At 40.1% G+C, this 72089-nt stretch overlaps 2 protein-coding genes across 11 annotated transcripts in view; one reads left to right on the forward strand and one right to left on the reverse strand.

The window, feature by feature from the left end:
- Positions 1 to 19148: 19148 nt before the first annotated feature.
- On the forward strand, positions 19149 to 37668 carry PAX6 (paired box 6). Of its 9 annotated transcripts, none has more exons than XM_040409459.1 (11): positions 19149 to 19158; positions 22123 to 22253; positions 22755 to 22796; positions 22889 to 23104; positions 23444 to 23609; positions 31810 to 31968; positions 32245 to 32327; positions 32669 to 32819; positions 33778 to 33893; positions 37322 to 37414; positions 37462 to 37668. In XM_040409459.1, the coding sequence occupies exons 1-11, from the start codon at positions 19149 to 19151 to the stop codon at positions 37666 to 37668; spliced, it is 1374 nt and encodes a 457-aa protein (XP_040265393.1). The 9 variants fall into 9 exon arrangements, with proteins under 9 accessions (XP_040265393.1, XP_040265400.1, XP_040265396.1 ...); XM_040409466.1 differs by having other exon boundaries at positions 22889 to 22903; XM_040409462.1 differs by lacking the exon at positions 37462 to 37668 and adding an exon at positions 36825 to 36975 and having other exon boundaries at positions 37322 to 37407.
- Positions 37669 to 69422: 31754 nt separating this feature from the next.
- ELP4 (elongator acetyltransferase complex subunit 4) overlaps positions 69423 to 72089 on the reverse strand; it is a 261945-nt gene continuing 259278 nt past the window's right edge. The window contains exon 10 of one of the 2 annotated variants that reach the window (XM_040409516.1): positions 69423 to 69737. In XM_040409516.1, coding sequence (XP_040265450.1) covers positions 69606 to 69737 — 132 coding nt within the window. In that variant the 3' untranslated portion in view covers positions 69423 to 69605. The remainder of the gene's footprint in view (positions 69738 to 72089) is intronic. The other variant, XM_040409515.1, reaches the window with a different exon arrangement.

The raw sequence follows: 72089 nt of genomic DNA on the forward strand, positions 1-72089 counted from the left end.
ATGGGTAAATTTTATCTCATGTACAGATTATAATATATATATAACATTTTAGAAGTCTTTGATAATTTCTAAGTATATTAGTATAATAAATTATAATCAATGACATAAAAAAATCACCTTCAAATATTTATTTATAAATAAATAAATATTTGTATTAAAATATTTTAAATATTTATTTAGTCTTTACCTAAGACAGGTTGAAATGTAGGTAACTGACAACCTATTTCCATCCCTTCCCTTCTACCCACCTTGTATGTGGCATATGAGGATTGGCTCTCACAGGGTGTAATATTGGGCACAGGTGATCCAGCAGGGAACCCTGATGGACACTCACCGCTGTGTGACTTGATGGGCATCACATCCAAGGCAGAATGATTGGTGCTGGAGCTGGCTGGGTTGCAGGGATGCTGTGAGTGCAGCAGAGCTGAGGCTTCTCTTGGGTTCTGCAGTCTGTGTAATGCCACAGTAAACAAATTGTCTTGATGCGCTTATTATTATTGCTCAGATTCTGCTTGGATAGAGAATTAAAGCTCATTATTACAGTGTGTGTGCTGAGAATTGCTCAGTCTATGAGAACACATGGGCTTAGGGCATCCTTCAAAACTTCACATTGCAAAGTAACTGAAAGATGCATTATACATTTCCAACACATAGAACTGGGTCTGGCTGACAGCTTCTGCTGGGATGATGTGCCTGTGTGGACTTGGGCAACAAATGGCAAATTGATTCACCAACCAATGCATTTACCTATTTAGGGATGCAGCAGAGATGAGTTTGTCACTTGACACAGCTCATTGTGATGTTAACTGTGGTATCCCATAGGACAGTTGGTAATAAACCTACTGCGTTATATTTACTTAACCAAAGATTCGAATACCAAGCCAAACTCTAATTCTAATTTGCTGCATGCATTTATTATAATGAATGTTACTTACGTTGCTTAATATTTCTCTATGATGTGACCCTCTAAAAAATAGGAATCCACCCATGAGCTACACAGACTTTATTCCTCTAAATGTCAAGAAGTTTTGGTGAAGCTTCAGTTACTTGGAAGTTCTAACACTACATAAGGTGCATTTTAATGTATGGTGAGAGGGTTGTACACAATAAGAACAGGGGCATAATATGACAAGAAGAGAGAGAGAGAGAAGAGTGAGAGGGTGTGAGAGAGAAGGGGAGAGAGAAAGTTATAGAGAGGTAGAGGGGAGGAGAGAGGAAGAAAGGGAAGGGAGAGAAGAGAAATAATAGAAGCAGAAGGGAGAAAAGAGAGGAATAAAGAGAGGGGAGAGAGAAGGAGAGGATCAAAGAAGGAGAGGGGAACAGAGAGGATGAAATATGGAGAGAGAGAGAAGGAGAGTAACAGATAGGGAGAGGAGAAAAGAGAGGGAGAGAGAAGGAGAGAAATGGGAGGAGAATAAAGGAAAATAGAGGGAGAGGAAGAACAAGTGAGAGAGAAAAGGAGAGTAATAGATAGGGAGAGGGCAAGAGGGAGAGAGAGGAAGAAAGAGGGAGAGAGAAAAGGAGAGTAATAGATAGGGAGAGGAGAAGAGGGAGAGAGAGGAAGAAAGAGGGAGAGAGAAAATGAGAGTAATAGATAGGCAGAGAAGAAGAGAGTGGAAGAAAGCAGGAAAGAGAGAAGGGGAGTAATAGATGGGGAGAGGAGAAGAGAGAGGAGGAAAGAGGGATAGAGAAAAGGAGAGTAATAGATAGGGAGAGGAGAAGAGAAAGAGGAAGAAAGAGGGAGAGAGAAAAGGAGAGTAATAGGGAGAGGAGAAGAGAGGAAGAAAGAGGGAGAGAGAAAAGTAGAGTAATAGATAGGGAGAGGAGAAGAGAGTGGAAGAAAGCAGGAAAGAGAGAAGGGAAGTAATAGATAGGGAGAGGAGGAAAGAGGGAGAGAGAGAAAGAGAGTAATAGAGGAGAGATAAAGAAAAAGCAGTATAGTAATAGGAGGAGAAAGGGTGAGAAAGAGTAAGAGAGAGGAAGAGAGAGTGTGAGAGAGGAGACTGGGCCGGCAGAAAGAGGGTGAGAGAGCAAGAAAGTGTGAGAGAGGGAAAGAGAGTGGATGTGAGATAGGAAGGGAGAGGGAGATGAGAGAAAAGTTTAATGTCATGAGAGAGTCAGAAAGGAAGGATTTGATAGAAGAGGGGGAAAAGAGTAAGGCTACTGTCACGCTAGCGTTTTTGCTGGATCTGGCAGGGTTCAGCAAAAACGCTTCCGTTACTGATAATACAACCGCCTGCATCCGTTATGAACGGATCTGGTTGTATTATCTTTAACATAGCCAAGACGGATCCGTCATGAACTCCATTGAAAGTCAATGGGAGACAGATCCGTTTTCTATTGTGTCAGATTGTGTCAGAGAAAACGGATCCGTCCACTCTGCATTTTGGAGCATTCCGTTCTGTTCAGTTACGTTTTGTCCCCATTGACAATGAATGGGGGCAAAACGAAGTGTTTTTTTCCGGTATTGAGCCCCTATGACGGATCTCAATACCGGAGAATTTAACGCTAGTGTGAAAGTAGCCTAAGACAGAAGGAGAGGGGAGACAGAAAGATGGACAGAGAAAGGCTTAATATAATTAAGAAGAGGAGCGTGAGACGGGAAAAAGAGTGAGATATGGGGTTAATGTGAAAGAGGGAAAGAAGAGAGAAGCATTGTTGTATAGTGCATGTCTGTATGTCTGTGTCATTGTGACACCTATGTCAACACTTCGCCCTTCTCTTATTTTTTTCATATCACACAGATGTAGCAGAGTTTAATTTGTCATATAACTCTGAAGGGCTGCACTGTCTGTGCCCTGTGACAACTGTATGTGAGAAGATGAAATACACATCATGATACATTATGCCAATAGCAGCCAGATGACTAACTCAGCTCTGCACTGCTATCCTACATACATTGTATTAGAGCATTTCTTGACTTTTTCATATCCATTGACATAACTTTGGATATTTCAGATGTGGAAATGTAAGTAAACAACAGAGGGGGCTGGCGGGACATATGACCTGGTGCCACATGCCAGGGGTCAGGGTATTTAGAGACGCAGCTAGGGGCAGTAATACTGGATGTTTTCACCAGGTGAAGGCCTGAGATTCTGCCATGACGCTACACTGCAAGCAGCGTTTTTCTGTCCGCGATTTGGTGCGGAGCGAGACACAATGTAAGTCAATAGGGACAGATCCGTTTTCTCTGACACAATAGAAAGCGGATCGGTCCCCCATTGACTTTCAATGGTGTTCAAGACGGATCAGTCATTGCTATAGAAGACATAATACAACCGGATCCGCTCATGACGGATGCAGGCGGTTGTATTATTGTAACGGAAGCGTTTTTGCAGATCCATGACGGATCCGCAAGAAACGCTAGTGTGAAAGTAGCCTTAGGAGCGGACCTAGCTGTTTAGACATGTTTTTGTGTAGTCCAGTGTCTGGTGGAGTCTGCATTGCTTTGGTTTTCCAGGAATGATGGCACGCTTATTTATGAATGTGTGCAAGGACACAATCACATGGGGGGGGGGGGGTATGTGTGGCTGGGAAGGAGTGTGTATATGTTTATAGAGGCCATTGTGCCCAGCGGTGTGTGCCCTGTGTGTGCCTGGCAGTGTGTACCCTGTGTGTCTTTGTTTGTGCGCCTGGCAGTGTGTGCCCTGTGTGTGCCTGGCAGTGTGTACCCTGTGTGTCTTTGTGTGTGCCTGGCAGTGTGTACCCTGTGTGTGCCTGGCAGTGTGTACCCTGTGTGTCTATGTGTGCCTGGCAGTGTGTGCCCTGTTTGTTCCTGGCAGTGTGTACCCTGTGTGTCTTACTGTTTACCCTATGTGTCATTGTATGTGCATGCTCAGTGTGTACCCTGCGTGTCTTTGTATGTGCCTGGCAGTGTGTACCCTGTGTGTCTTTGTGTGCCTGGCAGTGTGTGCCCTGTTTGTTACTGGCAGTGTGTACCCTGTGTGTCTTACTGTTTACCCTATGTGTCATTGTATGTGCTTGCTCAGTGTGTACCCTGTGTGTCTTTGTGTGTGCGCCTGGCAGTGTGTGCCCTGTGTGTGCCTGGCAGTGTGTACCCTGTGTGTCTTTGTGTGCCTGGCAGTGTGTGCCCTGTTTGTTCCTGGCAGTGTGTACCCTGTGTGTCTTACTGTTTACCCTATGTGTCATTGTATGTGCTTGCTCAGTGTGTACCCTGTGTGTCTTTGTGTGTGCGCCTGGCAGTGTGTGCCCTGTGTGTGCCTGGCAGTGTGTACCCTGTGTGTCTTTGTGTGTGCCTGGAAGTGTGTACCCTATGTGTGCCTGGCAGTGTGTACCCTGTGTATCTTTGTGTGTGCCTGGCAGTGTGTACCCTATGTGTGCCTGGCAGTGTGTACCTTATGTGTGCCTGGCAGTGTGTACCCTGTGTGTCTTTGTGCGCCTGGCAGTGTGTGCCCTGTGTGTGCCTGGCAGTGTGTACCCTGTGTGTCTTACTGTTTACCCTATGTGTCATTGTATGTGCATGCTCAGTGTGTACCCTGTGTGTCTTTGTGTGTGCGCCTGGCAGTGTGTGCCCCTGGCAGTGTGTACCCTGTGTGTTTTTGTTTGTGTGCCTGCCAGTGTGTGCCCTGTGTGTACCTGGCAGTGTGTACCCTGTGTGTGTGCCTGGCAGTGTGTACCCTGTGTGTCTTTGTGTGTGCCTGGTAGTGTGTACCTTGTGTGTGTGCCTGGCAGTGTGTGCCCTGTGTGCGTGCCTGGCAGCGTGTACCCTGTAGCTTTGTGTGTGCCTGGCAGTGTGTACCTTGTGTGTGTGCCTGGCAGTGTGTACCTTGTCTGTGTGCCTGGCAGTGTGTGCCCTGTGTGTCTTTGTGTGTGCACTGGATGCAGTCAGGCCAGGCAGACTTCTCTTCACGCCTGATCAGTTCCTGGAGAGCAGTGCAGTTTGGATAGGGGGTAGTAAGAGCACCTGGTCCAGGCTCAGGATCTGTCTCCTGTTATTGACAGACAGATAAGCAGGCGGGAGCCGTGGTGTTTCCAGTGCTTCCTTCAAGAACCCTGCTGGGTTGCAGGGATTCCGAGTCCCTTAATGGCAACAACTCCAAATAATCAGTAAAACACCTTTGTGACAGCTCTTTCCCAGGCTGCCCCTTTTAAGCCAGTGAAATATTAGCCACCAGCATCCTGAGAAACCTGCTGGAGGAGTGTTGCACCTGTAATGTGAGCAAACAGTGGGCCCTTGTCAACACATCGATAGATAGATAGATAGATAGATAGATAGATAGATAGATAGATAGATAGATAGATAGATAGATAGATAGATATGAGATAGATAGATAGATAGATATGAGATAGATAGATAGATAATAGATAGATAGATAGATAGATAGATAGATAGATAGATAAATAGATAGATAATAGATAGATAGATAGATGATAAAAAGATAGATAGATAGATAGATAGATAGATAGATATGAGATAGATAGATAGATAGATAGATATGAGATAGATAGATAGATAGATAGATAGATAGATAAATAGATAGATAATAGATAATAGATAGATAGATAGATAATAGATAGATAATAGATAGATAGATAGATAGATAGATGATAAATAGATAGATAACAGATAGATAGATAGATAGATAGATAGATAGATAGACCTACTGTACAAGTTAATCTAGCTTCAAAAAGGCCCTGTGGAGCAGTGGTGAAACATTGTGCATAAGATAGATAGATAGATGATAGATAATAGATAGATAGATAGATAGATAGATAGATAGATAGATAGATAGATAATAGATAGATGATAGATAGATAGATAGATAGATAGATAGATAGATAGATAGATAGATAGACAGATACATAGATTTATCTAACATTTAATCTAGCTTCAAAAAGGCCCCATGGAAATGTTGTGTATATGGGAAAATAAAGAGAGATAGACAGATAGAGAGATAAAATAGACAGATGGCGAGATTAGATAGACAGATAGATTTATAGGGGTAAAGAATAACATTATAGCTCTCTAATTATCTTATTCTTCTGCCTCTGGTCTCTTAAGACTCCAGATCATCTTGCACTTGTGTCCCAAAATAAGTGTCAGAATTTCTAGAAAATCAGATTGTAGATTAAAGAACTGCAGGAATTTCTCCCGCTCTCTGTGTATTTATATATTGTCTGTCTGTCTGTCTATGCTAAAACCACACACTTTGCCCATCTCTTTATGGTATCACAGTGCGTTATCTATGGATTTACATAAGGCTACATGCACACGGACGCTGTTTGTTTCTGTGTCCGTTACATTTTTTTTTTGCGGATGGGATGCGGACCCATTCATTTCAATGGATGCAGACAGCACGCCATGTGCTATCCGCATCCGTATGTCCATTCCGTAGTATAAAAAATATAACATGTCCTATTCTTGTCCGTTTTAGGCATTGTTACAATGGATTCGCAAAAAAAAAACAACGGATGGCATACGAATGTCATCAGTTTTTTTTTTTGCGGACTGCACCTCTCTCTCTCTCTCTATTTTTTACATATAATAGCAAAATAAAACTATTCATCTGTCCAAAAGGATGGTTAGCGGAAAGGGTGAGAGACCACCAGCGTCAGATAGGCTACCTGTAAGTGTCTGTCACTATTTAGGTTGTGCGGTCATGTATGTTTAGACAGTAATTAGCTACAAATGGGAACACACACTGCCCAGCTGCTCATACTACTGCAATAGAAATACCGTATATGTAACTTGGTTGACATATATGAAAATGCCTCTTATCTAGGATAAAAAAAAATCCTTGAACAGATGTAGCAGAGCTGATTTTGTCATTTAACTCTGCAGAGTTTACACAGCCTAATATAGTGGGTTTACATGCCGTTCCATGTTATACCACAAATAACACACCATGATATCAAGAGTTGCGCCAAAGGACAAACTCGCCTCTGCTGTTCTTCGCGTTTTACGTGTGTACCTTGGTTTATATATGCACGGCTATTACGGTGGTGAGCTGAAAATTCATTTGAATATGAATAACAGGGATAATGCAGAGGTGCTGTAAATCAAGGATAGCAGATCACGCCATAGTATATAGATCGAATGGCAATCTATAGATGGATGTACAGGAGAATACTGTGAGCGATTAAAAACAATGCCATTATGAGCTGTAATGAGAATATCATGGTACATTTGATTCAATCATGAACAGAAATAAAGATGAAGACAAGACGTTCGAAGATAATAAGACATTATATATATATATATATATATATATATAGTCCAGGCCGCATTCCAGTCAATGGGCCGAGGCATGCACCATATTATTTGATTTATTAGTGCTGCTATATTTTACTAATATATATATATATATATATATATATATATATATACACACACATATATATATATATATATATATATATATATATATTGTACATACATCAGTTATATATATATATATAGTCCAGGCAGCATGTCAATGGGCCAAGGTCTGGTGAGGCATGCATCATATTATTTGATTTATTAGTGCTGGTATATTATATATATATATATATATATATATATATATATTGTACATACATAAATTATATATATATATTTTTTTTTTCATGAGTGTATGTGTGTGTATATATATATATACACACACATATATATAGTACATACATCAATTATATATATATATTTTCATGAGTGTATGTATATATATATATATATATATATATATACACACATAAATATTAATAATAAACTCTTACATTTTACATGTATATTTTAAATAAATATAATAAAATATAATTAAAGTACAAATTTTTATTACAGCATTATAACAGTAAATTATACATGGAAATTATGGACTAAGGGAGTGAAATATAAATAATATATGTGGTAATTTTTATGTAAATAATGATTTCAATAATATTTTGAAGACAAAATAAATAGAGTTTATACATTATTGTATATGTCTATGTCTGTATCGTTTGTCAGTGTATAGATATGAATATATAATCTATACTAATATACAGAATATATACCAGCATTGGGTCTGTATAGATCAGCCCAGGCCTGTCTGCCCCTCTATTCTTATTATTAGGATAGTATAGAGAGCCCTGCTCTCCCCTGTGATATCACAGGCACGTCTCAGCCAATCAGGACGCAGCTAGCACTGATATTAAGGGAAAGTTAGAGTGTAGTCACACACCCTGGTTTTTTCCTGTCACTGACATTTAAACTGTGTGGCAGATTCTCATATAAAAACTGAAGATCAAACCTGCCAGTTCTCAACTATCAAGGAAAAGCTCAAGTGCCAGAATTATCATCAAGGATCATGTGAATTGCTCCCTCACAAGCTGCAACAGGTAATATTTCTCCCTAATACTTGTGCAAATTACGCTAATCCCAGGCTATCTGTTGTATTTGTTCTGCCTGTTTGCTGAGATATCCTATAGCCTAATAATTCCATAGTCTAAGCTGCTTTTTCTTGCAGAGAACTTGGCATATAAATGCAGATTTTGTACTGTTTGCCATAAGCCTAGCATTAAGTATGCAAAAGTAAAATATTCAAAACGCTCAGAGCTTGCAGAAAATTGTATTAAACCATAAGGCACATACAGTACGCAGTTGGGTTTGTCTGACCGGCTGGAAGTTTAGTTTTTTTTCCCTTCATGTGTAATGGAAGAATGTGCTGCACATAGTTGTGAGAATTGTAAATCCTTTACCCCTTGTGATTTGATCTTTTCTTCGGAAGACCTTATAATTAGTGATTTGTACCGGCTAGGAGAATAGGGAGTTGAGTTACAGTGAACTGGTCACACCCTCTACTGCTGCTGAAAAACTTACTTAAGAAAATTGAATTTCAAGAGGAAAAAAAAAAAAAACATCCATGGCCTGTTGTATTAGAATTGGAATGGAAAACTCTGGGAATTTAAAAATGTACAACCGCGTTGAAAATTCTGACATGCTGAAATCTTTTCAATGATATATATATATTACGCATTATTTTAAGCATGTTTACAATCAGTTTTATTTTTCATAAATGTGATTCTTTAAAAAATATTCAAACCAGTCAAAATTGTCATGGGCCATACATTTTAGATTTTCTTTGGTTTTCAAAAAGAACAACAATTAAAATACCGTAAGTAGCTGGATTTTATTATATATATATATATATATATATATATATATATATAAATAAATATTCTGCCACCTGATCTGATTTTGATTTTGAGCCTGGGATTTTCAGTCCCTAATAAAATTAAGAAAATCAACACTGAGCTGTTTAAAGCCATGATGATTAAACACAGATTAAATGTTACAAGTGTTTGGAACAGCTTGGGATGGTCTTTTGCAGAAATCAAGTTAATACTTAAATCCTATATCCAAAAAACAAACAAAAAAAACTGAAAGAAACATAAAGTAGAGAAGTAAATTTAACAACAAAAAAGTGTAAAAAGTTTTTCCTTTTTTTAAATTAAGTAGTAGTAGCAGCAATATCGAAGAGTAAAAATACATTTTAAAAAATGTAATTACCTTTTGAAATATTTTGGACTGTATCAGCCTGGTTCTATTCTTCTGACATGCAAGAGGCTTGTGTGTATTTCTTTAAAATGATGAATTTACACTTAACTCAATGTCCCCAACACTAAAGTACTCCAACACCGCCCCATATACACAAATAGTCATTGGTTCTCCTAGAGGCAAATGCATTTCAGTCTAACACGTCAGGAATGGTGTTTATCTCTATGTTCAAAGTGATCTGGACAAGGGGACTTTAAGCATTTTTCTGGGTATTAAAAAGGTGACTTGTAAAGCTGATATTAATGCAACGAGACACACATAGTACTGCTGCAAATATAGCATTCACATAAAAAATGAGTATTATGTAAAGTATAAAACCAGAGACACTGCATTTTATTCATATGCAAAAAAATGTACAACAATTTCTCACAAATGCAATATTCAACACATATCTATTTGAAATATCACTTTAATACATAGAAAGCTGCATTATAAATCACAAAATTATAGAATTATTGTTAAAGTGTGTGTATATATATATATATATATATATATATATAACATGCTTTTCATGTGTTTCATAATCATGATCAAATATTTGTTAACTACAATAAATAAAGTAAAAAGTAAAATCAAAATAAAAAATTGAATGACTATAACATATAATAAAAAAAAGTAAAGAATCATATTATATTAAAATAATAGTAATAATAAATACCAAGCATTGGATTTACAACTGAAATTCTGATCAGAAGTATCAATAAAAAGCAATGTTAATAAATAGTGAAATCAAGGATTGCATTCACAATTAATTTTTCAATTTGCTTTTAATTATCATTTTTATTATTTTTCAAAAATATACCAAGAATTAAATGTACAATAATATAATTTTCTATAAAGGTGTCATCAAGATGAAGGGAATTATAATGGAGTGTGTGAGGTAGTTTACATATGTCTATGTTATTTTATTGATGAAAAAAAAACTTATTGTTGACCTTGCTGTTTTCAATAAAATTAATAATCTGTGACACCTTTAGATACTTGTCTGTGCCAAACTGGCAACTGTACATAGCTCTAGAGTTTATTAGAAAAAAAGGAAAAAAAATAAGAAATCACTGGTGTAAATGAAATCATACAGATAGCAGCCCAGAGCACTCACCTTTTGTAAGTGCCACTGACACACACACCCCCAAGTCTCCATTAAACTGACGTCATTCGCATTCAATTACGCCCTCCCCTTATGCTTCTTTTTTTTTTTTATTCCAAAACTAAAACTTTTTTTTTTTTCCTCCTTTTTGGAGGGTGCACAAAGCCCACTCTGCCCCAGGGAAGAAATAGGAGCATGATTCAAGAGAAGGCGTTAGTTGCTGTTAATCCCAACAGTTGCTAATTGAAAATGGTCAGACATTTACCCGGAATCTTGGAAAAGAGAGTGAGAGAGAGAGAAGGACAAGTCATTTCATTATTTCATACAGAAACGCAAAACAAAAGGGGTAATGGGGATGCCATACAAATCTATACACCGGCCAACTAGGAACTTGAAAAATTCTTCATTTTCATTGACTTCCTCCATGTCCTCATAATATACATATACATCAATTTACATGACAAGCAAAGGTTACCAATATACAAGCTTTGTATAGTTCACCCACACCTATTAGACAGAGCACTCATGTCATTAGAGGTGCTACTAATAACCCTTACCATGCTAAACGAGGGGTGAAAACAAAAATTTAAGTTAAGAGAAAATTAAAAAATGGAATAAACATCTTGTTCTCCTCTGGGAAGTACTTGTGTCTCAGCAATTTAATTAAAATTTGTTAAATATGATTCTACTGAAAGTATCTGAACTTGGGCAACATGTGCAAGGCTGGTGTTTAGACAGAGAGAAAGATTAGATAGAAGATAAATATTAGATAGATAGAAAGATAGATAGATAATGATATGAGAGAGATAGATAGATAGATAATGATATGAGAGAGATAGATAGATTTTAAAAAAAAGACTTGAAATACTCCTACAGGACAAGGAAAAAGAACTGAGTTTCTACTTTCCAAAGTATATAATAGGATAACTAATTTTAATTTTAATGTTTTTAGAATTTTTATTCTTTTACTTGAAATCAGTTCATAAAAATTGCCCTAATTAAAACATTTTTTCTATTTTTGTCTATAATATATTTGGGATTTTGGCAGCACTTACTACAGTTTTCAATGTTTTAATCATTTTCAATTTTAACTTTCATCTGTATAATTTAAGTATAAACTGGTAATATTAAAAAAAAACATCTGCAGAAAACCATCCTACGCTGATAGGATAAGCTATTGATTAATACAAGCTGTCTCAAAAAGTCTTGTAATGCTTTAATCTCTGTGTTAATCAAGGTTTAAATCATTTTTTTTTTTAAGCAACTGGAGATCCCAGGCAGCAGATCGGCTGCACACTTCATATCTTCTCTGTGATACATTTTCAATTAGAGGTCAATTTATTAACCACTTTGTCCTCCATGACATCTGGAATATGTGAGTGCAGCTTAGTGTTACAATAACTACGATGGGCAATCCAATGTGGAGGTTGTTCTTCTATTGATAACAACAATTCACAGGAGACATCAGGAAATTATGTTATAATTCCAACAAGGCACTATGCTGTCATAGCTGGGGGTGAGGGGCAGAGAAGGTTTTCGTTTTTTTATAGTCACTTGGATTAGAAAGTGAGTGGACCGGATTCAGTTCTGCAATATTTTACAGCAAATTATTGCATTATACTGATATGCATATGAAAAGCCTATCCACTAGAGGTAATTATGCCACTTTTTTCCGCATGACAGCTGGATAAACATAATTTCTAATAAACATCTCTAATGAGGGAGGAGGGCCAATGGCAGGATTTTATTTTTTAGGAAATCGCTTCCAATATACACATATTTAGATACATGGGCTAAAATATCACAAAAATAAAGAAACAAATCTTAAAAGTAAATCCCTACATTTTTCTACTCTGTTTCTTATTGGTTATTACAGCCTTACTGGAAAACCAATCAAAATAAAACATGGTTTCAAAATTAAAGTTAAGATTATTGGCAGGTGACTATATACTAATATGCAAAAAATTACTATTGTCTAAAAAATGATCAGACAGGTCAATTCTACATTAGAATTTGTAAAAAAAAAAAAAAATTACTACATTGACAAATAATGGCTTGTAGCATGCATGTGATAGATAGATAGAAAGTCTTTCCAGGAATTCTGTCTTTTGTATATATCAGGTTATTTAATGTAGACTGAATTTATCAAAGATATTTGCAAATGTTTTCAAAATTAAATTTTTTAAATTCAGATTCTAGTAGAACAGGCCATGTTTTTCTTTTTACCCTTCAAAATTCAATTTTCTTAAGTAAGTTATAGGAAGCCGTGGAGGGTGTGACCAGTTCCCTGTAACTCAACTCCCTATTCTCCTAACCGTGGCAATGCGCTAATTATAAGGTCTTCTGAAAAAAAAAATAGATCAAATCACAAGGGGTAAAGGATTTACCGTTCTCACAAATATGTGCAGCACATTCTTTCATTAGCCAAGACAGAAAGGAAAAGTAATAGATAGACGGATAAATAGATAGATAGATAGATAGATAGTAGACAGATAGATATAGATAGATAAAAGATAGATAGATTAGATATGTAGATGACAGATGGATAGATAAGACAGATCGATAGATAAATAGATAGATACATAAAGACAGATAAGTAGATAGACAGATAGATATAAGATAGATATATAATTCACATGATAGATGGAGAGATAAGACAGATATATAAATGATAGATAGATAGATAGATAGTTATGTAGATAGATAGATGGATAGTTATGTAGATGGATAGTTATGTAGATAGATAGATACTCTCACTATCCTGTAGTTGACACAATACAATATAGCAGATACCCCTTTAGCCTTCTGCTTCTGGGATAGGAACTTCCCCACATTTTGGAGCACGTTTTCCTAGCACCTCAGACAGTGAGGATTGAGAGAAGGTCTCCAAGCATTAACTTACAGGGGACTACAGTGAGGGGGCACTGCTTGAGTCGGAGTGAGGGGGGCAAGGCTGGGCACAGAAGCCGTGTGTAGGCCGAGAGAGAGGACAGAGAGTGACAGGCAGGCAGCTCATTATCCTGCTCCCATTCACTAACATGCAAACTCTCTGGCAGAGTCGTTTGTCTCCCTATTGTAGTCTATGTAAGAATGCAATGCTTGTCAGCCCTCTCATTCACTGTCCACATACTTTATTGATGAGATGTGACTTTTAACACTTTCACATGTCAAGAAAAGTCAAGTGTACACATCTAATACTTCATTTTCTCCCCTTCTCCTCTCCGGGGCTTGTTTTATTGTTAACTTTATTTCAGTCTCTCTTTTTTTTTCTTCCTGCTCGCAACTTGTGAAATTAACAATTAAGTCAACCAGAGATCAAGCTGGTACTTTAAATGTAACCTTAAAACTAGCACCCAGGGGTTGCTTTGGAGTGTACTGAGGTGTGTATTAATAGTGTACCACTCTACAAATGTACTTTCTGGTGTGTGGTCAAAATACTAAAAAGCATTAACTTACTAGGACTTGACGGCTGTCACCTCCTGATGTCATACATCAAGGCGCCATTGTGTGGTGATGGAGAAATTGCTTCATTTATACAATGTATATATATATATATATATATATAGTGTACAAACACACATATATACAGTAAGAGTTATATATACAGTACATATATTAGAATTGGTAATTTTAGCAAAAGCATACCGCAAATAACCTTATATCTTCTGATGTAGCAGAGCTGAACTTGTTGAACTAGGATACACCTATAGGTATGACACTGACAAGCTCAGCACTGCTACATCTGTATACACCATTTCACTACAGATCACATACACACATATATATATATACTGGTTCTTCTTGCATTACCTGCAGAAAAGTGAATTCATTCCAGGCTGAAGAAGATGGCAAATATTATCTGGCATAAAAGTAAAACTGACTCTTAAGTTGACGAAAATAATAAAAAAAAAAGAAAAAGAAAAAAAAGCACTTTAGTCAACAGTGACACGTGGAACAAGTTTGCAAGTGTTTGCCAAGGACACTTAAGGCCACTCTGTCAATACACTCAGTGAGTTGGGAATCTGCTCCTTGACTCTTGAGATGGGGTCTTCTTTAAAACTAAAAAAAAAACTAAAAAAAAAGACTGTCGTTCTTACATGGCTGGGGGCAATTCCCCACGTACAATGCTCCTGTCTGCCAAATATTTATGCTCTTAACATGTGAATGATATTTTGCTTATCCCTATTGTCTACTGAGGCTTTTTTCTCCAATATGCAAATGGCCCCCCATTCACACCCAAAATGGCCCTTTTACAACAAAATACAGCTTACAAGGAAAATTATTTCACTCCTATTGTGAGCAGTACACAATTACAGTGGCTTCATTTAAAAAAAAAAAAAAAAAAGGAACCAGACTTGTCAGGTAGTGATACCTTCTAGTGGATCAGAGGAGTCATTTTAAAAGAAAATAAAATAAAAAATTTTTTGGGGGGGAAGGGGGTGTTTATCCGTCTTCAACGTTGCACGGGAGAGCCATCTTTATTCAGTCCTGAAGAAAATGATGTGGGTGCAATCCAATCGCGAAAATCTTGAATGTGCTTCACAAATGGTGTGACAAACACATACACACACACATAGTTATAGGGAGAGCCATCGGTACACAACACGAAGAAAAAAAAAAAATCTGCGCTGTGAAAAAAAATAAAAAAAATCAAGTGTATTCATATTCAAAGAAAGGAGCCAATGGAGGCATGCACTAGGGGGGGGCGGGAGCAGCCAATAGGCATGTGCAGGGCTAGCCCCGGTGCTTTGCATAAAGCAATATTTTGTGTGTGGAGTAGTCAGTGCATTTGCATGTCTAGAGTGATTAGTGGGTTTGAAAGCAGAGCCCAAGCACTGCCTCATTTCCCGCTCTGGTGGTGGAGGAGAAGCAGGAGGAGGAAGTGTTTTACTGGGACATGATGACAGGGGTCAGCCTTTACTAATGGGCCAGTGAAGAACAGTGGAGGTGAGGCAACAAGGAGCAAGCACACATACATTAATACACTTGAAGCATCACCAATCAGTATAGGTGTGCACGGTGCCTGTGCACTGCTCTCACACGCTCCCTGCCTCCCTGACAGTTCTTCTCATTGTCAATCTCTATCTCCTCCTCAGAATCTAACCAACAACAACAAGGAGGCTCATCCCTGGGAGACAGAGAAGGAGAGAGAGAGAGAAAGAGAGAGAGAGAGAGAAAGAGAGAGAGGGAGAGAGGAGCTGCTTCATCCTTCCTGGGCACTACAAAATAAACCAGCAACTCTTTATTAAGCAACCCACCAATTATCCAGAGGAGCCTGCAAAGCATAGGATGCCTCTTACAGGTGAGCTTCCGTGCAAGGCTGGTGGACTGTGCACATGTTACTTCTCGCTTGCACATTTGAGTATTTCTGGGCACGGGCAAGCGTGGAACTTTGGCTGGTAGAGCAGGCACTGCTATGGAGTTGAGGGGTAGGGGCACTGCTGTGATGCTCTTGGCTGTGTGTTACGGTGTTGTATGGCTTTGTTGTGTGATTTTCTAGATAAATGCTTTGTAGCATGTGGCGATATGGAATCATTTTATATATAAGGCATAGGAATATTCTGTCTGGCTATTACATGGTGTATATATATATATATATAGAATTTGAGAATTGTTCATGTGCAGTTTATCTACTATGTGTCTGTTATATTAATAACTAAATATATATCTATCGTACGATAAAATAAGAGCAGACTAGATGGACCATGTGGTCTTTTTTTTCTGAATATATATATGTATATCTTTATTTATCTGGACTTTTCAATATTTAAAGAAATATGCCATCCTGAGATAGAACCCAACAGCCTCCCTTACTTTAATTTTAGTGATATTAAAAAGTATTTTGAACTTGCTACCTATAAAGAAAGACGTGTGTGTATTTGCTGCGCACTAATGACCCCCCAATCACTCATTAGGCTAAGCATTTCAAGGGGAGATTCTTAAAAAGTTTGTGGTATGTAAATATGGAGGGATCTGTAGTCAGCGTAAGCAGGTGATGTGCAAATGAACGCCGTCCTTACCCTGTGTACAAACAAATTGCTGCTGGAGAGGGAACAGAAGGATTTGTGTATTTGCTTGTAAAAAAATAATGACAAAAGGCTTTGAAGTTTACACAGGAGGATTTGTCACATTGTATCCTGCAATGTTATTAGTAAATATTGTTGCCTGTTGACACTTGTTACAGTGTGGTAAATCCTGTTCTGGTATAGCTTTAGAACGTAGTATTTTTTAAGATTTTAAGATTTTATTATGATTTGAATAACAAAAAATACTGAACTGGTTACATCGTATCAAGCACAATCCTGTGGTACATCTCGTTTAGCACCATTACACATTATTGTATCAATGCTAGTGGTGTGACAAGTAGGCCATGCCTGTTGTAATTTGCACAATCTAGTTTAGCAATTAACCAGATTGCTTAGGAACCCTGCTAAAAAGTTCTTTCAATGGCGGTTAAATGATTAGTTTTTTTCTGGCATTTTGGGAAGGTTTTACACTTTGCTTGCTTTACTTAATAAATCGACTCAGCAAACTGTACTCTACATGGATTAAGTATGTTGTTGTAAGTGAGATTAGTGGTGTTCTGTGCAGGAGCCTTACAAGGGGATATGCTTGGTTACCCACAAAAAAAAAAAAAAGTGTTTACAAATCACTGGCGGGGTCGTCATCCACCAGCCACTGCCCTGTAAAAGAACAGAGCTGGGATATGAATGAAACTGTGATTGCACTCTTGCATTATTAATATCAATCGCTGTAAATATTTACCAATTATCTGCAAGTTGTGAGAAATATGACTAGGGTCACAATGATTCTCCCCATGAGTGTGCCTAAAACTTTCCAAATATGAATCGAGAATATTCATATTGGTTTTACATGTGAAAGAAGCTCAGTAGCAATAGGGAAAGACTTATTTTGATTTGATTTGATTTCACCCTCGTTCCCTTTTTATTCCTTTTTTACTAAAACCCTCCAATGCCTTGTCTTTTGTAATTGTCTATTGCCAATTGAGCTCCCCACAGAGCTGTTGTGTGGCTTTAACAAACCCCTAACAACTCGCACCAGTAACACAATTACCTTAAAAAAAAAATATTCATAGAATTAAATGCTATTTTCCTGTTTTATTGCTAAATATCTGCTCCATCATCAACATCGTGGTGACACAAAACAGGAAGAGTTCACTGAGGGAAATGGGAATATTTGCTTTAAAGTTTAATTCTGGAAATAGGTTGTTGCTTTTGCTTGGCATTCATAGACTTTGGTTTTGGTTAGATGGTGCAGAATGAAAATCATTGTAGGCTTTGTTAAGTAGCCTCACCCCCTCCTGGTTTTACTTTTTAAGGCCAGATAGACAACGTGTGTCATTGTACAGTTGCCGACGTAAAGATCTAAACTGCTAAAACCTAAAAGTTAGTTGCAGAAAATGAAGCTTAGAATTTTCAAATAGGGCGATCAGCACTTGCCCAGCTGTTAGCGTTAACTCCATATCTAATTAGCAGGCAGGACTCTGGTTTCTATGGTAATACTTTGCCCTGTAATTATTTTTTCCACTAAAATATTGAAATCTTACAAAAAAAATATATTCTTTATGCAGTTTCTCATTTGTAGCTAGAAATAAAAGAGACTAAAGTTTAAAAAGTAAAACAAAAATCCAGAATAATTCAAGTTTAGTCATTGTTGCCTAAAAGTTCTAATTGTATTGATGTTTTTTTTATATTTTTTTGTGAATCTAATGCACCTCAATTTTGTCTTAGAGGAAGGATACTAGGAGCAGATGCTGAAGTGTGCACTACATTTGGGAGAGGAAAAACAAATATCAGGTAAGGCTTATAAAAATCTAAAACAAATATTTCAATTTTTAAGTTGTACAATTATTTGTAATAGAATTTGGTAAAGTTATGCTTGTGTAAATTATAGATGATATTTATAAATAATCTGATGCTGTATTTTAACCTATATATTTACCTTAACATATATATATATATATATATATATATATATATATATTATAAATTTATAAATGAGCCAGTACTTAACAGTAATATATAAACATATAATTACAGCATCAAGTCAAGTCTTATGTATTTTAAAAATTAGCTAATTATTTTTGCAAAAATAGCCCCCAATTTTTGTCCTGCTTTGTCACTGTAATGGTCTAAATTAAAAAAACAAAGCAGAAAAAAAACTATTATTATAAATATAATGTTAAATGATTCTATTATTTTGGTAGAAACTGTGAATGTATATTATTCAATTTATTTTATAATAAATTATATTTATAAATTATATAAAAAAAATATATATATATATATATATATATATATATATATATATATATATATATATATATATATATATTTTTTTTTAAGCCAGAAGATGTATAATATATGATATGGTAAAATAACATTAAATCTTATGCTCGTTGATGGACATTTAAAAGCTGCTCCTTAATTAATAGGAAATGTGTTTATTTATTAATAGAATCCCTTGGAGTCACCACGTGGGAATTTAGTGCACATCATCACCAACACCATGCAGAACAGTAAGTAATGAATCACTATGGAATAAATGCTATTAGTCTATTGTTTTATCTGAGGGACATCAATCAATTAAAGTGGGTGATTTATTTTATGACTCCCTCTAATATTTTACTGAGCGCTTGTTAAGAGACTTGGGCTAAATTGTCACAGTTATTTACAATGGCAGCTGGTAGTAGAAGAGCTGTGCAGGGAGGTTGGGTTATTACTTTTATTTTATGGCTGTTCTCATTTGGTTTGGGTTATATTTGCCTCTGAATGTTTTAGTCTACTGTAGATTTTACTAAACTGTTGGCACTGTTGTTTTGGCTGTTTTACGTTTCAAAGTCAATTGTCACCATTTGGATCTAATGTGGATGGACTTGTGTCCTTGGAAACTGCTTTAGATATGATTCAGTTAGTTTGTAGTTAGTAGTTTTAGTTTAGTTTATTAGTAATCAGTAGTTGATTTGCTCAAGAACTTTTGTTCTCTTGTGGAAGGAATCTAATATGTGCTTAATAAATGTATTCAAATGATATATGTCTGTATACACACAGGTGTGTATGTGCATGGTTGTTTTCCTTAAGTTATTGGACTGAATCAGGAATTTCTACTTTATTTGAGAATATTAATACAATAAATTGTTGAGAATAAAGATGATGCCCGGAAATAAACATGAAATTGCATCTTATTCATACTAGTATTATATGATGTACTATCTGTCTATCTATATATCTTCTATCTATCTATCTATCTATCTATCTAATATCTACTTATCTATTTCATATTTATCTATTGTTTATCTAATATCTATCTATCTATCTCTTATATTTATCTATTATCCACCTAATGTCTATCTCATATCTGTCTATATAACATCTATCTATCTAGCTCTCTCATATCTATCTATCTATCTATCTATCTAATATCTATCAATCTATCACATATTTTACTTTTTTCTATATCTTATTATGGCTTTTAGCTGGTTGTGTTCATTGCATTTATTGAGGTTGCAGTTGTTAAATGGTTAATTATGTCTAGAACTTTGGACCGCTCTGTAGATCTTATTCCTGTGTTGACCTATAAGGCAGCATTATTACAGGGATGTGTCGCGTTGGTGAGAGATGCCGTTACAAGGTGCCTTGTGATCTGCTCGGAGGTGTCCTGCGTAGACGAAGCCTCTTTTTTGCTGTGTGTGTAAAGGTCACTACTAGTATCTCTGTAGCTTTATGCGACAACAATCCCTGGGTGTATAAAATTCAAGGAGCCCAAATCAACACCATATGCTTTCTTATTAGCTGCCTAGGAGTGGCTAACGATTGCCACAGAGCCAGCTCTGCAGCCTTTCCCTGGGGAAATCACATCATGATTAAGACTTTAACCTTTTAAGTGAAATTTTACTATTTTGCCATTGTCAGTGTCAATTTTTAAGTTGATAAATGGTCTTTGCAAATGACATTCCTGTAGGGGATAGAGGCTGAACGCTGGGTCCTTGGAAATCTCAATACTAATAATAATTATAATAATTATTATAAGAGGAGTTGCATTGCAGACAAGTCTATATGGCCATGGACCAATCCCCAGACCCACTGGAATCCTAGATCAAATGTTTGTTTTACCTTGTGTATTACCTCTATTAGATGACATATATTAAATGAAGAATTTTGTTATTGATTTTGTAAAAAGAGCATAAAATGGGTCAATAGTTGCCATACTGGGGTATAGGGATATGTAATATTACACTATATGTATATTGGAGAGGGTATCTTTGGGAGATTTAGGTCTTTAATACTTATAAAAATGGTATAGGTTCCTTTGGAGGTGTTTTTTGAGGACCATAGCTTGGAGGAAATGTTTTAAGGTGTCAACTAAACCTTATAGAAAATAACAGTGATAATATAAAAGTGGATGTCAGTATGAATCCAGGCTCTCCATTTGTGTTCTTCACCCAGATCCCCCCCACCACCCCTCTCATTGGGCTACCTTAAAATAAAATGTGTCTTTCCCTTGAAGTAACTAGTGTTAGCCTTATCTCCAGCCTGAGTGATCTCCAAATCCGGATAGAAAGGGTTGTTTTTATCATAGTACCATTTGTCCTGACGATGCAATTTTCAAAAGCAGAGCACTGTCATAAAGTGACATGTCTGCCACAAGTACTTCAAATGATCTTTTCAATTAGCCTTCCATGCATGATCTGGGGCGACTTCCGCCTATTTCCAGAAATTAAGCTCAAACTTGACGTGCAGCTAGCTTTATTTTAAAGACAAATGTCACAAAGACTCATCATACTTTCCCCCTTCTTCTATATTTGGTGCTTATTTATTTGCTAAGAAGCCAGAGCCTCCTGCAAGTCCATTTATTATCAGTAGTCTGCAAGCTGAGGAGCACACACATCTCCTTCCTTCCTTCTTCTCCAGGGAAGCTGTCTCTGTCTCTGAGACTTCAGGTTTGAGGATTTTTTTTTTAATTTTTGAATGAACTGAACTGCCTATAATATCTCAGCACAAAGGAATGGGAGCTCAAGCCAATGTCTGAAGAGGAATCTCAGGGTATTTACGAGACCTTCTCCGTAGAGTAGCTGTTGGAATGCCACCACATTTTGTGCCACTTACTTGCCTTAGTTGAGGCGGTGGTGGTCGCTGCGTTTAATCTTGAAACCTTTTGTCGTTCTTGTGTGTGTGATGGAGGCATTTGATGGTGAGGTGGAATTAACTGTTTTCTTGCCTGATCTAATTAGCCCATTTGTTTTTGGAATGGCGAAGGAGTTTTTGGAATTTTTTATTTTTAGAGGCAGATTGGAGCTGTTGTGAAGGGTGTTTGGGGGATTTATTAGATATAGATATGAATATATTTTCTATTTACTGCCTATATCCAGGTTGGCCATAACCATCTGGAAGAGTGCCCCCTCCCTCACTATGGCTTGGGGGTGGATAATATTTTGGGGGTGTTACAGAGTAATATAGTTGTTGTTACTTTGTTTTATTCTCAGGTCACAGTGGAGTGAACCAGCTCGGTGGAGTGTTTGTAAACGGTAGACCTTTGCCAGATTCTACCAGGCAGAAGATAGTGGAGCTGGCACACAGTGGAGCAAGACCCTGTGATATTTCAAGAATTTTGCAGGTGAAAACGTCGCTCGCTTCCCAACCGCTCTGATTATAAAGTGATGCCCATCTGTTACTATTTTACTGTCCTCTACCAAGATAAAGATTTCTCCAGCTTATTAATACAGCAATCATCTGCTTATCAAAAATTCTCCCCAAATTTTATTTTTTTGTAAATTTAATAACATAATAATAATAATAATAATACTTTGGCTTGACGCCATTTATTTTATAGGCTGCCTCCCCCCTCTCTACGTCTTTAGATAGATGGAATTATGTTTTGGCTCTGTTTAAACCCAAGTTATTCCTAAACCGTAGATTTTATTGGAAGAATAGGCAGATTTAAATAGTTTTAAAATGTTTTTTCCTTTTTAAAAAAAATAATACTTAGAGGTTGAGTTTCTAGGGCCACAAATGTAATTTAAAAAGAAAAAAAGAAAGAAAAAAGCAAAAAGATAAAAAAAAGAAAAGCAACAGACATAAGTTCTCATACCATTGAAGGTATATTTTTGTATTATAGAGCCATGCAGATGCAAAAGTGCCAGTGCTGGATAGTCAAAACGTAAGCTTGTCATTGTTTAATGCCTACTATAAAATTGTACTATTGTCTTGAAATTATTAATAATGTGATTTGTTGTTTGTTTCTCCGTGCAGGTATCAAACGGTTGCGTGAGTAAGATTTTAGGGAGATATTACGAGACTGGATCGATCAGACCTAGAGCCATCGGGGGAAGCAAACCTAGGGTGGCCACTCCAGAGGTGGTCAGCAAAATAGCCCAGTATAAAAGAGAGTGCCCCTCCATCTTTGCCTGGGAGATACGAGACAGGTTACTGTCCGAAGGCGTCTGCACCAACGATAACATCCCTAGTGTAAGTCTACTGCGCTCTACCGAGAGCCGATCAATACGTCTTAGTGTTGGGGAAGAGGGATGTGCCCACATCACTACATTATAAGGATGGTGATAACGTACTGAGCATATTAAATAATGACATTGGTCAACTCATGTTTTTGGAAATATATAGACAGATTCTTATAGGCAAAGTTCTATAGACTACTGCATTCCATTCATTATAATAGAAGTCTGGGCATAATTCATTCAGACCCTTATGGCACCCAGATCGTAGACTGTCCGCACAGACATGATAAAGATTACGTCCACGACCACCATGGAGCTAATGACCTTATTCCTATCGCTATTCGTCCTGCAGGTATCGTCAATAAACAGAGTATTGCGCAACCTGGCTAGCGAGAAGCAACAGATGGGCGCAGATGGCATGTATGACAAGCTGAGGATGCTGAACGGACAGACAGGGACTTGGGGGACACGGCCTGGTTGGTATCCGGGTACATCGGTGCCAGGCCAGCCTACGCAAGGTAAATATGGATGCATGTTCGATATTGGATGGGGGAGGGGTGGGGGATGAAATTGTAGACGCGGTGCTGTGCAGATTTTATAAAGGTAAATATGTTAATGACATTATAATTAGTCGACTGGCTTCGTGGTGTCTCATTTGCATAGAATGATTGTAAATTCTTATTGTATAGGTTGCATTTGTATCGTAGTCACTTTATATGTATGACTGAGACGGTTGGCTTCTCATGGATCACTCGCTTATTACCCTATCCCCATGAGGTTATATGAAGGGGTTAATGATGTATTATAACGATTTGCAAAAATACAATCCCTTGTACATAAAGTGCGGGCAAACATTTGCACGAGATTGGTCTTGGTTGCACTATTATTGGAGTCATTGACGTAGTATTGGAATCTGTCGTTTCAAGCCCTCTAGTACGCAGTAGTCGACTTAGTATTATACTGGTATGATACGCTAAGTATCTAGCGCTTGGAAGGACAGATGTTGCGGATGACTTTGTCTGGCATAGCAGAGACGAGTTGGTTATCTGCTAAAACATTATGTAATATCTTCCTATCTAAAGCTTCTCAATTATCTGACCTCCGGAAGCTTTCAGAACGAGATTCAGCTCTGCTATATCTGTATTTATAAGGTAGTTGAATTAGAGGATGGGAATGGAGATAAATGGCAGACTTTGTTCCCAAGGCTCGCGTGGAGTTTAATTGGTTGGGAGGTAATAATTCTTAGCGGATAGCTCCTCCATAGTAGATGTGGCGCAATATTGTCTTGACGCGTTATTCCAGACAAGGTAGCAGAACAGGACCCCGTACGAGGGATATGCCCAGTATCTGCCACAATAGATGTTTCTGTCACACACAAGAATTAGTTATGGGAAGAAGAATTCTGTGGCGATGTAATTGCTCATTAGAGATCGTTTTGTTTCTCATTAAGGAGACATGAATAAAGCGTCTAGTTGGAGGGGCAGCTGTAGAAATGTTTCACAGGAGACCCTTGGACACGATACGTTTCCACTTGCCAATTAGAAAAACAATATAAGAAGAAAGGGGCTAAGATGGGAAAGTGGGGCTCCCCCTCATATCCTGATCAGTCCCATCACTGCTGATCCTTATATTATGCGTTATTATATTATCCTTCTCATCACCATGATCGAGGCTGCCAGGTCCCTCCATCTCTTGGTCAGGAGATCAGCTGAGGTCATTGGATGAACTTTGGCGTCTTCTTAAAATGAACGTTCCAGAACAATTTAATATCAAATTAGAATTTCTGGATAGATTTTTTTTAAAAAAGTTGAGTCAGGCTAAATACGATGTAGCCTAATGCAGATATAAATGTTGCATCATTAGCCTTTTGCACCTATAGCGATGTAGCAGAGCAGAGGTTGTCATTTGGCAGAAGTGATTGTTACATAAAGTCACTAATTGTTAGCACTCACTTTGTTAAATATGAAAAATGAAACTGTGAGTAGACGGCTGGAATAGAAGCATGTCTGCTAAATATTATCCTTAAGAGGAATACATCATTCATTTCCAATTGTTTAGTAAAATCTTAGTATAAAGTGTGAGTATTGTGTGTGTGTGTGTGTGTAAAATATTAAATTCTATCTTCTGGAGGATCTGTTCTCATAAATTACATATATTGATATGGATAATTACACTGATAGAGACAGTAGATTAGATATATATATAATTACATACATGGACAGATTATAGAGCAACATGAGATAGATAGATATGAGATAGATAGATCGATAGATATGAGATATCTATAGAATAATAAATATTTATAGATATAAGGCAGCACTCCAAATAGGGTGAAAAGGTGATGACCCTTTTCACCCTATTTGGAGTGCTGCCTTATTTTTTGGATATATTATACAGAGGAATGGTTGCCTATCTTCCCTGAGGATTTGCACCCGACTTATTTTCTGTGCTGCTGTTGCTTTTATTTTTTTAGATAGATAGATATGAGATAGATAATAGATAGATAGATAGATAGATAGATAGATATGAGATAGATAGATAATAGATAGATAGATAGATAGATAGATAGATAGATAGATAGATAGATATGAGATAGATAGATCGATATGAGATAGATAGATAGATAGATATGAGATAGATAGGAGATAGATATGAGATAGATAGATAGATAGATAGATAGATAGATAGATAGATAGATAGATAGACAGGTACATAAATCAAATAGACAGATATAAGGACTGACAGGTCAATCGATTGATATATTCAATAGATACATGTGAGATAGAAAGACAGATGAACAGACACATAGATTAAATAAAGAGAGACCCGAAAGATAGATAGATAGATTTTAAAGATAGACACATAGATTAAATAGACAGACCTAACAGATATAGAGACAAATAGATAGATAGATAGACAGGTAGATAGATAGATAGATAGATAGATAGATAGATAGATAGATAGATAGATAGACAGGTAGATAGATAGATAGATAGATAGATAGATAGATAGATAGATAGATAGATAGATAGATATGAGATAGATAGTCTTATGGATCGGGTCCAATATTCACACACTATCACACGATATATATATATTTCTATGTAATATCCATTCATTGAATACTTTCTCTTTAATAAGACAGAAATACCAGTATGTCTGCACTGAGCCCCTTAGACGGTGGCTGTGTCTCGAGCACTCTATTCCACGAGAGGCCATTACTGAGGAGGCATAAGGCAGGCTGAGGCCTCGCAGGGCACAAATATGTTCCCAATATGAACACGGCCCTGCACACAGAGATCTCCATAATAGACATGAAAGGGTCGGCTCAGTGCGGGCAGAGAATTACTCAGCGACTCAAACACTTTTTGTAACTTTCCCCCCTCAGATAAGACTATAAAGCTCCTGTTTAGGATTCAGCCATTTTCCCCCCAGCACACTGAGGCGCCATGTTGTGTGCTCCCTGGAAGCTGCTGAGTTACTGTCTGATGTGACTGGCTTTCCGCCTCACTGATTAAGACACTAAGAAACTCAGGAATGAATCCTATTTCCCAGAGTCTTTCTCTCCTGAGTCTTCTTCCAAGAAGTAAATCCCATACATGACACACACACAGGCCGGCGCGTCAGCTGCTTTGGCTGCGGGATAATAGCGGCGCGCAGTCACCAGAGTCCCTTTATATGGATTATCTTCAGCAGTCCATTCACTCCCCGACTCCTTTCTATAGAGGCCTTAAACCAGATATCTTAATTGAGTGTCACGTATACGTAACTCTAGATCACTGAGCACTGGAGGGGGTGACGTGCGAGCACTAGATAAAGCCGCGGCTACACTGCAACATGCGGCACCGAGGCCTGTATCGGGGACTTGTGCCCTTGGAGTCACGTGATTAGGTGGATAATTATTTAAGATTTTCATATTAATTGGGGATAGAAAAAAGTTGTGGCACTTTTTGAAATCCCTTCTAGCTGCATCAAGGACAAAAAAAATCACTTATGGGTCACTTGTACATCACACCTATGTGCGACTCCACGCAGCTCGTACAGCCCCTAGGGCTGAAGGACAGAAGATGTGAACCCTGGTGTTAGGTGTATTTCTTGTTGAGGAGGAACAGATTGTAATACCGTGCACTATGCAATGTCTGTACGGCTATACCGCTACCGCCTATAATAGATGTGTGGATATTTGTCTCATCCAGTCTCATTACATGTAATGCCAATTTATCAGTTGTGGTGGTTTTAGTGTCCGTTTTCAGTCTAGCTTTGCTTTGTGAAGTTGCTCCAAATTTGAAATGGCGCACTGTAATAATAGATTTGGTGCAAGCGAAATGTGGTGTATGCCTAGGTCTGTAAAAGTGCACCAGGGGGTTGCCTGCCCAGGAGAGGTGACTTTTTAAAAAGTCGCACATTATAAATGAGACCTTAAAGGGGTTTTAATCTGAAATCCTGACCCACTTTTCACTCCACTTCTAAAAGTGGTGAGGTTCACCAAATGTTGCAAAACTTGACGAAATGTCACATGCGGGCATCACTTGAGACAGTTTTACGCCACAGAACTGGTGTAGCAGACGACTAATGCCCCCTTCATTCCAATATATGTAGGTATATACGAGATACAAATTAACCAGTATCTATTATGATAGATGGATTGATATCAGAAATGAAATAGATATAAAAAAAATTGATAGATAGATATGAGATAGATAGATAGATAGATAGATAGATAGATAGATAGATAGATAGATATGAGATAGATATCAGAAAATAAATAAATATACATTAGATAGATAAATGTTAGAAATTAGATAGATAGGAGATAGATAGATAGATAGATAGATAGATAATAGATAGATAGATAATAGATAGATAGATAGATAGATAGATAATAGATAGATAGGAGATAGATAGATAGATAGATAATAGATAGATAATAGATAGATAGATAATAGATAGATAGATAGATAGATAGGAGATAGATAGATAGATAGATAGATAGATAGGAGATAGATAGATAGATAGATAGATAGATAGGAGATAGATAGATAGATAGATAGATACATACATACATAGATATAGATATATAGATAGAGGAAGATTGCACCATGTGACATAGTCAGCTCTGCTAAATCTGTACACAGGCATCTGCTCACTCCTTGTCACAACAGTTCATAGTTATTCACATTCCCAGGTATATACTTTGTTGCTGTATACAATGTATCCATATAATGTATAGATGCACAAAGCTAATTTGTTTGTTATGTGGAACACATTATGGAAATCTATGGTTGCCATTTACAAACACTGAGCTATTTTAACACAAAGACTTATTACAACTATTACGATTAAGATTCAGCTCTGCTACATCTGGTCCTGATCCAGCTAAGGCTAGCCATATCCTCCCCTTTCCTACAGACTGACACACACTCCTCTCCTCGGACTGCATGGGAACATGATGGTGAAGGGCAACAAACGTTAGGCCATCATGTTTTAGGATGTTGGGGTGTGATGGCATGAACTATCACCAGCAAAGGGGGGGGGGGGGCGCTATTTTGTCTTTTCTTTTTTTTCCATAAAGTGTCCTCTGCACTGGTATCATCCACTGTATCATCAGTCTATGACCTACATATGGTAAATGAACCTAAATTCTTTCCTTACTCCGTTTAAATTGAAGTTTTACTCACTCCGAATGTTCACTGATATCAGCCATTACAGGCTGAGGTGGGTCAAACTGTAATGTTCTTCAATGGTACAACTCAAGTGGAGAAAAAAATGTCTACCCCCCATGATCTCTACACCATCTCCATTAGCATCCTCTGACTCTAGGGTAGAATTACAGGTTTCCACTTGTGGCAGCTCAACTAGAAGTTCCTGCACACATGGGTGGGGTGGTGGAATTTATTAACCTTCTCTGCCCAGCCACTTTTCGAGCATAAAAAGTTGCAAACCCCCGGTTTCTGACTTTTTAAATGCCATTGCAACAAAATTTTGTTGCAAGTGGTGTTTCCACGCCGCCCTCATCACCTTCCCGAAGAATAGACTTGCCCAGCAAATGTATCTTCTTTTACACCAGTTTTATGGCGCAAAAAAACCCAGAAATTTACGGCAACTTCGAGCTGCCATACATTTCAGTGAAAGAGCACGGACTGCCAGAGGATGCACCTAATTTATGACGAGGTGTGTGCCTCATCATAAATTAGGCTCATCTTCCGGCAGCCCAGGGAATATTACAGACTGGCGTAAAATGGTCCTTTGGTCCTTTATAGTCCCTGGACATCTAGGGGAAAGTAAAATACCCATAACTGATATATTATGAAATAATAGAGCAGTTGTATATTCACACTAACCCTACTGTATGTGTATAGGAGTATATTAGAATGTAAAAAAATAAAATAAAATTGCACCCTTAGGAGACCATTTTATATCCAATTCTTTTCCAAATTTCAGTGAGTCCCATATAAAAAAAAAACTAAAAACTTAAACACCTTTTTTAAAATGATACCTTTTATGAAAATTTCTCTCCACCGCAAATTAATAAAATTATGTAAAAAGTTTAAAAAGAAAAAAAATCATTATTTATGAGCCTTATTCATTAATATGGCCCCAAGCTTCGGCTCTGATCGGACAGTTATTTTCCTGTGCTGTACACAAACGCACTTCAGACGTTGGCAGCAGAACACTTGAAGACGCTTCGCATCAGATTCGATGAGCAAATAGATGGACACTCGTGTGTTAATATGTGAGTTGAAGCTTATCTAACGTTAACTGAGTCCTTTTCCGCCCTTTTTTTTTCCCTCTGCTGAGTAAATAGCTGGAGTGTATGGAATTATCCCATTGACACATTTAGGTGTTTTTGTCTTCTCCTGGTCCTATAGAAAGTTTAAAAAAAAAAATAATCCTATATAGCTTTGAGTAGGCCAGGCTGGTGGACAGTGATTAATGATAGCTGCGCCTAAAGGTTAACATACTTGCCTAACAGTCTGTTGACTGGACCCCTTGTGATACAATGTAGATCACTGCGAGATTCAAGAGAATCCTTTTGTTCTCCGTCCCGATTGTGTCCTCTAAATTCTACCCACGGAAGTTTGCCAATCCCCCTAGCCCCGAGTGTTTAATAGTTTCTCTTACTCGGCTGCCATTGTGCACTGTTGAAAAGCAGCTCCAATTCTATTCATGTGTTGGTGGTCATCTCAATAGGTCTACAAACGTCCATATGGTCCTCACTGTAGATGAATCCCTAGATTTAAATGGAAGGGAATGTTGGGGTTTTAAAACATTTCAAAGTGTTTGAAAAGAACCCACCAGATTCTGTCACAATTCTCTTAACCCTTTGAAGGCAACACCATTGTGTTAGCATACTGCTCTGATGTTAATTCCCACAATATTTAATTACAGAAGGTACAAATTATTTCAAGGAATAAGGGTCAATATTTTTTTTTCTCATTTTTTTTGGGGCAGTCCCAGAAATTCCTGATAGCCCATTCATGTATTTATAGATTAGTTATAGATCATTACACCACAAAAAGAAGGTTAAGCAGAAATAAAATCCATAGATAATCTAATAATAATAATAATAATGTAATTAATAATACAAGCTAAAAAAAAAGGAGGGGCTATTGAAGTTTATAGGTAACCTGAGCAGTAATTTCTCTATGTGTCTACTACACATCCATTCATTTTTAAATACAGGTGTAATAATGAATTATTATGTTTTTACGCACCACCAATTAAATCATATCCTCACCGTAAATATTATAAAGTTAGCGTGCGTTACTGAAGTCACTACATTATATCCCAAAAAAAATAAATAAAAATATACAGTATTTTTCGGGGGGAAAAATCCCACTTTTCTTGTACGCCATATTACAAAGAATGGACAGTCCCTTTATCTAAATATAAAATTCCATTTTCTGCAATTACAGGCTGTTCTTACTGATGATATAATTACAACTGTTCACTGTAATAGGTGTCAGGGAATTGCACGCTCGTACAATGGTTGAATAAAATAGTAGAACAATGCGCACACTTCTAAATTCAGAACCTTTAAACATGAAATTGACTGTGCGGAATTCAAATTTATAAAAAAAAAAAAAAAAGAAGAAGAAAACTAGATAAATATTTCTTTTGGAGATAACAAGCTTCGTTTGAGTTCTTAATCACGTTTTAGGCAAACCTATCAAGAGTGAATTGATTACAATTGCTGAATTTAGATCGTCTTAGACAAGAAGTGTTAACCTGGTAGTTACCTGCCGCGAAGACTATATCGTATTAAAAGTTTTTTAGTTCGCTTTGCCAAATGCAATTTGCATTCTACCCTTTCTTCCTGAAACAAGGGTAATATTTAATGATAGTCCAATTTGGACTTAACTCACTGGAAGTTGAATAAGTGGTAAATTAAGGTATGTAAGCTTTTCACCAGTTCTGCAAGAACAAAATGTAAATTTGTTTTCTACATTTAATTTGCTTCCTGCACTTTTTTCACAAACATCGGCAATATTTCAAGATAGTCCAATTTGGACTAAACTAACTGGAAGTTGAATAAGTGGTCAATTCTGGTGCGTAAGCCTTTCAAAAGTTCTGAAAGAAGAAATGGAAATAAAAAATAAATAGATAAAAAAATATATTTTTTTCAAAATTTTGATTAAATCGAAAACTCAACAAAACTATTTGATGGTGAACTTTGGGGAAGGTTTTCTCAAGTTTAACTTGCCTACTCTATCCTAGATGGATGCCCACAGCAAGAAGGGGGTGCAGAAAACACCAACTCCATCAGTTCTAACGGTGAAGACTCAGATGAGGCACAAATGAGGCTTCAGTTGAAACGAAAACTTCAAAGGAACAGAACTTCATTTACCCAAGAACAAATAGAGGCCCTAGAAAAAGGTAAAGGTCATTACAATGAATGTATAATCTACTGTCCATGTAGGTTATTATATATTTTTTTAAACATGATGTTTTTTTTTTAAATGACTAGCTATATGAGTAAAATATACTGTAGGATCTAACGGCTGTGTACACAGTCACTCCTCTCTCAGCGAAGGAAAATAACAGTAGAAGAGAGGCCACAAGAGCTCATCCTCTAATTGGAGATGTTTAACGGCTTTGATAATGAAACCTGTGCATTTCTCTTAACTAACCTGTTCATTTGTATGCTTGCAGAATTTGAACGAACCCATTATCCTGATGTGTTTGCCAGAGAAAGATTAGCTGCCAAAATAGATTTGCCAGAAGCTAGGATACAGGTAACTGTTACTATGTAATTAAATAAGATGTTTGACCCCCAGTGTAAAACGCATCGCATTTATGATCAAGCACAACAATCATGTAGGCAGACGTGGGGGCCTTCGAATGTATAGTTATATTTATAGATCCTGCACGTTGTGGAGAACGGGCAGACTTATGTAACCGACAGAGACACCTATCTTCCATATTTAATGAATAGTTGGATGTTTCGAGAGGTTCAACAAGCGCTAAATACTTAGAATTATTCTATTTAGCGTTAGAAAGAATTGGTTCCTGTGTTCTGTGGTTGACCAAGTAAGACGATCGACCGATCACTCAATGGGTCTCCTCTTACCACTAGGTATGGTTCTCGAATCGACGAGCAAAATGGAGAAGAGAAGAAAAGCTACGGAACCAGAGACGACAAGCCAGTAACACACCGAGTCACATTCCTATCAGTAGTAGTTTCAGCACTAGTGTCTACCAGCCAATCCCGCAACCATCTACTCCAGGTCAGTTGGCAGACTTGAAGAACGTGATGTGGATTTATCAAAAGGGTTGAAATGAAGGAAAACGCCAAATACGCAACTTAAATGTTTTTTTTCTTACTGATTAAAATGAGGAACATACTTCAGACATTGGAAACCCTGAAAGGCCACATTGGTTTGGGTGCTTGAAATAGAATACATTTTTCATTTTAACTGCCAAGACGTTTCCACCACCAAAAACCATGTATTCGAAGGGCTTCACAAGGAAGTTGCTTGCTGGCAATAGAATAATGGGGGAGTCAGAGTTAAAGGGGTTTTCCAGTATTTTTATATTTATGGCGGGGTTCCAACTCCAGGCACCATTAACGTTTGAGGAAGTCGCTGTGCTCCCCAGAGGTCTGGTGAGCGCTGTAGCCTCCTCCAGGCTTACCAAGCACAGTGCTGCCCATTTGATAGCAGCTGTGCTTAATATGGTAGCTCAGCCCCATTCACTTGAGCTGGGCCTAGGCCTTGTGACTCACGGAGCGCCATGGACTCTTCATACAGCAGATCGGGGAGGTGCCAGAAGTCGGCTGCTGCCAATCTCATATTGATGACCAATCCTGAGGAAAATCCCAGAAAACCTCTTTAATATCACAGCTAACAATTCAGAATTTTAAATCATAATGTAGCAAGTTTAAGTAGGAATTGGGTGGTGAAGACCAAAAGATTCTCCAAGAAAACAGAGGAGGTAATGTCACTTATGTGAACGGAGGCACGACTACCTGTTCCCCCCTCTTCTCCAGTATATGGCATGCCTTAAAATCATTAGTTAAAGGGAAATTTGTTTTTATTTTTCAATCTAGTCAATTTAGTCTAGGTAATGTTTGCAAAAAATTGTTGATATTGATGACACCGGGACAACATATGACCGGGGGAACGTAATACGCAAAATAAATTCTAATGCATTATAATAGCAAGTCTCTCTCTCTCTCTCTTGCAGTGTCATCATTCACATCAGGTTCCATGTTGGGAAGAACAGATACAGCCCTTACAAACACATACAGTGCGCTGCCACCTATGCCTAGCTTCACCATGGGAAATAACCTTCCTATGCAAGTGAGTATACTCTTGTGCTAAACTTAAACTCAAAAGCTCACATCCAATTATAATGGTTCATACTAATACTATTCGTAAAGTAAGCACCAAACAAACATACGTTTACAACCTAGAGAAAACTTATTTAAAGGGAGCCAACACAAGTAGGCTATAAATGCGATTCAAAAATACAGAATTGACTAGATTATCACAATATGCATACAATATATTATGTGATAGAATATGGCTAATTTATTCAAAAACATCCAAAATGTTCAGAACAGTTTGTTCCAAAAGACTTTCAAATTCATACTCAGTATCAAACTTTCCATTTGCTTCTCAGCTACTGAAATCTGTAAATGACAGGCCCATCTCACACATTGATGGCATATGGTTTGGATAGGCCACCAATGTCAGATAGGTGCAGGTCCCAGAGGTGGGACACACACCTATCTCTAGAAGGGGACCCACAAAAGTGAACGAAAAACAGCCGAGCGGTGGCTTGGTTATTTCCGGAACTCCTATAGAGGTGAATGGAGAGGTGGCCACGCTTGTGTGATGCATTCTCCATTCACTTCTGTGGGAGTTCCAGAAACACTTGGGCATGCTCTTTTTGGGTGTCCCATACAAGTGAATGGAGAGTACACTGCACATGCAATCTCCTTTGCTTTGGGGGCCTCTTTCAAGAGATAGGTGTGGGTTCCAGAGCCAGCACCTATCTGGCATTGGTGGCATATCCTAGAGATATGCCACCAATGTGTGAGATGGACCAATCCCTTTAAAGGTGTTTTACCGAATAATATCCTTACCAACATTTATGTTGGTAAATTCAGGCATTTAATCCCCACCTTCGGGCCCACCCAAAATTGACAACTATGGGATTAGCATATCCCCAGGATAGGACATTAATATCAGATCAGTGGAGATCGACTATCAGCAGCCCCACCGAATGGCTGTTTGAAGGGATCGCATAGCATGTGCGTATGCCGCAGCCTATTCAGTGTTGACCGCCTACTTGGTACTGGTGGTGCAAAGTACTGAAGCTTTGTCCAATGGAGTGGGATGAAGCTGCAATACCCTGCACTACCAGTACTATATGTATGGTTCATGGACCATTTAGTATATATAGTACATGCCAGTTGATGGACCAATGTAAACATTGAAGTGGTAGCATTTGCGCAAGAGGAACAGCCCATTTAAACAGCTGAGTTTAAAGCTGAGTCAACCCCCATCAATATGATACTGTTGGCCTATCCTAAGAATAGGCATCAATATGCAGATCCCGAAACCCCCTTCAAAAATCTACAATTAAGGCTCATATCAGAGCCCGCATTTAGGCAACAGAACACAAACGTCACACAATTCTACTGACCCAAACTCTGAACAACCTAAAGCTCTATGGTAATGAAGGTTGAGTTCAGTGGAAACACGAGAAGTCAAGGTGTTAGGGCCTTTCAAATGGACCTTTCTTCTCTACATTTTCAGTCTATGACTTTTTAGGGCTAGACATTGGATTAATGGACCTCAGGAACTGTACTTTTATGTTATCATTTGAAACAAAGAACAGCACCATGATTCTAACTTAAAATGTACCCATCCTTGATTTCATTTGTATATTAGTCTTGTTACTGGAGCATTACTTACTTAGTTTTTTATGGGCTAATTGTAGGGTAATTTCATAGGGTAACTGTAACATATTGGGACTCTAACTTTGCTTTTGGGTTAGGCTAAAATGGGCAAAAGTTGGGGACACATGAAAGTCCCACATATAACATGCATTACGGTATATTGCTAGGGCTGTCACATATGATGTTTAGCCATATGCCTTGGTCATACCGAATAGAATATTAATCAACCATGGGTCAGTTTTCACCTGTAGTAGTAGTGTTGTCCAGCATTTGAGAAAAAAGGGTTTGTTTGTTTTTTCTTCCAGAAACACTGTCTTTCCATAGGTTGTGTCCGGAACTGCAGTTCAGTCCCATTCACTTTGAAGGCGATGAGCTGCAATATGAGACACAGAGGTAGTGCTGCATCCCCCAAAAATATGCCCTTTTTTCTAATCCTGGACAACCCATTAGATACAGAAAACAAACCTTCCTTATAAAGGTTGAGCAACTTTTGGGGGAATTTGGCAGACTTGTGAAGGGAAGCATACTTAGCTGCTTAACAGCGCTTGCTCTCCACTCCTTCTCTCCCCAGACTCGACTTCTCCACTCAGCTCACAGGATATAGACTTCAGTCGTGACACTGCTGCAGCCAATCACTGGCTGCAGCGGTGACCTGCTCTACTTGCATCATGTCAAATAACCACGTGATGCAAGGGAAGCAGGTCACTGCTGTGGCCAGCGATTGGCTGCAGTGGCGTCAAAATGGAAGTTTACATCTAGGAGTTGAGTGAAGAAGCCAAGGCCAGGAAGAGAAGGAGGCGAGAACCAGTGGCGCTAAGCGGGCAAGTAGGCTTTCCACAAACTCCCCCCACCCCAACCCTGTAGTGATCTTTTCATTCTCCCAGGCTCCTAACTGAATAGATATGTGCCCGATTTGGTCACGTTACTGCCAATATTTCGGTCTGATGACATATATAGGCCTCTTCTCTCTCTGATCAGTTGTTGGTAAGCTGAAAAATCATATAGTTTCTTCATTAGCCGCTGACCCTCAGATAAGATCCGAAATTTATCAGATTTTACATATCCCCACTTAAGGGTGCTAATATTTATTCTAGGCTGTGCAGAACTTCTACTGGTCATTTCTTTCTTGTCCTTATAAACATGAGGTGCATGCCCCAGAGGGGGAAATGTAGGTTACCAGCAGATGCAATGGTCTACATAGGCACATACAGACACACTTAAAATTTTTGCACTGGGCAGAAGTTGGATACAGGAGGTGCAGTGATTGTGTTTAGACATCACAGATGGCACTGAGCAGTAATATTGCTTTTCTTTCTTCTTCCAGCCCCCTGTACCAGGCCAGACTTCCTCCTACTCATGCATGCTGCCCACAAGTCCATCTGTGAATGGGCGGAGCTATGATACATACACACCTCCCCACATGCAGACACACATGAACAGCCAATCAATGGGCACTCCTGGTACAACCTCTACAGGTAGGCATTCCATTATTTTCCACCCTCTCTCTCTCACTCCTCATACACAGTCACTCCTGGTCGGGATAGCCACACATTCATACACCGAGCAGCGCCTGCACCTGTGCAGCTCTACTGTCCACAGATACGTGGATACTAGTAATAAAAATGTTATAAAAAAATTAAATCACGCTCTGTAGACAATGCATGCTCAAAATCCAGCCCTGCATCTTAACGTCAGTTCCTATGAATATACAAAAAAACAAACAAACACAAAGTGCATGAGTTGTGTATTGTGATCTAAAAACAACATAAAATAACGTGAAATTATAATTGATATATGTTTTTTTTTATTTTTATTTTCAAGGTCTCATTTCCCCTGGAGTGTCAGTCCCAGTACAAGTACCCGGCAGTGAACCTGACATGTCTCAGTACTGGCCAAGACTACAGTAAAAACCGTGTTAATTTAACCAATGACTTTATGGAGAACAGTTGGATGTTCAGCAGTATTTTATAAAAAAAATAACTAAATCAAAACTGAGAACTGTCTTGGGATATAATACAAAAAAAGACTTCTCTGCACAGGAACTGTGTAACGATACTATTGGGAAGGACTGCACAAACGGACATTTGCACATTCAGAGCATTATATCATTTGGATCAAATCTTCATTTTGATATCCAAACTTTTATCCATTTGATGTACTCTTTGTAAACTGACTTTGTTATGTAATGACGAACAGAACAAGGCGGGCTGGGTGGAAGGATCTGCTCTCCGATAGTCATAATTGTTTTTTTTTTATTGCTTTTTTTTTTTAAATGGAAGCCATGATCAAGCCACAAAAGATTTATCAAGATATATCAATCCCCAGAGTTTGTCCGAGGACAGTCCACGATCGTATCGACATTCAGGCCGGTGGCCAAAAAAGAAAAACAAAAAGCAAAATAAGTTTTATTTAAGAGACCTTCACCCTCCGTATAATCCCTCCGCACACTGGTTATCCCCAAAAGGTTGACGTTTGATTCCCAAAAAGAATAAAAAAGGAAAAAAGACAAACTCGAAGAGAGACGTTTGGTAGATGAAAGGTAGATTATGTCTTCGATATAATCTGATTTGTTTTATGTCAAAATGTACTTTTTTTTTTGGTCTTCCCTAGAAATCTCCCAGAATGATTTCTATAATAAAGCTCATTTCATTTATATTTGACGAAGATACTGTATAGATGTTTTATACACATTTTCATGCATCATATTTTTTTTTCTTGGTCAGCAGGTCGTTTAATTGTTCCTAGATAGATTGTATAAAATGTTCACAGTCCAATCATTCTTGTGCATATAGATCATTCCTTATACCGATTAAAAGTGCTTGCAAGAGTTTTCAACTTAAGTGTTTTCAAGTTGTTCACAAGTACATATCAAAATTAACCATTGTTGATTGTAAAAAAAAAAAAACCATACCAAAGCCTTTGTATTTCCTTTGTTATATATATTTTTTTCATTTAAACCTTTAGTGTGGTGTTGCAAATTTTGTTACCGGTATTGGACGTCAAGTCCGTTTTGTTTTAATTGTAATTTATTTTTAAATAAATTAGGGCAACTGAAAGATTGTGCTGTACAAATGTCCAACTCCAACTGGTGAACTTTTTTGTTTTAATGTTGACGTGCGGGGCCTTTGGCACGTTGCAAGCAGTAGGGTCTTTGTTGGTTGACGTAAAAGGGGTTGGCCCATCTCACACATTGGTGGCATGTCACTAGGATAGGCCACGAATGTCAGATAGATGCAGGTTTCACACCAATCTCTAGAACAAGGCCCCCAAAGTGAACCAGGGCACTTCGCGCAAGCACGGCCACCGTCCATTCCCTTCTATGTGAATGCCGAAAATAACCGGATGCCAGCTTGGCTATTTCTGGAACTTCCATAGAGGCAAAGGGAGAGGTGTGCAGTGCCCTCTGAATTCACTTCTGTGGGAGTTCTGGTAAAAGCCAAGCGTGCTCGTGTCTTTTCCGAACTCCCATATAAGTGAATGTAGAGCATGCCACTCATGTGCACTCCTCCACTTTTAGGCCCCATTCTAGATATGGGTTTGGGGCCAAGGGCGCTCATCTCTTTTCCGAACTCCCATAGAAGTGAATGTAGAGCATGCCACTCATGTGCACTCCTCCACTTTGGGGGCCCCATTCTAGATATGGGTTTCGGGCCAAGGGTGGGAGACGCATCTATCTGACATTGGTGGCTCATCCTAGCGATATGGCACCAACGTGGGAGATGGTACAACCCCTTTCAGAGATGGTAAAAGTATAATATATTTCATAGTCCATGAGTGCAGACACAGAGGTGTAGTTTGAAGCTCCTATTCCCCCTTCACACACCTTGTGCCATCTATAATACAGGTGTAGAAGAAGGTCCACTGCCGTCCCATACATCAAGTATTTGGTGCAGCTACTACCTTTGCACCATTGCTATTGCTATGCACAATATCTAAATACATGGAGGATTATTATTAGATGTTTATGGCATTAGTAATTTTATGGGAGACCCATAATATGCTTGGATTTCATTGTGTCCCAAGGAGCCAGATTAAAGGTTTTCTTTTCTTTTATATGGAATTAATCAAAAAGTAGAACATCTCTATTAGTAGACTATAAGACCTTGTAGCATAGTGGCTAGAATTACATTCTATTTTATTTATAATCCTTTATTATATTTAACATGAACAAACGCACACCATAAAAATCATGGTGGCCCAAGAGGTTGCCCAAATTCAATCTGTCCTTGTAATTATTGGTACTAAAGAGTATGGGTGTAATGAAGGTAGCCTACTGCCATTTGGAAGCAAAGTTCACAATCACTGTGGATAATGGACTGGCATAGAGAAAGTGTGTGGGAGAACGAGGGAAGAGGGATAGGAAAATTGTGCCGAGACATAAAATACTCCTAAACTAGTCTAGGACTTCAAACCGGGGAGGGCAGAATTTTATTAATTTTGTACAAAAAAGCTATTCATATCCTGAACTCCAGGTGGAGTGGGGTGGACCGTGGTCACTTATTATTCCTCTTGTAAAAAAAAAATATATTGGTTAATTTTTTTACCTGTAGAAAAAAAATATCCCGCCAAACCATTTCTGAACAGGAATTTACACACTTGTCTACTTAGGAATATTTCAGTTCGTATACAATGTAAAGGGACTGCAGCACAGCATCTGGACTCGTTTCTGCTTTGCTGGTCCTTTGTATGTGACTCTCTAGCTGGCAATAATATACCTTAATGGAACCAGGGATGTCGTAGCGTTACGGAAATGTATGCCAGAGTCAAAACCATTTCACTAGCACTACAGAAGCCGTGTATGTGTACAGTGAGAATACTAAACATAGGACTACCCATATATTATGCAAATTTTAAAAACTGTCTAAAAAAACCTGCCTACTGTCCATAATAGCAAATCACAGAGTAGCTTTGAAAACATCCTGTTTGATACCTCTGCAGCCAATAACCATCTGACATGACGCAAGGGAAGCAGGTCACCGCTCCTGCCAATGATTGGCTGCAGCAGTCACGTGACCCGTGTCAAACAGTATGTGACATAGGCACACCTGGGAGTTGCAGAGTCGGCAGTGATACGATGAAGCCTGAACCCAGAGGTGAGGATCAGGTAGGTATGCTCATCACCATGGGTCCGGCTACTCTGGGCAGGTCTGAAAAAATGGTGGACAACCCCTTTAAGCCCCAACCCTTGTCCATTCCCATAGGAAAAGCCCTGAGTTCTCTGCAAGATATCTTGAAGAACATGCAGAAAATCCTGCAGACTGACAAACTGTGTGGGTAAAATTGTCTTGTCATTTAGTGCTTCTTTAAAGAAAATAATTGACTGTGTTTGACAGAACGTACCTAGACATGTTATTTCAAAATGAAGCCCAAAGCGTAAAGTGATATTTTTACTGATTAATTTATTGTATTAAAGTATTTATTTTTGGCATTCCCTGCCAGCATGTTTTTTCCGTACCTCCCAGGATACCTTCTGTACCAGTGTGTTCTATATACCTCTAAATTACTCCTGTTCCCTTTTGTGAAGATAAACGTAAATCTGTTTTAGATGGAAATGAGGATCGCATGAGAAAATAGTTCAGCTTAGCTGTGCAGACATAAAAACGCTTTCTACATGCAGACCTATGTATCTCTCTGGTAACAGACTACAAACAAACCTTAAGTAGTCAGACTCCTTTCATTTGTGTTCTATGTCTTACTAACATACAATTAGAAGATTATTGAGAAGATGATGATCATACCATACATGTTTGGTTTATATTGTGTTACCGTGGAGATATGCATAGGAGCTGTAAACACAAAACAATGCAAAATAAATAAATAAAAAATTAATAAATCAATAACAGAGGTGGGCCTACCCTTTATATCTCCCAGCAGTTGCCCTGAATTTTTTCCAAACTCTTAAATTTATTTATATAGTGTTATGTCCCCCAAACTGAGTGGATTGTGAAAAAAACTGATTACAGTAGGACAAGTAATGGCAGCCATTCTCAAGGGAATTTTGTTGAATATCTTCCTAGCCCTTGGAGATATCTAAAAACAACCAAATTGGAAAGAAAAATACAGCTATACGGTTTGCTACAAATGGCTTCACAGTATTTGCAATATATTGTTCCCCCAGGAACGACGAGCTTTTTTGCTACTTTGTTTTAAAGCTGTGACACATAATTTCTCTTTGTATCAGCTGATATAAAGCTTTCTCTCTGGTCAAGATATATTTTCCATCGGAAGATGTCCAGGCTTCCCGTGTTGAAGATGCGTCCTTGACAGTTGTATTAACAGTAGGTCTTTGTAGACGCCAACCGTAACAGGTATCGTTACACCATTTTAACTCTGTTAAACCACTGAAATTGATGTCAATGCTGACAGAACCTCAAATGACTTCTTCTTCTCATCTTCTAGGGTGTTATTTGAAATACGAGAAACGTCTTAACCATATTGCACATTTCTGAAGAGAAATATAGACGAGAAGTGTTCTAAACTAAATTAAAAGACTATATAAGGCATGTAATTGATATAAAACCCACCCAAATCTAGAGAATTTACTTGATTTCTAATGATTTAAAGGCAATCTATCACCAGGCACATTGTCTTTTAGGACTAGCTCAGCTGAATGTAATGATACCTTTCACTTAGCCATCCCATTGCTTCACTCTGGAGAAAAACTTTTAATGCTAATGCAAATGAGCAATTATGTGCACTAAGGGCGGGCCCAAGCCACTCTGTGCACCCTTGCTGCCAGCCCCTCTCTCTCCTTTTTGATTGACAGGACGAGATGACTGTGCAGGAACTTGGCCCTGACAATCAAGAAGGAAGCAGAAGAGGAAGGAGGGGGAGCAAGGGTGCACAGAATGTCTTGGCCCCACCCTTGCTGCACTTGACTGCTGATTTTAATATGGATTAAAAGTACTTTTTCTCCAGAATAAAGAAACGGATCACTAAGTGAAAGGTATCATTATAATCAGCTGAGCGAGCCTTTCAAGGCATTGTGCCTGGTTTATCAGTGAATTTCCTGGTGACAGATTACCTTTAATTAATTTTAACAAATATAAAATATAAAAATAAAAAGTAATTAAATGATGCTTATGGACTACATACTGGAGGCAGCCATTTCATGGTAGGATCACAATCCAATTATTGTCCCTGTCATAAGGACTCAACCATTGATCAATATAGTGACCTAAAAACACATGGACATGCCTGCCAGCTCTAGTATTAATGTTAATCTGTGCCGTGGGCTCATTTTTAATAATTAGTATGGATATCACGTGGTATTCCTAGTGTTTTGGCTAACAGTATGTAGCTTTTGGAATCTACTTACCCTTCAGAGTTATAGCAGCCCACGGCAAGCCTGTAACATAAAAGTTCTATGAGGTCAGCACAGTATGATGTCTGTAATATTACCCCGAGGTCTAGAAAGCTAGATGGCCCAACATCGATGACTCAAAGCCCAGTTATGGACTTGGAATTCTGAGGATCCATATAGTGATATGTTGTATGCACTTAACAAAAATATACACGCAACACTTTCGGTTTTGCTCCCATTTTGCATGAGCTAAACTCAAAGATCTGAAACATTTTCTACATACACAAAAGACTCATTACTCTCAAATATTGTTCACAAATCTGTTTAAATCTGTGTTAGTGAGCACTTCTCCTTTGCCGAGATAATCCATCCCACCTCACAGGTGTGGCATATCAAGGTGCTGATTAGACAGCATGAATATTGCACAGGTGTGCCTTAGACTGCCCACAATAGAAGTCCACTCTGAAATGTGCAGTTTGATCACACAGCACAATGCCACAGATGTTGCAATGTTTAAGGGAGAGTGGAATTGGCATGCTGACTGCAGGAATGTCTACCAGAGCTGTTACCCATGCAATGAGTGTTCATTTCTCTACCATAAGCCGTCTCCAAAGGCGTTTCAGAGAATTTGGCGGTACATCCAACCGGCATCACAACCGCAGACCACGTGTAACCACACCAGCCCTGGACCTCCACATCCAGAATGTTCACCTCCATGATCATCTGAGACCAGCCACCGACATCTGCAGTAACAATCGGTTTGCATAACCAAAGAATTTCTGAACAAACTGTCAGAAACCGTCTCAGGGAAGCTCAACTGGATACTCGTTGTCCTCATCGGGGTCTGGACCTGACTGCAGTTCGTCATCGTAACCAACTTGAGTGGGCAAATGCTCACATTTGATGGCGTCTGGCGCGTTGGAGAGGCGTTCTGTTCACGGATGAGTCCCGGTTTTCACTGTTCAGGGCAGATGGCAGACAGCGTGTGTGGCGTCGTGTGGGTGAGCGGTTTGCCGACGTCAACATTGTGGATCGAGTGGCCCATGGTGGTGGTGGGGTTATGGAATGGGCAGGCATATGTTATGGACAACGAACACTGGTGCATTTTATTGATGGTATTTTGAATGCACAGAGATACTGTGACGAGATCCTGAGGCCCATTGTTGTGCCATTCATCCACGACCATCACCTCATGTTGCAGCATGATAATGCACGGCCCCATATTGCAAGGATCTATACGCAATACCTGGAAGCTGAAAACATCCCAGTTCTTGCATGGCCAGCATACTCACCGGACATGTCACCCATTGAGCATGTTTGGGATGCTCTGGATCAGTGTATATGACAGCGTGTTCCAGTTGCTGCCAATGTTCTGCAACTTCGCACAGCTATTGAAGAGGAGTGGACCGACATTCCACAGGTCACAATCAACAACCTGATCAACTCTATGCGACAGAGATGTGTTGCACTGTGTGAGGCAAATGGTGGCCACATCAGATACTGAATGGTTTTCTGACCCCCCCCAGTAAGGCAAAACTGTGCACATTTCAGAGTGGACTTTTATTGTGGGCAGTCTAAGGCACACCTGTGCAATATTCATGCTGTCTAATCAGCACCTTGATATGCCACATCTGTGAGGTGGGATGGATTATCTCGGCAAAGGAGAAGTGCTCACTAACACAGATTTAGACAGATTTGTGAACAATATTTGAGAGTAATGGGTCTTTTGTATATGTAGAAAATGTTTCAGATCTTTGAGTTCAGCTCATGCAAAATGGGAGCAAAACCGAAAGTGTTGTGTTTATATTTTTGTTCAGTGTATGTATATCGGGAATGAGCAGTTTCTTCCCTATACCTTACTGCTTAGTCAGCCCATGTAAATGGGTGTTAAATGGGTATTCCCATCTCAATGGCGGCATAGCGCTAGGATATCCCCCCATTGTCTGATAGGTGCGGGTCTCACTGAGAAGGGAGCAGAGAAGGTGGGGGCTGGAGAACCCTGGGTTTTCTGGGGTTCGGCCAGCGCCAAGCGCTCTCCCCAAGGAAGTGAGTGGGAGCGCACCGGACTTCTGCGGCCACTGCTCCCATTTGACTATTTCCACCGGCCTCATAAAAATGAATGGAGGGCGGCTGCACATGCGCAGGGTGCCCCCCACAACTTTCAGGGATCCGTTCTCGAAGAAGGTGCGATTCCCGCACCTATCAGACAATGGGGACATATCCTAGCGATATTGCCCCCATTGTCTGAGATGTGAATAACCCCTTTAAGAAAAACATTGTTGGCACATAGTTAGGACATGATTGTGTGATCAGTGGGATCTGACTTTTATGACTCCATTGATTGCTACAGCAAAGCAGCAAACTATATGGTTGGAAATTCTTTAGAATGGGTTGACCATGTGGCCTCTCAAATAAGGTGAGCATGGTTCTTTCCTTGCATCACTGCCACTTCATGTAACTTATTGGCAGGGTCACAGAGGTTACTCCACCAGCGACTGAACATGGAAGGTATATATATGTTAGGCATTTCCGTGGCACAGTGATCTGGCCGCCTGTTCCAGCAGAGAATGCCAAAAATCGGCTGCATGCAGAGGTTCGTGTCCAGCCGATTCTCTGCATCTTTTGCTGGAATGCGGCCGGATCTCTGCTGAACCCATTATACTTAAAGGGGTATTCCCATTTCAGACAATGAGGCCATATCGCTAGGATATGCCCCCATTGTCTAATAGATATGAGTCCAACCTCTGGGACCCGCATCTATCTCTAAAACGAAGCCTAACACGAGGCCAGCAAAGTGGCAAGCCTTCCTATTGGCCAGCAGAAAATCGCCCAGCGGTGCGCTCGGCTATTTTCGGAATCCCCATAGAAATGCATAGGATTCCATGGGTCCCGCAGAAATAGCCGAGCCAGTCGGCTATTATCAGTGGCCCCATAGAAATGAATAGAGGGCAGCTGCGCATGCGCGGTGCGTCCTCCGGGGACTTTGGCGGCTCCTCTTACAAGATAGGTGCGAGTCCAAGAGATGGGACCCGCACCTTCCAGACAATGAATACACAACCCCTTTGATGGGACCAGCGGGCATTCCGATTGCATCGTACACTGCCAGATCTGGAGAATTCTGGCAGGCTGTTCTCTGCCAGAATACACGCCGCAGGTGTGAAAGTAGCCTTAGCGATATTATTTCTACATCAATACTGAGGTAAGCTCTAGGACCTGTCACCATTCCTGATGTGTCTGTTTTAGTAAATATTCATAGCCCCCTTTGGAGCATCACTTCTTATAATTTTGCGCTGTGCCCTTCCTTGGTTAAGAATAAATGATCATTTCCCTTGCCAAAGGGGTTTTGTCCATAATAGCACTACAATTTTGCCACCCTATAGGCCAGGGCTCTGAAATTCATCTTAAAGGGGTTATCCCATGATTAATGTAAAAAATTAATATAGAACATGACAATCTCTTTCTAACAAAGCTAGAACCAGCCCTGTACCTCACATGGATCCAGAGATCTCCACATTCTTTGCCCTGCTAGAATTTTTTCAGGCTGGCAGCTCATGGGGTTGTGTCCTGTCTGCTGCAGCTCTCTACCTATCACGGCTCAGGGGGCATGCCCTTTCAGTTGCAGCTCTACCTATCACAGCTAAGGGGGAGTCTTCCTTTCTGCTGCAGCTCCCACCCAACAGTAGATAGGGTTGATGTCAGTTGAAGGATGGAAATGAGCATGTGCGACCCCCAGAGGATAGGTCTTCAGATAAATAATCTTGGAAAACCCGTTTAAAGGAAACATTAAAGGGGCCTTCAAGGCTTTAACACTGAAGCCCTATCTTTAGAAAAGGCCATTAATGTTTGATTGTTGGGGACAAACCTCCAGGACCTCTGCCAACCCACTAAATGAAACGGCTGGGTTCATTTCCTTGTGCTTTCTTCGCGTTGATGGCCTATTGTGAGTATAGCTTACCATTTACCATTTCATTACAATCAGCGATACATAGAATTATATGTATTTCTCTTCTGTAACAGAAGGATACATTTTTTATGAACTTCGTGATAATCACAACTAATGATGAGATGGAGAAGGAAACATCACGGTGATAGTTCAACATTATAAAAACAAGTTTAAAAAAAAAAAAGAAAAAAAAAAAGGGCAATTTTGGATTCATACAAAAATGATTATGTTATGGGAAACTGATAAAAGAAGAGATCAATTGTCTACTTACTAGTCAAGAATAAATACACAAGATGGAAGTAAAAAAAAAAAAAAAAAGTTTTTGAAAAAAAAACTTTTATTTTTTTTCAATGACCGGTTTCCACGTTGCTAGAAACCTTTAAAATATAGAGAACAAAGCTAGTAAAGACTAATAATTTTCTGTGTGGGATTGTGAAATACGGATAAATGAACGTTAAGAAGCATATATTTGTGACCCATATGATTAACTCTGCAGGATTTACCATCACATGCCAAGTTTTATGTATTATTAAGAAACCGAGAAGTGACATTTATTACGATTCACTTTGTATGATGTTTTTCTCAGCGAGAACCTTGTTCCACTGTAAATGGCACACTTACTTTAAAATGGTATAAAGGACATTTTTTTCCATTAGAGGAGCCTCACTTTCGCAGGTGAACTATCGTCCTCCATTCTGGTAAAGGAATCACCTGAAACAGCAGAGGTTGAAAACGGCCTCTGAAGGTTTTTCCATAATTTCTTTTTTACATCAATAAAAAGCATGTCAAACTGGAGTTTCCATAATTAATGCGAAGTCTACAATATGTCTTTGTAAGGTGCTATAATGTGTGGTTGGAGCAGAAATTTTGTACTTCCAATGATCTAGCATGTTCCAGCCTGTTCTTGTGTTCCTTTTTTGAGCTAATGGAAAAAAGTTAAATAAATAATTGCACAAAAATCACAAAAATGTGTGAACAAATTGATTAAAAAACCCATGTAAATATAGTTTGGAAGCAAAAATACACCACAGTATTCAATAAAGAATTTATATACACTTTTGGTTAACAATACCAACTGTACTTGGCCGAGTGTGCATGTGTTCTGAATGGGGAGAAGAACGGGTGGACTGACCATAGACCCTACAGAGAAATTTCCTGGTGGGTCAATGCCCAGGGGGCCACCCGAGCTTTCCTTACCCCCACTGACTGGGTACATAGTGATCTGGTACTCTCAGCATTAATTAATACTAGGAGGATCAGGTACTTATAGCACTGGCCAGTATCCACAGGTGTCCTCCTGAATTCAACTGTATCACCCTACTCAGTACAGTGATATAGTTGAATACTGCAATGCGGATGGCAGTATTTTATGCTGCACTGTGGTATTGGTTCTGCTGGGACAGTATTTTGTGCTGCACTAAGGTACTGCTGGCCCTGCCTACTTGTGCTGCCCCTCCTTTTGTCAATCTGGATCTGTCTACAACATGGAGCCAGTTTTAGTTTTTTTTCCAGGGCCACTTTAAGGTCCTAGTCCGCCTCTGCGGAACAGGAAAAGGGAGGGACAGCTTATTTCCACGAAAAATAAAATTAAACTGCCCAACCTTCCCTCCCCTGACATCTGCCATGTGAGTTGGCAGGCCTGCCTACACATTACATGGTCTTCTGGTCCCACCAAAATCGGCAGGATTCGGATTCTAATGTGTATGACCGGATGGCTTCTTTTTCATTCTACAGATTTATATGTTTGTTACTGTACTTCATTCATAATATACAAAATGCTTATGTCTACAGTGCTGCCCATAATTATTCATACCCCTGGCAAATTTTGACTTAAAGTTACTTTTATTCAACCAGCAAGTAATTTTTTGACGGGAAATGACATAGGTGTCTCCCAAAAGATAAGACGATGTACAAGAGGCATTATTGTGGAAAAAAAGATTTCTCAGCTTTTATTAACCACTTCCCATCTGGGCCCTTTGCCCCCTTCCTGACCAGGCCAAATTTTGCAAAACTGACATATCTCACTTTATGTGGTAATAACTTTGGAACACCTTTATTTATCCAAGTCATTCAGAGATTGTTTTCTCGTGACACATTGTACTTCATGATAGTCATAAATTTGAGTCAAAATATTTCACCTTTATTTATGAAAAAATCCCAAATTTACCCAAAAATTTGAAAAATTCGCAATTTTCTAAATTTCAATTTCTCTGCTTTCAAAACAGAAAGTGATACCTCATAAAATAGTTATTATTTAACATTTCCCATATGTCTACTTTATGTTGGCATCATTTTGGAAATGTCATTTTATTTTTTTAGGACGTTAGAAGGCTTAGAAGTTTAGAAGCAATTCTTCAAATTTGTAAGAAAATTGCCAAAACCCACTTTATAAGGACCAGTTCAGGTCTGAAGTCACTTTGTGGGGCCTACATAGTGGATACCCCCATAAATGACCCCATTGTAGAAACTACACCCCTCAAGGTATTAAAAACCGATTTTACAAACTTTGTTAACCCTTTAGGCGTTCCACAAGAATTAAAGGAAAATGGAGATCAAATTTTTAAATTTCACTTTTTTGGCAGATTTTCCATTTTAATCAATTTTTTTCTTTAACACATCGATGGTTAACAGCCAAACAAAACTCAATATTTATTACCCAGATTCTGCGGTTTACAGAAACACCCCACATGTGGTCGTAAACTGCTGTATGGGCACACAGCAGGGCGCAGAAGAAAAGGAACTCCACATGGTTTTTAGATGCCATGTCCCATTTGAAGCCCACTGATGCACCCTTACAGTAGAAACTCCCAAGAAGTGACCCCATTTTGGAAACTAGGGGATAAGGTGCCAGTTTTATTAGTACTATTTTTGGGTACATATGATTTTTTGATCATTCATTATAACACTTTATGGGGCAAGGTGACCAAAAAATTGGTTGTTTTAGCACAGTTTCTATTTATTTATTTTTACAGCGTTCACCTGAGGGGTTCAGTCAAGTGACATTTTTATAGAGCAGATTGTTACGGACGTGGCGATACCTAATATGTATACTTTTTCTCATTTATTAAAGTTTTACACAATAATAGCATTTTTGAAACCAAAAAATTATGTTTTAATGTGTCCATGTTCTGAGAGCTATAGTTTTTTATTTTTTGAGAGATTTTCTTATGTAGGGGCTCATTTTTTGCGGGATGAGCTGACGGTTTTATTGGTACTATTTTGTGGGACATACGCGTTTTTGATCACTTGGTGTTGCACCTTTTGTGATGCAAGGTGACAAAAATTGCTTGTTTTGACACAGTTTTTTTTATTTATTTTTTACGGTGTTCACCCGAGGGGTTAGGTCATGTGATATTTTTATAGAGCTGGTTTTTACGGACGCGGCAATACCTAATATGTATACTTTTTTTTATTTGTTTCACTTTAACACAATAATAGCATTTTTGAAACAAAAAAAATGATGTTTTAGTGTCTCCATGTTCTAAGAGCTATAGTTTTTTTTATTTTTTGAGAGATTTTCTTATGTAGGGGCTCATTTTTTGCGGGATGAGGTGACGGTTTTATTGGTACCATTTTGTGGGACATACGCGTTTTTGATCACTTGGTGTTGCACCTTTTGTGATGCAAGGTGACAAAAATTGCTTGTTTTGACACAGTTTTTTTTATTTATTTTTTACGGTGTTCACCCGAGGGGTTAGGTCATGTGATATTTTTATAGAGCTGGTTTTTACGGACGCGGCAATACTAAATATGTCTATTTTATTTTATTTTTTCTATTTTTATTTTTTATTCCTTACTTGGGATTTTTTATTTTTTTTTACATGTGAACCTTTTTTTTATTTTATTTTTTCAACACTTTATTTTATTTTTATTTTATTTTACACTTTTCGTCCCCCATAAGGTCATACAAGACCTCTGGGGGACATTTACTTCACTTTTTTTTTTTTTTTCACTGTTGATTTCTCCTGTAACTGGGGCTGACATAGTAGCCCCAGTTACAGTGGAAATGCACCCCTATAGAGGCTGTACAGCAGCAATCAAGCGCTGTACAGCCTCACAGCAGGGCTGATCGAGGTCTCTGAGAGACCTCACACAGCCCCTGCACTCTCCGGTCCCGGCGGTCACATGACCGCCGGGCCGGAACAGGAAGCGCACAGCGCTTCCTGCTCTGCAGACACAGCGCTCGGTGAGCGCTGTGTCTGCAGCGATCGTGAAGGCAGGGACACCTGGGAACTGTCCCTGCCTTGTCTTAGGGTTGCCCTGCTGTCACTGACAGCGGGCAACCCGATCAGCAGCTGCACGATTAGCGTGCAGCTGCTATTTCTGACAGGACGTTTTAAAACGTGCTGTCAGAAATAGACGTCCACCCATAGGACGTTTATATCCTATGGGCGGACGTGAGGCGGTTAACATTTGAGCAAAAAGTGTCCAGTCCAAAATTATTCATACCCTTCTCAATAATCAATAGAAAAGCCTTTATTGGCTATTACAGCAATGAAACGCTTCCTATAATTGCAGACCAGCTTTTTGCATGTCTCCACAGGTATTTTTGCCCATTCATCTTTAGCAATGAGCTCCAAATCTTTCAGGTTGGAGGGTCTTCTTGCCATCACCCTGATCTTTAGCTCCCTCCACAGATTCTCAACTGGATTCAAGTCTGGACTCTGGCTGGGCCTCTCCAAAACGTTAATGTTGTTGTCTGCTAACCATTTCTTCTCCACTTTTGCTGTGTGTTTTGGGTCATGTCATGCTGAAATGTCCACTGGTGCCCAAGGCCAGGTTTCTCTGCAGACCGCCTGATGTTGTCGTTGAGAATCCTCATGTATTGCTCTTTTTTCATGGTGCTATTTACTGTGATTAGGTTCCCTGGTCCATTGGCTGAAAAACTGACCAGAAGTCTTCTTCTTTGTCCAGATGAGCTTTTGCAAAGGCCAAGCGAGCTTTTGTGTGCCTTTACCTGGAGAAGTGGAACCCAGCAGTGTCCGTTGGATTGTCTGCCTTGAGACATTGCCACTAGCAGAGCCCAGATTCACCAGGATGGCCTTGGTTTTGATCCTTGGATTCTTTTTCACCTCTCTAACTATCCTCCTGCCCAGCACAGGTGTCACTTTTGGCTTCCAAGCACGTCCTCTGAGATTTTCCAAAAGTGCGGAACATCTTGTATTTTTTGCTCAAATTTAATTAAAAGCTGAGAAATGTTTTTTTTCCCCCACAATAATGCCTCTTGTACATAGTCTTATCATCTTTTAGGAGACACCTATGTCCTTTCCCATCAAAAAATTATTTGCTAGTTGAATAAAAGTAACTTTAAGTCAAAATTTGCCAGGAGTATGAATAATTATGGGCAGCACTGTATGTGTAATTATTATACCTTAGCTTTATTTGATGTTGTATTGTGACAGTTGAATTCGTGACACCCGCACAAGTGGGGGACCCCGTTCTCCCATCTATCCTCATCAGCATGTCCTAGGAATAGTTGTATGGAGTGGTGGTTCAGAATGCACAACACCACTCCATCCATTTCTATAGGAGTTACAATGGTTACCCACAGGGGTGGACTGAAATAAACAGAGAAATGTACAGTACGTCAGGGTGCAGCTGTCCTGTTGGTTGGTATTCACGCCGTTTACTATGTTAGGAATTGATGTATTTGCTTTATACATTCTGTGGCCGGTAGATTGCTATCTGGCTGATGCCTTATACTCTCGACTTCACCATACCTACAGTCAGGTCCATAAATATTGGGACATCCACACATTTTTGGCTCTATACACCACCACAATGGATTTTAAATGAAATGAACAAGATGTGCTGTAACTGCAGACTGTCAGCTTTAATTTAAGGGTATTTACATCCAAATCGAGTGAAGGGTGTAGGAATTACAACAGTTTGCATATGTGCCTCCCACTTGTTAAGGGACCAAAAGTAATGGGACAATTGGCTTCTTGGCTGTCCCATGACCAGGTGTGTGTTATTCCCTCATTATCCCAATTACAATGAGCAGATAAAAGGTCCAGAGTTCATTCCAAGTGTGCTATTTGCATTTGGAATCTGTTGCTGTCAACTCTCAAGATGAGATCCAAAGAGCTGTCACTATCAGTGAAGCAAGCCATCATTAGGCTGAAAAAACAAAACAAACCCATAAGAGAGATAGCAAAAACATTAGGCGTGGCCAAAACAACTGTTTGGAACATTCTTAAAAAGAAGGAACGCACCGGTGAGCTCAGCAACACCAAAAGACCCAGAAGACCACGGAAAACAACTGTGGTGGATGACCGAAGAATTCTTTCCCTGGTGAAGAAAACACCCTTCACAACAGTTGGCCAGATCAAGAACACTCTCCAGGTGGTAGGTGTATGTGTGTCAAAGTCAACATTCAAGAGAAGACTTCACCAGAGTGAATACAGAGGGATCACCACAAGATGTAAACCATTGGTGAGCCTCAAAAACAGGAAGGCCAGATTAGAGTTTGCCAAACAAAATCTAAAAAAGCCTTCACAGTTCTGGAACAACATCCTATGGACAGATGAGACCAAGATCAACTTGTACCAGAGTGATGGGAGGAGAAGAGTATGGAGAAGGAAAGGAACTGCTCATGATCCTAAGCATACCACCATTGGCGTACATACAGGGGTCGCAGTTGCGACCGGGCCCGGCACTCCAGGGGGCTCGGCTGTCTGTGGACCCCCCTGGCCCCTGCAGTTAGTGTTCCCTCTAACTAAGTTGCAAGGGTGGGCGGCTGCGCAGCAATTATTGTGACCCCGCTCAAGCTGCTGGCAAAATGCCAGCGTCCAGCAGTCAGTGTCAAAAAAATCTCTGTCATGGGCCTCCTGCCCCGTCTGCCTGCTCCTCCCACTTTATGAATGAAGCAGGCAGGCGGGGCAGGAGGCGCATGACAGAGGGAGCTCAGGGAGAGATGCCGGCTCGTGGACCCCCCGCAGTGCATGGCCCATGTGCCCGCCCCGCTGCCCTGACAGCTGCTCACTCCGCAGCCGCTGCCACGTGCTCTGGATCTCAGCAGCAGAAGCAGCGCGGGGAGGAGCTGGGCCATGACCGTGGAGCAAAATGGACTCCTGCTGCAGAACGCGCAGAAGGTAGGAGCTGCCCCCAGTGTGTGCACAGCGCCGGGCACTACACCAGCCCCGCCGCCAGTGTCCCCACCTCCTCCCTCCCCACTGATACATTACTAGAAGGCACTTATGGGGGATATCTGTGGAGGGCACTGTTATGGAGATATCTGTGGATGACACATATATAGCATAAGATGCTATATATGTGTCATCCACAGATCCCCCATAACAGGGGCCCCCATGGATCAGTTTTGCACCGGGGCCCCATGGATTGTGTGTACGCCACTGCATACCACCTCATCAGTGAAGCATGGTGGTGGTAGTGTCATGGCGTGGGCATGTATGGCTGCCAATGGAACTTGTTCTCTTGTATTTATTGATGATGTGACTGCTGACAAAAGCAGCAGGATGAATTCTGAAGTGTTTCGGACAATATTATCTGCTCATATTCAGCCAAATGCTTCAGAACTCATTGGATGGCGCTTCACAGTGCAGATGGACAATGACCCAAAGCATACTGCAAAAGCAACCAAAGAGTTTTTTAAGGGAAAGAAGTGGAATGTTCTGCAATGGCCAAGTCAATCACCTCACCTGAATCCGATTGAGCATGCATTTCACTTGCTGAAGACAAAACTGAAGGGAAAATGCCCAAAGAACAAGCAGGAACTGAAGACAGTTGCAGTAGAGGCCTGGCAGAGCATCACCAGGGATGAAACCTAGCGTCTGGTGATGTCTATGCGTTCCAGACTTCAGGCTGTAATCCACTGCAAAGGATTTGCAACCAAGCATTAAAAAGTGAAAGTTCGATTTATGATTATTATTCTGTCCCATTACTTTTGGTTCCTTAACAAGTGGGAGGCACATATGCCAAGTGTTGTAATTCCTACACCGTTCACCTGATTTGGATGTAAATACCCTCAAATTAAAGCTGACAGTCTGCAGGTAAAGCACATCTTGTTTGTTTCATTTCAAATCCATTGTGGTGGTGTATAGAGCCAAAAATGTTAGAATTGTGTGGATGTCCCAATATTTATGGACCTGACTGTATATATTACATGCATATAAATTCTGATCACTTGACATTAGCCTTCTTTTGAGTTTTCTTTTTGAGTATTTTTCTCCAGTTTTTTATTTTTATTTTTTTATATTTAATACACCGCTCCATACATTTCTATAGGAGGTACAATGGCAGCCAACAGGGGTGCACTGGGAACTTAAAAAAAACTAAAAACTAAAAGAGGTCCCATTGTGGGTCAGCAATGCCATATTGCTGCACATTAGACCTCCCCAGCAGAGCCTAATATTATTGTGCATCACAAAATACTGCCCCAGCAGCACAAAATACCTCCCTACAAACTACCACTCTGTGGCCACGTTCCTTGCAGCTACATTAGTTGACAATACAGTTGAAATCAGGAGTCAGGAGGGAAGCTTCAGATCATTACTTACCTGGCTGAAAGCCGTGAGTAGGGCTCAGGCGGCCTCCTGGGCATTGGCCCACCAGGAAGTTTTTCTGTAGAGTCTATGGCCAGTCCTCCCCTGGCAGCCAAGCACTCTCTCTTGGTTGTCTTCATTCTTCTTACAAAGTTGTATCAAACGGTAGTGCACACGGCCTTATCCATACAAATCACCTCAACCATAGACATTCTGGTGGGAAGGGATTGGGTTTCCTGTTCTATTGATCAGTGGGATCCAAGAGGTCATATCCACTCTGATCTAACAGGTGTATTACCTATCACATCGAATACCCCTGAAAATCTCATGCTCCCTTTAAACTATGCTTTTCCCTTTCCATAACTTCAATATTGATGTGTCTAAGGCATTATTCAAAGTGCAAACATATTTGCCAGAAAATTAACATGTCCTAGACTCCTAGGGGCCATGGATGCCAAAAGAATGTCCTGTCCTTTTGGCATCCATCGGGCAATACAGATTTAGTCATTGTTGAAACCAGCTGCACCAGGATGGACACTTTAACGCGATTTGTTATTTTACTGAAATGTGTTTTTGTTGCGTTAACGTGTTAAACCAGTCAAAATAATGGTGGCTACATACAGTTGCAAGAAAAAGTATGTGAACCCTTTGGAATGATATGGATTTCTGCACAAATTGGTCATAAAATGTGATCTGATCTTCATCTAAGTCACAACAATAGACAATCACAGTCTGCTTAAACTAATAACACACAAAGAATTAAATGTTACCATGTTTTTATTGAACATACCATGTAAACATTCACAGTGCAGGTGGAAAAAGTATGTGAACCCTTGGATTTAATAACTAGTTGAACCTCCTTTTGCAGCATAACATCAACCAAACGTTTCCTGTAGTTGCAGATCAGACGTGCACAACGGTCAGGAGTAATTCTTGACCATTCCTCTTTACAGAACTGTTTCAGTTCAGCAATACTCTTGGGATGTCTGGTGTGAATTGCTTTCTTGAGGTCATGCCACAGCATCTCAATCGGGTTGAGGTCAGGACTCTGACTGGGCCACTCCATAAGGCGTATTTTCTTCTGCTTAAGACATTCTGTTGTTGATTTACTTCTATGCTTTGGGTCGTTGTCCTGTTGCAACACCCATCTTCTGTTGAGCTTCAGCTGGTGGACAGATGGCCTTAAGTTCTCCTGCAAAACGTCTTGATAAACTTGGGAATTCATTTTTCCTTCGATGATAGCAATCCGTCCAGGCCCTGACGCAGCAAAGCAGCCCCAAACCATGATGCTCCCACCACCATACTTCACAGTTGGGATGAGGTTTGCTGTGCCTCTTTTTCTCCACACATAGTGTTGTGTGTTTCTTCCAAACTCAACTTTGGTTTCATCTGTCCACAGAATATGTTGCCAGTACTGCTGTGGAACATCCAGGTGCTTTTGTGCAAACTGTAAACGTGCAGCAATGTTTTTTTTGGACAGCAGTGGCTTCCTCTGTGGTATCCTCCCATGAGATTCATTCTTGTTTAGTGTTTTACGTATCGTAGATTCGCTAACAGGGAGGTTAGCATATGCCAGAGACTTTTGTAAGTCTTTAGCTGACACTCTAGGATTCTTCTTTACCTCATTGAGTAGTCTGCGCTGTGCTCTTGCTCTGTGCATCTTTACAGGACGGCCACTGCTAGGGAGAGTAGAAGCAGTGCTGAACTTTCTCCATTTATAGACAATTTGTCTTACCGTGGACTGATGAACAGCAAGGCTTTTGGAGATACTTTTATAACCCTTTCCAGCTTTATGCAAGTCAACAATTCTTAATCATAGGTCTTCTGAGAGCTCTTTTGTGCGAGGCATCATTCACATCAGGCAATGCTTCTTGGGAAAAGCAAATCCAGAACTGGTGTGTGTTTTTTTTATAGGGCAGGGCAGATGTAACCAACACCTCCAATCTCATCTCATTGATTGGACTCCAGTTGGCTGACACCTCACTCCAATTAGCTCTTGGAGATGTCATTAATCTAGAGGTTTACATACTTTTTCCACCTGCACTGTGAATGTTTACATGGTGTGTTCAATAAAAACATGGTAACATTTAATTCTTTGTGTGTTATTAGTTTAAGCAGACTGTGATTGTCTATTGTTGTGACTTAGATGAAGATCAGATCACATTTTATGACCAATTTTTGCAGAAATCCATATCATTCCAAAGGGTTCACATACTTTTTCTTGCAACTATATGTGCATATCGGGCTACGTTTTGATTTACTGGTTAGAAAACTGCCACCTTCTGAGCAGCGTTGGACTGAAGTTCCTTCAGAAGATCCTTGGGCCCACTAGAGAAAATTATTCTGAGGGCCCATCCTCTGTGTATATAGGACTTTATGGGCCCTTTTTTTTATTAGGAATCCATTACTGTCAGAGCTCAGGCCCATTGGAGGATCCTCTGGTGGGCCAATCCGACCCTTCTGAGCTTATCTACGCAGCCCAGCACTGCAAAAAATGTATAATGCATACATAATATACATATTTGTTTTAAACAATGGTTGTGTATGGTAACTTATGTGACTGTATGTATTGTAGATGGTAGCATGGTGGCTCAGTGGTTATAGCACTGGTGCCTTGCAGCGCTGGGGTCCTGTGTTCAAATCTGACCATGGACATGGAGTTTGTGTGGGTTTCCTCCCACTCTCCAAAAATATACAAATAGGCAAATTGGCTTCCTACGAAATTGACCCTAGGTCAATACGGCAGCCACCGACTTCCCAGGGAGTCACCTCAGCCACACAACTATTCTTACACGTTGAGTACCTGTAAGAAAAGTGCATTACAAATGTTGGTCATTGTCATTAGGGTTGAGCAAAGCAAGCTTCAGATCTATGGGAATAGAGCCTAATCTGGAACAAGCAGGCATATTAGAAGGCATCTGAACTTTTCACCTACATGCTTGTGCCAAATCAGTATTCTCACTATTAAAGGGGTTGTCCGGTTATCCTCCAGATAGGTCATCATTTTGAGATGGGTGTGGGTCCGACTCCTGACACCCTGCCAGTCAGGTGTATGAAGAGAATTCTGTGCTACGTACTGCTCACCGATGATATTGCAGTGTAATTACATCCCGTTCACTTGAATGGGAAGGGAAAGTTGTAGTTACATACCGTCCCATTCAAGTGAATGGGACAAAGGAGCTGTAATCACAAGGCTTACCGCTGCAATGTCGACAGCAAGCAGGTAAACAGTGAAGAGTACACAGGAATGCAGTGTTCTCTTCAAACAGCTGATCTTCGGGGGTGCCAGGAGTCGGACCCCCCCACCGATCTGATATTGATCACCTATCCTGAGGATCGGTCATCAATATTGGTAACCGGACAACCCCTACAGAAAAAATTAGCACCCATAACAGCTGTCATATTGCACAACTGGCTCCCATTCACCAGTTCAGGACCAGTGTAATTTCGATCTGCGGAGCCACCATTTTTAGCACACACGCAGTTTACGGCTATAACTTTATTTGTTGGGCTAACAAATTTTTTTTTGTAGTTATGTGACTAATGCAGGTTTCTTTTCATAGTAGTTTATATACGTAATTTATGCTTTTGTTCAATTGTTAACCACAAAATAGACTTTTTATTTTCTTTCAACATGATCTACCTTAACGTTTGATATATTACATGTCCAATTTCAATTAATTGGGTCTGGGCTGGCGTTACAATGGCCAGGACAGGAAATATTTTCGTTATTTTTACTTTTTTTTTTTTTCCAGTCTGTCCCTCAAATGCCCGAAATTATCATTGGGGCAGTTTAAAAAAAATACTTTTCCACTGGGGCTGCACAACGCAAGAGGGGAAGGGGAAATCTATCCAGCTACAGTAAAAAAAAATATTTTTTTATGGCTATCCTAGGTCTAGTTAAACCCAGTGGCTGCCTCCTAGTACCAGAATCCTAGCAATCATGTGACTGGTCAGAAGACCTGCGATCAAGTCAAGCAGCAGTAAAAACTGTTTATGTCTTCTTTCTAGATTTCCCGGAAGTCTTTAACAGTGGTGAATCCAATATTTGTTTGCCCATTCGTTCGGCTGCTGGTTACTGTCCATGACGTGACTATGCTATGGCTTGGGTTTTCGGGACCAGTACCACCCACTCTAAATATACAGAGGACACTTGTTCACCAATTAAAAAGCTATAGAAGAAGAAAATATCCATGGATAGCTCTGTATGTGTAAGAATAACCAAATATGTAAAGAACATTTTAAAAAAACTCCTTTCATAGGGCGAATAATAGCTTTTGTAACTGGATTTCAAACTCTCAGAAGCTAATGGCAAATCTCTGAATGTATTTGACTGTGCCAGTTTTGACTTAAAACTTCAATGTGTATGAAAAAAAAAGACTATTTGTAAAAGCTAAATTTGAAAAGCAACGGAGAATAAAAGCCTGCTGTAACTTAATGAAATAGCTGATGACAAAATAGTAGTCTTTTTGATTTTAATCACAAAAAAATAAACTGGTAGTGACAGGTTATGATGGATAGATTTTACATCTCGGCAAATCACTGTCATTGATTCAATTATTCTAATTCAGAATAAAAGCTGTATACTATATGTGTTTATGCTACAGTGAAGTTCCCCCGGTGATTGACAAGGCATCAAAATTCATGACTATTATAACCCAAGTCTGCATTTTGCAAACCATTGTTATAAAGAAAGCCGTCAGACGTCTTCCATTAATTTCTAAATGTATGTTGATGGCGGACCCTAGATCATCACGATGTGGTGCAAACAAGTGGATAACCTAAGGATTCACCAATGGTGGTCACAGCGAAGCTGGTCCCCAAATGCATAATCAAATGTTCCCTTCTGACCTACCAGAAGGCAGGGTGGAATACATGGGTTTCCATGCACCACTCTGGAATCCCATTTGACATACCTCAACCTAGAAAACCTGGAAGAAAACCCACTCCAAGGAGGACTTCATCTCATACAAAGAAGCTGTTCTCAAATTGAAGCCTGCACTCGCCTCTTCTAAACAGGACTACTTCACTACTCTCATATCATCTTTCTCCCATAACCCCAATAACTGTTTTATACCTTTAACTCTCTGTTGCGTCCTCCCATGCCCCCTCCCACACCCCTCATCTCAGCTGAAGACTTCAGAGATAAAAATCAATAAAATCCATGAAAGCTTTAAACACCCCCCCCCCCCCCCCCCCCCACACAGCTACCCAATGCTCTTCCCACATAACCCAGTTTACCACTGTCACAGAAGAAAAGCTTTCCAACTTAGTCTCCAAGTTACCACCTGTGCCCTTGACCCAATCCCATCGCACCTCACCACTATAGTAATCCCTGCCCCAGGGCCTGTTTTTAGGTCCACATCTTGTAATAATGTGCTAAAATCACAGTCCGACACCCCCGCCGATCAGCTGTTTGAAAGGCGGCGCATGCTGTTCACTACTGCTGTCCCATAGACATACAGCAGGAAGAGAGAAGGGAGTCGGCACGCTGTCTCCTCAAACAGCTGATCGTCGGGAGTGCCGGGTGTCAGACCTCCGCCGATCTAATATTGATGACCTATCCTAAGGATAGGTCATCAATATGAAAAAAAAACCCAGAGAACCTCTTGAAGCTACCCCCAATACTGTGCCTGTTCTGCTCCACCCATGTCCACAAACACTATACTATACCATACACCCAGAATGCCCTCATTAGTAATGGTGCCCCCAATAGTGATATTACTCCCCAAGATAGCCCCCATTAGTAGCAATGCCCTCCATATTGCGGCAAATAATAACAACGCCCCTACAGTACCCTAGTAGTAATAATATAATCATAATGCTCCCAGGGGCTCTAATGTCCCCCTGTAGTGCCCCCCACTAGTTCCAATATATAATGCTTCCCCCCCATAGTGCCAATATATATATATATAATGTTCTACCGTAGTGCCAGTATGTATATAACGCTGCTCCATTCCTCCCCAGTAGTGCAAAGTATATATATAATGATCTCCTTTCCCCATCCCTGATGCCCCCAGCAGTGTGGACATTTTGTATAAAAAAAAGAAACCTCCCTCTCATCCCCCCGCCGCTGTCTGCGATGCAGACCACAGTTTATCTGTGGCTTGTGTTGCTGTGTCCTGATGCATGCGGTCCCATTGACATCACCACTCCTGCTCCAGGTCTCACATGATGATGTCATTATGCGAAACCCAGAGCAGGAGCTTGCAGTGATGTCATTACTGCAGGAGGTATGACAGGAGAGGACTATAACTCCCAGCATGTCTATTATTTAATATCAGAGCACATTACAGGGCGACGTATAAGAGGATGGGACTACAACTCCCATTATGTCCAAGCCGTTATTATGTAATATTGGAGTACATTACAAGAGGAGGTATGAGCAGAGGACTACAACTCCCAGCACGTCCCGCTTGTTATGTAATATCTGAGTACATTATAAGAGGAGGTATACAACTCCCAGCATATCCAGGGTGTTGTAATGTACCCCGATATTATATAATAATGGTCTGGACATGCTGAGAGTTATAGTCCTCTCCTCTTATAATGTACTCAGATATTACATAACAAGTGGGGCGTGCTGGGAGTTGTAGTCCTCTCCTCATACCTCCTCTTGTAATGTACTCCAATATTACATAACAGGAGGTATAAGAGCCTCAAGGCTCTGTCCTGAGCCCCCTACATTTATACATTCAGCCTGGGACAGCTCATAGAGTCCCATGGGATCCAATACCACCTCTATGCTGTCAACACTGAAATGTACCTTTCTGGCACAGGTGTTACTTCCTTGCTATCCAGAATCCCTGCGTGTCTGTCGGCAATATGTTCATTCTTCTCCGCCCGCTTCCTAAAACTCAACATGGAGAAAACTGAATTCATTGTCTTTTCCCCACTTTGCCTCCCTACCTGACCATTACAATTAATAGCACAACTCTTTCTCCAGTCTCGCAGGCTCCTTTAAGCCACACATCCAAACCCTCTCCTCCACCTGCCATTTTCAACTTAAGACCATCTCTCCAATTTGCCCCTTCCTCACTCCTGAGTCAACTAAAATGCTAGTGCATGCTCTTGTCATCTTCTGCCTGGACTACTGGAACACCTCCTGTGTGGCCTCCCATCCAGCACTCTTGCTCCCCTCCTATTCTTAACACCGCTGCCCGGTTAATCCACCTCTCCCCTCGTTTCTCCTCTTTCTCCCCTTCTGTCAATCCCTTCACTGGCTCCCCATCGCCCAGCAATTTCAGTTTAAAATACTTACAACTTCATATAAGTCCGTCCACAGCCTGTCCCGTCCTTTCATCTCTGACTTGCGTTCTCGATACATCCCCACAAGTAACTTCCGATTCTCCCAGGACCTACATCCCTGTTCGGCTCTTATCTGTTCTTCACACAATCCACTATAAGATTTCTCATGTGCATCTCCCATACTCAGGAACTTGTTACCCCAGCTGTCACGGATGGTGTTGCAGAAAGCTGGAACTTATAAATAAACATCCGACTGGCTTGATCCCAAACTAAGGAGCATATGGGTGAGCCCTATAAAACCCCGAGAGCTCTCCCTGACTGCTATGCCCATGCAAAGATCTTTATGGTAGACGATTGCATGTCCACGTACCTTATACTATCTGACACCTGAAAACCCTATAATAGTGAGGGGACACGACCACCGGCTCCCTGCACTTAATACGGACGGAGTCAGGGTCACCTACAATCAAGCCAGCAAGTAAACACAAATAAAGGAAACAGACTTATCTGAGGAATCAGGAGCAGGAGCATCCAGCAGTGAACAACTCATCCAGGAAGAAGTATAAACCGCAAAGTGAGGCAGTATGGGAGGGAATATAAAGGGAGACAATCAGTGCAAATAGATGACAGCTGGGAGAAGGAAAGGAGATGACAAAGTGAAACCAAAACAAAGAACTTCATGCAAGAGGTAGCGAAGAACGTCTAACAGACCTTCTCACAGAGCTGGCGGTGACAGTACCCCTCCCTCTACGGGTGGACTCCGGACACTCAGAGCCCACCTTCTCAGGATGAGACCTATGGAAAGCCCTGATGAGACGAGTGGCCTTAATGTCCGCCACTGGGACCCACATCCTCTCCTCAGAACCATAACCCTCCCAATGAACGAGGTACTGGAGAGAACCGCGGATAATGCGAGAATCCACAATCCTAGAGACCTGAAATTCAAGATTACCATCGACAACAATCGGAGGAGGAGGCAAAGAGGAGGGTACCGTGGGTTGGACATAAGGTTTTAATAGGGACCTGTGAAAAACATTATGGATCTTCCAAGTCTGAGGAAGATCAATACAGAAGGCAACGGGATTGACGGACAAGATCTTGTAAGGCCCAATAAACCTAGGACCCAACTTCCAGGAGGGAACCTTTAGTTTGCTATTCTTTGTAGACAACCACACCAGATCCCCCACAATCAGGTCCGGACCAGGCACACGTCTCTTATCCGCCACACGCTTATATCTCTCACTCATCCTCTTCAGATTACCCTGAATCTTTTGCCAAATAAATGACAAAGACGAGGAAAATCTCTCCTCATCAGGTAAACCAGAAGACCCCTCTCCAGAGAATGTCCCAAACTGCGGATGAAACCCATATGCACCAAAAAATTGTGACTTATCAGAGGACTCCTGGCGACGGTTATTTAAAGCAAACCCAGCAAGGGACAAAAAAGAACACCAATCCTCCTGATTCTCCGCCACAAAACAGCGCAGATATGTCTCCAGATTCTGATTGACGCGTTCGGTCTGACCATTCGACTGATGGTGAAAAGCAGAAGAGAACGACAACCGAACCCCCAAGTCAGAACAGAAGGCCTTCCAGAATCTGGAAACAAATTGCGTGCCCCTATCAGAAACGATGTCTGAAGGAATGCCATGCAATTTAACAATGTGATCAACAAACGCTTGCGCCAGCCTCTTAGCATTGGGTAACCCAGGAAAAGGAATGAAATGCACCATTTTGCAAAAAACGGTCCACTACTACCAGAATCACAGTCTTCCCCGAGGAACGAGGCAGGTCCATAATGAAGTCCATGGACAGATGTGTCCAAGAACGGGAAGGAATGGGTAACGGGAGGAGAGAACCCGATGGCCGTGAATGAGGGATCTTGGCACGAGCGCAGGTCTCGCAGGCTGCCACAAAACCCTCAACCGTCTTACGAAGAGCCGTTATTGCAAATTGATTATCAATGAGATTGACAGCTGCTCCACTATCTACAAAAATCTCACAAACAATGTTCTTGCTGTCTAGCGCCACCCTGGCAGGTAGGAGAAAACGGGAACTACAAGTAAATGGCAAACCTTAAATTTCCGCATCAACCTTGCCAATAGTAGCAAAAGGAAAGTTTTTAGAGGGTTTTTTTCTTTTTGTTTTATTACCCTCAGAAAACTCCATGAATCTCCTAGAGGGGCAAACATTAGCCAAATGATTTATACCCGCACAACAGAAACAAACCCTCTTCTATCAGAGGCAAGCCCAGCTGCATGGCCTCCTCCTCAGAGGGGATTGAGAGAAACTGAGACCCCTGCGCACTAAATGAGACAGCCCCACTGTCTTTGGACTGAATATGACAGGAAGGAGTAGTCTCCTCTCTCTAAGACGCCTGTCAATACGAACAGCTAGAGACATGGCAGATTCTAACAAGGCTGGTCTCTCATGAAAAGCAAATGCATCTTTCAATCTTTCCGAAAGACCATGGCAAAATTGACTTCGGAGTGCAGCATCATTCCAACGAGTATCAGCTGCCCATCTCCGAAATTCTGAACAATATATCTCTGCGGACTGTTTACCCTGGCATAAAAGACGCAGTTTAGATTCAGCAAGAGCAATACGATCCGGGTCATCATATATCTGCCCCAGGGCTACAAAAAATTCATCCACCGATCGGAGGGGCCGTGCCCCGACCGGCAGCGAAAAGGCCCAAGACTGAGAGTTATCCCTGAGCAGCGAGATGATGATCCCCACCCTCTGCTCCTCATCACCAGAGGAATGGGGAAGTAGGCGAAAATGGAGTTTGCAAGCCTCTCTAAAGCGAACAAAATTCTCACTACTCCCGGAGAACGTATCCGGAAGTGAGATCTTAGGCTCGGAACAAACTCCATGAACGCAAGCAGAACCGGTCACCTGAAACTGAGACACAGTTTTATGGAGATCTGCTACCTCCAGTGAAAGACCTTGCATGAGGTCAATCAAGGCTGAAACCGGATCCATGTTTAAGACGGTTATGGCGGTTTATAATGTCACGGATGGTGTTGCAGAAAGCTGGAACTTATAAATAAACATCCGACTGGCTTGATCCCAAACTAAGGAGCATATGGGTGAGCCCTATAAAACCCCTAGAGCTCTCCCTGACTGCTATGCCCATGCAAAGATCTTTATGGTAGACGATTGCATGTCCACGTACCTTATACTATCTGACACCTGAAAACCCTATAATAGTGAGGGGACACGACCACCGCCTCCCTGCACTTAATACGGACGGAGTCAGGGTCACCTACAATCAAGCCAGCAAGTAAACACAAATAAAGGAAACAGACTTATCTGAGAAATCAGGAGCAGGAGCATCCAGCAGTGAACAACTCATCCAGGAAGAAGTATAAACCGCAAAGTGAGGCAGTATGGGAGGGAATATAAAGGGAGACAATCAGTGCAAATAGATGACAGCTGGGAGAAGGAAAGGAGATGACAAAGTGAAACCAAAACAAAGAACTTCATGCAAGAGGTAGCGAAGAACGTCTAACAGACCTTCTCACAGAGCTGGCGGTGACACCAGCACATCAGACTCTCCCCCAACATCCAAACTTTCAAGAGTAACCTGAAAATCCACCTTTTCGGGAAAGCCTACCACCTACAATAAGCATGCTGCCACCACACAGCCACATGAGCAACCTATACCCTCACCTACTGTGTTCTCCCCTTCCCTTATAGATTGTAAGCTCTTGCGGGCAGTGACCTCTATCCCTCTGTACCACTCTGTTGATAGTTTCTTGTTTATTTTAAATTTGTGTAACCCGTCTGGATGTACATTGGCATGGAATTAATGGCGCTTTAAAATAATAAATAATAAGTATAACCTAGCATGCCCACCATCACATCTTGTGGAAAGTGTTTGTTCCCATGCATCACTCTGGAGTACCATGTAGCCTGTTTCAACCTATCCTATCATCTCATTTGATTGCTTCCTCCTCCAGTGGAATGCAGGCGCCTGCACCTCATGTGACCCATCCTGACCTATTACTACCACTTACTTCCTGTTCTAATCGGTCCGAGAGCATAGTCCTTCTCCCCTCCCCTGAACATGCTGAGGGAGGCAGATTATGGACTGTATGACTAACATATAGTTTTATTGAGCACAGTTACAGATTTGAAAATGTAATTGGCTAGTGTCCTCTTAAAGGGGTTTTACAGTACATTAAAGGGGTTTTCTGAGATTGTTTAACTGATGACCTATCCTCTGGATAGTGCATATACATTGGAATAGCACACCAGATTAAGGCTGCGGTGCAACTAGAAGGGTTGTTCAACCCAATCAATACTTGACAGAAGGTTCAGTGCACACGCAGAATACAAATTATCAGATTTATTATTTTGTCCAATATTTACATATAATTCTCCATTAGCCCAACACTCAGGACCATTGCCAATCAGCTGTTTGAGAAGGCAGCAGTGCGGGCAATAGCACCGCAGCCTTTTCTCAGCTTTGCCTAGTCCATGTCACATGTAATGTAATAAATAGTGACCAGGGTCAGGTGTCCACGTATGACAGATCATCGTGCTGCGCTAGACATGGTGGAGGCAACACAATGGAATATATTGTGGAATTAATTTGCTATCTTTGGTACAGTAATTTGGAAGAGGCTGGAACTTATCAGTAGGGGTTACAAACTCCTTTGTTGGACTCATTGGACTTGGCTTCAGTCAGAAGAAATGAGAGGCCACTCTTCATCTATATTGGACATTATAAATGCAACATAATTTTGTCACACACAGGACATACCAATTACGTTTTATAGGTTATTTGTGATCGTAGTGGCGGTGATTGGCTCCAAAGTCACTTCCAACTAGGGTTTTCTTTGGCTGAACCTTTGAGGACCATTATTGTATCAAAGCCTGGGCTCGCCTAGGCATCTTCTGGGGCAGTCCAACCCTGGTTATGGCCAGTAGTGTTGATATCTGAGGCTTATTGACTACATAGTAGTATAAAAATGTCTAAAAATGCATACAACAAATCAACAACATAAAAAAAAGCAAAAACACATTAGGAATCAAATTAAACTATAGAAATCATACATTTTACCTCCCAATTATCCTAATTGTCAGGTGTTTGTAGGCAAGATATTCTGCACATTATTACGGCAGGAACATTTTGTATGTCTGTTTTCGCCCCGCGTTTACACTATTTATTCATTAAGCTTGAGTGAACATTTCAGAGTTACCAGCATTAATGTATCTGTCAGTTTGAATTTCAATATAGAATTTAATCTGTTGATGTAATCTCTCGGTGTTGTTCTAAATTATTTAAAACTATGGTTTTAACAGAGAAGTAAAAAGAGAGAAACATATTAAGTGTGTTTTTGAATTAATTGGTAGATTTTTATGCTACATAACATACCTGACTATTTGTTATATAAATGTTTAGATCGAAAAGTGATTGTTGATTTATGTACAATCTGTTCAGTATCATAGTACATTACCATTTTTATCTTTTACCCACGGCCATAGTCAAATATGCAGACCACTACATTTTTCTAGGAAACAGGTCGAAAAAAAGGCCACTCTAAATGGGACATATATGTAATTCAGCCCATACATATACTGAAATTACACTACCATTTTTATTGTTTATATATATGGTATACATTTTACAGTAATTTTTTCATATTTATTATTTGTAATTTAATGTTGTTAAAAAAATAAATAAATTAAGGTTGCACAAAAAAATTAAAACCAAGTAAAAAAATAAATAACAATTACACTAACAAATATTGACAAAAAAAACCTAAAACGCACCAAGATAAAAATGTCGGATTGCTGCAAAACTCAGCATGTAGTTATGTCTCAGGCAGATATGTAAATTATTACAGGTGTTGTCTGATTAGACACTGGGTCTTGCCACAAGGCGGCGTAAAAGTGCTTCTCAATCTTCCCTATAAAAAAATTCTCAGAGGCTACTTTTGGGTAGTGTACTGCTTGGTAAGAGATCATTAACTGGTAAACATGCCTCTACTATGCACTCAAAAATATTTTTCCCAACTGACAGACTTTAAGAGGGGGCGCATCAGAGAGAAGTAGGATGGTTGTTTTGACAAACTGCCCGACATCTAGGACGTTCTGACCTAGCTGTTAGGAGGTTTGGGAGCAGGCACGCACCCATCGTGCACAGGCTCTGGACAGCCCAGACAGACCACCAGTAGAGAGGATCGTTTGATACACCAATAAGCAAAAGCAGCTCCCAAAGTTTAGTTGTCCACCATCCAGACGCAGGTGGCATCTTCACACCCCTGAATCGGGTCCGACAATTTCCAGGTGCTTAGCAGAAGGAAATTTGGTGTTATGGTGCCCATTTACGTGTTTTGCTATTGACAGCAAGCCACTGTCGCCTTCGATTGCAGTAGTGTTGTGAACGAGAAACCTGGACTGCTACGGTCAGGAACCATAACATCTTTAGGGAACTGACTATGAGAGACACTAACAGCTTAGCGATATGTGCAGGACATCCTGAGGCCACATATGTTGCCGCTCATAGCAGGGCTTCCAACTGGCATTTTGCAGGAGGATAATGCTCTCCCACACATAGCAAGGGTTTCCCAGGAATGCCTCATCCAGATTACAACACTTCCTTGACCTGTCCGTTAGCCAGATTTATTGCCAATGGAGCTTTTATGGGACTAGCTTGGACACCAGCTTCGGCAACCTACAAGTGCGCAGGATCTACAGGCCCATCTGCAACATCTGTGGGCAAATGTGCCGTAGGAGAACCTGTATGCCTCCATACCCAACTGTACCTCGTCTTGTATCTAGGTGGCCCAACAGGGTCCTAAAGCCTAGGTGGCCCAATAAACGTATCCTTTGACTCTAATATTATAATCACTTACATATAGCATCATTACATTCATTCTATTCCAACAACTTCTTGGTGTGTATATAAAAATAAAATGATGATAAAAAAATAATATACAAACCTCTTACATATTCTTGTAACTCTTAAAAGAGAGACTCAGGCCAGTTATGCGAATACTATTTTAATAGTTATATAAAAATGCATAATGTTGATGATGATGGTGCCCCATTTGGGCGCCAGGGTTTGTGAACATATCTGCTTAGTAGAAATCACTAGAAGTCCAGGTGCTTCTTGCCTGCGGCGGCAGAGCCACATCCTGAGCTCAGCAGTTTGGTCGACCCTGCCAGATCCTGTTTGCTTGAACGACTCACTGTGTCTGACAAGTCTGGAGGCAAATGTAGTCTCTGCGGAAGGAATGGGAATGAAAATAACAGAACACAACCATTATTAAATGTTTATTTGAAGTAGCTCTCCCGTCTACCTTGTTAGTCATTTAGTTTAACATGCTGCATAAATATCTCTGAATCTCTCCTAAACCATTTTTTGAAATACAATTTTCACATTGGGGTGGGTGGGGGGGGGGGGGGGGTTCCGATGTTCATTTCAATGAGGGACTACTAAATGGTGAGATTTTACTCAATATGTCGACCTCGCATATACTACTGAATGTATCCTTCCTCTTCATTCCTCTTGACTCCAGATATACTCAAGATGAGTGTTGCAATATAAAAAAAAATATAACACTTCAAAATGTTTTCTCAAGCTGAACATCTCACGTCAAAAATCTGTACATAGTCCTATAAAGGTCCCACTGTAAAGGTAAATCATATTATCACATAATAATCTACACCCCAGCCATGTGTGGACATATGCCACTAGACCTCCATATAGAAACATGGAGATTCAATCATATTGATGAACTAGAGAACCGCTCTCCACTTCGGCTGATTGATGGAGGTCCGAAATACGGAAATCCCCAAATTTTATGCCAAACACCTAAATAAATCAGCAAATATTTGTTGCCTGTGACCACCGCCAAGTTTTGTCATATTATCTGAGCAATACTTCCAGTAAATGCAATATTTAGATATATAATGAACACTGTTACTGACACGACAGCTGTTAGAGCTCGAGATTATTAGATGGAAACAGCCAGCATGATTGAGGAGGAGACCTACATAGTGAATTAAACAACTGTCACACTAGAAGGGTTTTAATTGTATGAAACAAGAATCCAGAACAGATAAATGTAATATTCACAAACCGAAAATGCCAGATCTCATACTCACCATGTAAATTATATATTTTTTAAATTCAAAATCCTTTAGCGTGATACTCGTGATAATATGTAATTACAATATCCTGTAATCAAGCATTTTAAAGGGGTTGTGAAAGAAGGGGGGGAGGGGGAGCATACTTTGACATCGCCGCTTCCACAACGATGACCGGCTCTCCTTACGTCATGACAGATTGTCACATTATGCAAGGGGATCCAGTCTCCGCACCGGCATGATTTGCTGCGGTGATGTCAAACCGTATGTTAACATCGCGGGAGTCCAGCTGAGCATCGCTAGCCCGAAGGAGAAGTAACCGGGTGTTGGCATCCAGAAGCAGTTAAGGCTACTTTCACACTCGCGTTTTGTGCGGATCCGTTCAGATAGTACATCCGTCTGCATCCGTTCAGAACGGATCCGTTTGTATTATCTTTAACATAGCCAAGACGGATCCGTCCTCCATTGACTTTCAATGGTGTTCAAGACGGATCCGTTTTCTATCGTGCCAGATTGTGTCCGTGAAAACGGATCCCTCCCCATTGACTTACATTGTGTGCCAGGACGGATCCGTTTGGCTCAGTTTCATTAGATGGACACCAAAACGCTGCAGGCAGCTTTTTGGTGTCTGTCTCCAAAGCGGAATGGAGACAGAACGGAGGCAAACTGATGGATTCTGAGCGGATCCTTTTCCATTCAGAATGCATTAGAGCAAAACTGATCCATTTTGGAGCGCTTGTGAGAGCCCTGAACAGATCTCGCAAACGGAAAGCCAAAACGCGAGTGTGAAAGTAGACTTAGTCATCTTTCCTTTACAGGTCTGGCAAAGTGGTGGTGCGGGGGAGTTTGCCAGCTACCCCCCCCCCCCCACACATTCTGGCACAACTCCTTTAAGGGATTGAATGTAGACTGGAAACTGTGAAGTTTCCCATGTTATTTTTAGTGTGCACCCAGAAAGATATCAAATAGAAATGTATTTTAGGTCATGTATTTACCTCCAAATACTAGGGTGCACAAATGAATTTGGTATAAGACACTTAAATGGTTTTCCCATTAATAATTATATTTTATGTAATGCCCATAGCCTGCTTCCTGAGAAAGAAGATTCATACTTATCTGCTCCACACTGCTCCGGTCCTCCGCTGTCTCCATCTTCTGGTCTCTGCACTGATTACATACGGCTGGTCATGGGCACGGTCACATGCACCGCACCAGCCAATGACTGGCTTCAGAAGGTCATGTGTCCCAAGAAACATGATACCGCTGAAGCCAGTCATTGCTGGAGCGGTGCATGTGACCATGCCATGGCCGGCAGGTATAAACTGAAGATGGAGACAGCGGAGGACTAGAACGGTGTAGAGCAGGTAAGTAAGAACCTTCTGTTTTTCAGGAAGCAGGCTGCGGGCATTACATAAAATATAATTACTACTGGAAAATACCTTTAATGTTCTACATGAGGTGTATAGCTCATATATGACAGCACGC

This window comes from Bufo bufo, chromosome 10, assembly GCF_905171765.1.
Source record: "Bufo bufo chromosome 10, aBufBuf1.1, whole genome shotgun sequence".
Taxonomy (NCBI): Eukaryota; Metazoa; Chordata; class Amphibia; order Anura; family Bufonidae; genus Bufo; species Bufo bufo.

Coding starts and splice junctions, on each gene's coding strand:
- PAX6 (XM_040409459.1), top strand. Junction 31,969..32,244: donor AATAGAGGCCCTAGAAAAAG/GTAAAGGTCATT, acceptor GTATGCTTGCAG/AATTTGAACGAACCCATTAT. Junction 32,820..33,777: donor CCCGCAACCATCTACTCCAG/GTCAGTTGGCAG, acceptor TCTCTCTTGCAG/TGTCATCATTCACATCAGGT.